We start from the raw sequence: 60,948 nt of genomic DNA on the forward strand, positions 1-60,948 counted from the left end.
GTGATCTCTAAAACCACTGCTCTCGGTACGGATTCGGGCATGATATATCTGGCCTAGTCTACTGCCTGCATAATAATAATTCTACTCCGTTTATGACAAACCTTTGTTTTCTGTTCGACAAGTAATATTTAAGCCACAGGAGAAGGTCACCAACAATCCCATCATTTGCAACTTATAGAGCAATTCATTATGCCACACACGGTCGAAGGCTTTACTTATATCGAAAAATATGAACCTGATATCTTTGCCTTCGTCTAAGGCTTTGCTAAGAACGTTACAAATGTATAAAAGCTGATTTCTGGTCGAATCGTTAGGCATGAAACCAGACTGGTGTTCGGTAATCAAAACTCGTATGAAGATAAATACGTACTTATATACACAACGCTCGAAAACTTTACTCATCACCGATAGAAGAGATATTGGACGATAATTACTAAGTATGCTTTTATCGTCATTCTTGAAACAAGGAATTACCTTTGTTAGCTTCCATGCGGACGGGAACAATTTTGTTCTAAGACTTAAAATAATAGTGTGTAGTGGTTTTGCTATAATATCGGCAACCGGCTTGAGAATACGACCGCTTATAGCATCAGGCCCCGAAGCCTTGTTGCCATTTAAAATTTGAAGAATGTCTTTAACTTCGTACGTTTCGAAAACGATAGTTTTTAATCGTCTATCTGGAGGGATGTCGTCCATAGGCAGTTTGTTGCTATCGTCGATATTGGACTGCGACGCAAAATGGTCATTGAATGCCTCGGTCTTTTGTGTATCGTAATAGTTCCTATATAGCTACTGAAATAACAATTGCATTATTTTTCTTATGTCTCGTGTAATCATAACTTCAACATGTTTAACCTGGAAAACACCATATACAAATATACAATAATTAATGTTTACACTTAACTGCAAATATATATTTAAAAAATCATTGTTCAACTATAAAAAAAAAATCATAAGAGTTACATTGTTTTGGATCGACGGTTTATAATTACACTTTGAGACAGCCCAACATTTAAATGTCACTTGTAAGTGTAATCGTAATCCTAATCATAGGTGTATGACAGTTTCCGCAAATGTCTACTATGAAACATATGAGGAGATCATATTTATGACGTACATGTGGATATTATCAATAGAAAATACCTGTGGAGATTTTCAATAATTCTTTTATCCACATCCTCCAAATCAACAACAAACATATTTCCATAGATGGTAGTGTCGATGTGAAGTTCGCCGATCACATAGTTCCAAGCCATGTGCGGATGTGGGTGCCACCACGATGCATGTCCAATTGAAATACAAAAAGTAAAAACGACCAAAGTTGTTGACATTTCTAAGTAAGGATTGATCTGTTAAGTATCTTGTTCGATGTTCTTATCAGTCGTGACCTCTATATAGAGATTTCAGAATAAATGTATCGTTATGTGATTTAAAATATCGTTTGTGTGTCTAAGTAAGATGTTTAAATGATAAACACGTATTACAGGCGGTCTGTATCTATGACGAATTTATATATAATAAGCTATCAAACATAAAGGTCATTTGTTACAACGTTATATGTGTAACGTTTTTATATGTTATGCTAGTGGGTTCTATTATCATTGAATAAGATTTCTTTTCTCATTTACCATTATAAAGTAAAGATCCCTCTCAGTATTATAATGAAGAATTTCCGACGAAAACATAATATATGATAAGAAGTTACAAATTTCAAAATAAATACTCTGATTCAGCCGAAAAGGTATCTGAAACTGACATCAAGAAACCTGATTTCCATTGACCACAGTCATATTTGTTACATTTTAAGGGCTAATTTTGAATTCATATGGACATACAATGTTCTCCTCTTCTTGGCAACTTGTTTGTTTATTCTGATTTTCAACATCAGATTTGGAGAAAAATAAAAAACGCTGTATACGTTTTAACTTAATCCAGATTATCATATTAACCTTGAAGATTGATTTATATACTTGACTTCTCTATTACAAATGAGGGGACTAGGTGGCTGAGTGGTGTAAGTAGTTGAAGTACTTTTTCACTAGCCTTTCAACACTGAATTTGTGTTGTGAGTTCAACTCATGAACGAGACAGGGACTCTCGACTTCAATCTTCATTGACTAGAGTTGTCAGTTTATCTTTCGAAGGTATGTGGTTCTCTCCGCCGTCCTCCTCCAATCATTCAGGATTCTATTTCACCAAAATGATCGCCTCATACGCCAGTCAATTTCACAATCGTATAAAAGGAAGCGATTGTAGGGATGACGCGCTGCCATTCAGCCCTAGAAAACCGATAAATTTATCCAGATAGCACCATTACGATCCTTGTATGCCAGTTGTATTTAAAAGACAAATGTATCTACTAGCTATTGAGCATCATTTTATGTATTTTCTGCATTCAGTCAACATAAAACTATTGTTTGATCAGTTTTCGAAAGTGCAAAAACACTAAAAAAAAATACCAATTTAATTTTGCGTGGCAGACGAAAAGTTTTCAGAGGTTGAAGACTAATAAACACACACAAAATATCATTTTTTTTTAGTTATGCATTTCCAGTCCGTCGTCAATTACTTTTAGTACAAAACTGGTTTTCGTACACACCTACTGTGATTTAATGACTCATTAGAAAGGTATGTCACTTGACCCATACATTTTTTACAAATGTGAATTTGTAGTGTTCTTAAATAAACAGCCGTAACATATAAAAATATTAGAATCTGAAGCGAGATAATGTATCAATTATATTGGTTTTATACGTTTTCAAGACGGTATATTCAAAGCTCGACTTTCTCTTTACGATGCAAATAATACCCATTTTGGGAATTTTCCCAAAAATACTGTCGCCTGGGGCAGAGATGAAAATTGATACGTATGAAAGATACCATTTGATTATCAAACAGCAGTTAGTTAGACCATTTCATTTACAGTCTTGAGGTAACTGATTCATATCTAGAGGGCTGGCTAGCCATACAACCAGGTTCCACCGACCATTTTTTTCTGATCAGGTCCTGTACCAAGTCAGGAATATGGCAGTTGTTATCAAATAGTCCTATTTTTATGTTGGCGTTTGTTTTTAGTTGCAGTCAATCGTTTCTGTTGTTCCGTGTTTTTTTTTCTCTCGTAAAGTTGATGTGTTTCTCTCTGTTTTTGTTTGGAACCCTTATTTGTTTTTGAACAGCGATACACTACTGTTGCCTTAAAGATGATGTACTCTTCTGTTGATTCAATGCTAAATATATGGAAATGTTATAGAAAATCCACAGCATTTATCCTTGTACTATCATATTTGTCAATTTGATGATTGATAGATAAAGGATATTTGCATGCAGTGCTAGCATTGATTTCTTTAAAACAAGTTTATTAATGTAGTTATTGGTTAAAAAAAATTAAAATATGGACCAAATCAAATACACCGTTAAGGGTGCGCTCGACTTTAGTGACTCTGCACGAGGTATTTTGGAATTTACAGGTTAGTTAAATCTTTTTGTAAAAAATAAACACTACCACATCATAGAAAAGCAAGTGAGTAATCTATGTTTCAAATTTTATAACAAACATCTCTGTATTAAAGGCTGTGGATTTTCTATAAAAATCTTGGTTTATTTGCCACAAAGTACTCTTTTTCTATTAAATGCAATGAAACAGTAAATAATAATGCTTTGCATCAAGTTTCCCCCTAGTATATGTACAAAATGGCCTGTCTCAAAATACATGCAAATGGAGTAAATCATTGGGAAGATTAAAATCTAAAACAAAATAATTTATGAAATTCCATTTTAAAATGTACCCATATCTTGTTCCGTCCCCTATTAATTTTAAATGGAGACATATGTTGTCATTAAACCCTTAAAATCGATACATTATGTAAAAGTAGCTTTAAATTACTCATTCATAGAACGTTTTAATATGATGTCACTTTTTAGATTTATAACCAAATGGTTCTCTAACAAGTTGATTCTAACTGTTATCTGCTGACGTCTTATCAGAATAGGAACGTTAAATCCGATGCCTCGTGCAGAGAGTGCCATGCTATCTGCACGTTAAATTTTTGTAACAACTCCTTAAGAGTGTCCGTGAATGGCATGTGGCAACACGTAAATTCTGTGACAGTTGTTTTCCATTCGTTTGATATGTTTGAGCTTTTGATTTTGTCATTTGACATTCCGTTTTAAATTTTAAAGTTCGATAAATATGTGATTTTACTTTCCTTTCCCAACAAACCTTCATTTTCCAATAGTGAACAAAATTTCACTGACCTTCATCCTGGACTGCCTCTATCACAAAAACCGAATTTTTGTATATATTGCTAGTTTGTTCTCTACTCGAACATGGATGAAATATTTGTGTTTCAGCGTTAAGAAACCAACAATCAATCAATTTGAGACAAAATTTTATAAAGAATTATTTCATCTCTTTCATGTCTGGTTATTTTATTTTTGCACTGAAATATTTAAGAAGAGTGTCGGCCTTTAAATGGGTACTTGATGTGCCTTTCTTATACACGCCTTCAAAATTTAAATACTATGTTTTTATATACTATGTTGGCTTAGACTAGATACAGCTGTAAGATTATTTTCCTAATTAATATTTAATTTTCCTTTTACATATATCGATTCACTTAAGTTTCTATTTCGTTGAATAAGGTCATCTGATACATCTCTGTGGACTATATTTTTTTTCTTAACGCAATCACATTGAGCTGGTTTTTAGTATGTGACTCTATTACAATAATGAGTTACAGATTGAGTTTATGTTTGGTTCCCCTACGCTGATGTTTGGTAAAATTACTGGATTTGAACACTTTTATATAATTAATTTATATATATGGACTTTCATTCTTCAATTTGCACTCCTAAAGATAAGGCCTTTTGTTTTGCGAGTGGAAGTTTCGTGTCATTCCAACACATCTATTAAAAAGAAGATGTGGTATGGTTGCCAATGAGAAATTACCCCAAAAGAGATAAAATAACATAGAAATTAACAGCTATAGGCCACTGTACGGCCTTCAACAATGAAAAATGCCTATATCTTATAGTCAGCTATAGACAGTCTCAAAATCACAAATGTAAAAAACTTCAAACGAGAAAACTAACGCCTATTAAATGTACTAAAAAATGAATGGAAAACAAATAAGTAACACAGCAATAAACGACAATTACTGGATTACAAGTTCCTTACTTGGACAGGCACTTACATACAGAATGTGGTAGGGTTAAACATGTTGGCAGGATCCCAACCCTCCCCTAACCTGGCACAATTGTGTACCAGTACAACATAAGAACGAACTATAAAAATCAGTTGAAAAATGCTTAACTCATCAGATGGATACAAATAGAAATACATCTAATACAAACACAGAGTGGACGTGAACGGGCCTTGTACATCCCAACAACAAAACTTACAGTTATGAGAGTACTCGCAGTTACTGACAGCTATTTTTTTTTTTAAAACTTATAAAAAAATCATGCATCTTGTACAAAATTTTCAATCAGTACACATCCAACATCCAAGACGTCATAAGCAGTCAGAAAAACATGACCTTGGGCAATTCTAATATACAGTAATCGACAGATTGTAGATCCATGAAAGTGCATATGTATACAGTCCGCCAAAAGATAAGTACCACCTAAATAAAACTGTCAATTGTTTTTTAACTAATACATACAGTAAGAAAGAAATTTCATTAAGACCCAAAAAAACTCATCAAGCAACTTTTTATCAATGGTCATCTGCTCAAATACAATGTTTCGATGCCTTAAAATCATCGACGTACTATCCTGCGAACAGGTGAAATTTGACCTTAACCAGGTTACTGTGAAATATGGCAAGGCGTAAGTTATCTGTGACTGAGCATTGACAAGTAATAGTAATAGCACTAGAAGCATTGGTTACCATTCCAATATTAATCGCACCATTATTGTCAGATTTTTACAACGTCATATTGACACAGGAACTGCAAATGATAAACCAAGGTCCGGCGTTAACTACCTTTCGTGATGTCAGGCTTCTTATTGGTCATGTTAAAGTTAACCCATTTAGTCCGTCCCCACAGCCTAGACACCAATGGCAGCTAGGTGGTCATGTTAATGTCCGAACATTGGTCCATCAACTTCAAAGAGCCAGACATCATATAATCAGCTTTTAAAGAGCTAATGACCGTCGACGCTAGAACATGAGACGCTGGCAAAATGTTCATTGGTCAGGTGAGTGTCGATTTCTGTTACGACAAATAGACGACAGAATACGTGTTTGGCGAGGAAATAAAACGGCCTATAACCAAAACCATTTTCAGGAATGACAACGCTAGAACACACAGGGCAAAGATTGTAACCGAGTACAACGATCAAGAAGTCATTGACACTATCGTCTGGCTTCCATGTCTCCAGACATGCACTCTATTGATCATGTCTTGGATGCCATTATCAGAAATCTTAATCGAAGAGATTCACCTCTGTCGAAATCTTGGCGATTTAAGAAGGGCAGCTGTTGGTGGATGGAATAGATTGTGCAACTAAAGTTCAAAAGGCTTGTACAGACTGTGCGACGCCTTTTTCTGGAACTGTACCGGAAATGAGGTTGTTACACATACTATTGACTCAAATATTGACATATAACACAGTTAATTTGTAGAGACTTGTAATGATATTGGGTGATTAATTGTTGTCAAAAATATAAATCGCAGTTAACCTTTAATTCCGTTTTTGATTTGTTTAATTTTCAGTATTTCTATGAACGCAAAATTCAAATCCATAGAACCTGCATAAGTGACCAAACTTAAGTTTATGGTGTTTTTATGGTAAATATTAGCATCAAAGTTTTTCGATGCAACAAAGATAAGCGGTGCTAAATTTTTGGCGGACTATATATATATATGTTGGACTCTAAAGTGTGATGGGGACGCTAAAGTACGATGGGGACGCTAAAGTGCGATGGTCTACGCGAAAGTACGATGCCTACACACGCTAAAGTGCGATGGTCTGCGAAAGTCTAGACGTAATAAACATACTATGGATTATGACGTGAACAAACTTTTATACAAACAAAAAATGAACATGCCAAAAGATAAATGTAGAATATTTGATTAACAATTTTAAAGCAAATGTCCATGATTTACTCAATTAAAACATAATAACTGTGTTTTGTCGGCTGAAGCAAATGTGGGTTTTTTCGGTGCTAAAAGAAGGACTTTTGTCCTGCAGTCGACTATCTTACTATACAGATACAAAAGTATACGCATTAGTTATAAATATCCTTTATCCTGTTTCTATTTGAAGCTAACGGATACATTGAAATCATTGTTTATGTTGCAGTTTACTTTGCCGTCCCCGTTCAAATATTGATTTTAAAGAAAAGTAAAGTCGGTAAAATAAAGGTACGTCATGTTTTCATGTGTAAATCATAAATTGTCTGCTAAAAAATTAGAAAGAATTTTGTATTAGTAATTTACAATGACGACTTTGAGAGGAGATGTTCACATTAGTGAAGACTGTGTGAACGGCAAGCTACACCTATTATCAAAATATGTGATACCAGCCTGAATTAAAAAAAACATATACAGGATATATAGATTTTTGTCACACCTAAATTACCATTTTAGCAATAATTACGTGTTCGTTCTTCTTAATTTAAAACAATGATCACTTAAGACTACCGGTAATTATAAAGCCTATCAAATATGTCATAAAACCTTGTACTAGCTTTCGCAAGAAGACTATTTTTTAAATCCGTGTTCTTTAATACTTTAAGCCCTTTAAACATTACCCTTTTAGTCCATCGCACTTTAGCGTGATAAACCGTCGTACTTTAGCGAACAAACAGCCATCGTACTTTAGCGTGATACACCATCGTACCTTAGCGTAGACCATTGCACTTTAGCGTGACCATCGTACTTTAGAGTACCATCGCACTTTAGAGTCCTACATATATATATATATATATATATAAGAATAACATTCAGTTGGTTAAAGATTACTGATATTAATACAAAAATATGAAATTTAACAATAGGAGGACAAAAAAATCGTCACCTTTGTCGTAAAATTGTGTATAAATTGCAATATCTAAAGCCCGGAAATGACAGTTATTATCTAGTTTAGTTCTAGGTTAATTACAATTTTAGAGAACTTTTAGTAATAGAACTTATGTGTGAAATTTTTTGTTATAAAAAGTGACCCTTTATCAAGTTAATAATGATCTATGGGAAACTTTATCTCCATCATATCGCATCAACGGAAAGATATGTGTCCCATATGCAGGAGGTTCGGCACATATGTAGGAGGTTCGGCACTGTTGGAACATAAAACTGGATACTTTAAATTCAGAAATTATTGCGAGGTTCTTATGTATATGAATTATGCGACTGAATAAGTATCGTAATGATAAGGTATTCTCAAATCTGATACATACAATTTTATGCAATTTTTTCAGAAATTGCAATAATTAATCTAGCATTATAGTCCATTATATATTATAAGAATTTATTATTATTATGTTAATAGTGAACAAAAGGGTAAAACATGCTATACAGAAGAACAAGTGATCAGTATGCTGAAATTTCTTGTCGACCAAGTATTCGTTGAATTTCTATGAATCGGAGTTACTTCAGACACTTGTCAAAAACAAGATCAAAGAAGCCAGATAATTTATTTTTCTCTTTCAGATATATTGATGATGTTTTTTTCCATTAACAATCCAAACTTTTCTCATTTGGTTTCATAAATATATCCCCAAGAACTATTAATTAAAACATACACGACTTCCTCCACCTCATTTTTGACTTATATCTCGAATTTGACATACACAGTCATCTCAGTACAAGAATCTAAGACAAACGAGACGATTTAAATTTTGAAATTATAAATTCCCCCATCTTAGTAGCAATATACCAACTTCACCTGCGTATGGGATATACATTTCCCAACTTAATTAATCAAGAACTTGCAACTCCTACTCAGACTTTGTAAAACGTCACCAGTGTCTGAGCAGAAAGTTGATGAAACAGGGGTATGGCAAAGAACGTCTCATCCTTTTTATAAAAATAAAATCATCGGAAGGTACCAATTACTTGTTGATAAATATTCCGTATCAACTTCACAAATAATACGTGCTGGTCTTGATGTATAGATTTTGCGTACTGACGTTGTTTATCATTCTTAACAAAGTGTTATATTGTTCTTTTATTTGCATTTGTTCTATTATTAATATTACTTTTACTGTTTGATTTCTTTCTGTGATATCCATTTGACGTGGCTCGGTACTTATACATCCCGTCAATTTGTTTGTATTATTTTTCATTTTTGCTGGTGTGTTTAGTATATGCGAATTTTTGTGTTTCTTTGATTCTTATAACGTGACTCTGTACTTTAAGAGATCCCGTCATTAGATTATTGTTTTATAATATGTCATTATATTATTGTTCTATAATATTTCATTATATTATTGTTCTATAATATGTCATTATATTATTCTTCTATAATATGTCATTATAGTATTGTTCTATAATAGTGGTATTAACCATATATGGATTCTTAAAAATTGTAAAGAATTTCTGGACAATTTTCAATCTCGGTCTGTTTCTGAAATTAATTTTTACATAACTTTAGATTTTTTAACCCTGTATACCACCATTCCCAATATGAAATAATATTTTTTTTAAATAAACATTGAAGGACAAAATTTCTTCCTATGTGACGTTTACATTTTCTGACGTCAGACACGCGAAGCAATGAATGTGTTTTTAATTTGATAGATGCTTTGCTGCTTTTTTGTAAATGATTGTTGGTTTTGAGATTGTAACACAGTGATGACTGCTGTACCCATATTTTTACTATTTTACCTATTATGTCTGTTTTGTTCACGCATCGTTGTAAATATAACAGAATTTGATTCGACTGTCATACAAGTGAGAGGTTTAGCGCTATAAAACCAGGTTCAATCTTTCATTTTCTACATTTTAAAATGCCTGTACCATGTCAGGAATATGACAGTTGTTGTTCATTCGTTCGATGAATTTTGTCATTTGACTTTGCCATTTGATTAGGGATTTTCCGAATGAATTTTCCTCGGAGTTCAGTATTTTTGTGATTTTACTTTATTTTCAATCTGCTTTTCTGTTTGGAAAGAGTTATACCTGTGTTGAAAAAGAAGGACGAAAGATATCAGAGAGTCAGTCAAACTCATTGATCGAAAATAAAATGACGACGCTTTGGCTAAAAATGAAAAAGACAAACAGACAAACAATAGTACACGTGACACAACAAAGAAAAAAAAATAAACAAACCACAACATAGAAAACTAAAGAATAAGCAACACGAACCCCACCAAAAACTAGGGGAGATCTCATGTGCTCCGAAAGGGTGAGCAGATCCTGCTCCACATCGTGGCACCCGTCGTGTTGCTCATGTAATAACAAATCCGGTAAATAGTGAAATTCGGTAGGTCACATTCATGAAAGGAAAGGGGATTGTAGTTACGATGTAAGGAACATATCCGATATCATCTGGGAAACGGTTATTCCATAACGGTCAACCAACTCGTGATGGCGTCAGTAAAATTTACGAAGGGATGATTTCGACTACACGGAGTGAAGTTAATTATTTTGATATAACACAAACAAGTGACTCACTTGTATGTACTCAAAACCGTTTGCTTTCTTGTATCGAAAAATTATCCCAATCGTTTTATAGAAGGTAGTTCAACAATAATTTGGACAGAGCTTCATGAAAAATTTGACAGACCCAGTAAAACAAAACAAAAATTTAAAAAAATTTAAGATATGTCAGAAGCTTTGTTAAGGAATGGTTGTATTGCACACATATTATTCAAACCGTCACATATAGAAACCTCTGAAATCTCTGAACAGAAATAACGGGATGTCACGATTGATTAGAAAATTAAACATTGGACAAAGATACGGAACATAGAATAGATCAATGGTTGGTTTGAACATGACATTTATTTTGGGAATTTTTATTATGTGTTTTTCATTTGGACATGTATCGTGGTGGCACCTTAATCTCTTAACAGAAATAACGGGATGTCACGATTGATTAGAAAATTAAACATTGGACAAAGATACGGAACATAGAATAGATCAATGGTTGGCTTGAACATGACATTTATTTTGGGAATTTTTATTATGTGTTTTTCATTTGGACATGCATCGTGGTGGCACCTTAATCCACACATGGCCTGGAACAATGTGATAGGCGAACCTCAAATCAACACTGATATCAATGGAAGCATGTTTGTCGTCGATTTGTTTGATGTACATAAAAGCATTATTGAAGATTTTCATAGGTATGTCATATTGTTGATTTTCATAGGTATGTCATATTGTTGATTTTCATAGGTTTGTCATATTGTTGATTTTCATAGGTATGTCATATTGTTGATTTTCATAGGTTTGTCATATTGTTGATTTTCATAGGTATGTCATATTGTTGATTTTCATAGGTATGTCATATTGTTGATTTTCATAGGTATGTCATATTGTTGATAACAAAATCTATATTGTGGCTGAAAAAGCCTTTCGGAAGATTTAATCGAAAAGGGAGAGGGTTTTACTTGAGTTTTCATCTGTTACTTAGAAATTAAAAGAACGACACTTATAATAAAAGCATCTAATTATTTTTCAAAAACGTTCTGTCGTAAAACATATACCAATCACTAATGTAATTTCCATTTATTATGTATTCGGTACTAAACTTTAATTGTAAATGTTACTGCTTATTTCTTTTTAGATTTACTAATACTGATTGGTATATAGTACTGGTGAACTTTTAATTTTCTGTCTTCTACTTATTTAGTAGCATTCTACTTAGGTGTTACAAACATACAGCCTCATATGTAATTTATCAATTGTGTCGTATAATGAATATTTATGACCCAACTACCTCAGACCAATTGCCATAAACAGTTGTTGCTACTATATTAAAACCGTCCATCATATTTGTATTAATTTTTTCCGTGTATTATTTTGTTTTCCACAGGAAAGGGAAGAAGGTGATTTGTTACTTTTCTGCTGGAACGAAAGAAGATTGGCGAAACGATGCCGGCGAGTTTCCCTCTGATGGACTTGGAATTCCTAATAAGCATTGGCCAGGCGAGACATGGGTGGACATCCGAAATAGTCAGTGTGTATATAGAATTTTTTCGCTTCTACACATGTAAAAAAATGCGACACGTAAGGATTATAATCCGGTGGAACTGTTGGCGACAATATTTGTATAAAGCGTTATATTTCCGACCTTTAAAATCCCTGTATGTTTTTATACCTTTATACAAATGTTCTGTTTGTCATATGTTTATTGTCTTCGAACTCATTTTAAGCGACTAGTAAAAAAAAATGTATGGTCAAGTGAGTTTTTCGCTTATTATGCTTACTAGGACAACTAAATGTAATGTATGGAATAATTGTGAGGTAAAGATGTCAGTTTGCGATCTTTCTTCTGACCCTAGCCTCATTTCGTGGTATACTCGTCAAAGACAAGTTTACGTAGTTTAGTACTGTAAGTAGTTGGTCAACTATGTTTGGTGTGTGAAATGATTGTAATGTGTACATGTAGACCTCTCTGGGTTAAACTGATCTGACCTCAATTTCTAGTTAATTGGTCAATGTTTCCTTGTAAAGTCTGTTCCTTTAAAACTGCAAATCTCATCTATATTAGGTGTATGTAATGATTGTCTAGCTAAGTTCCATCAATCCTTTGTATAAGGGTATGTGATACATATAGTAAAACCTTTATCCACTTTATGTGATACACGTGTCAAAACCTTCAACTTTCAACCAAGGGCAGTAAAGCAGGCGATAAATTTCAGCGTGTTTGAGGGGGTCAAAATAAAGATATCATTAATATTTACTGCTTCTATATTAGAGACTGATCGGCTTTGGAGATATAGATATTTATCATATATTTAGTACAAAATACAGCAATTTTGAATATCTAATAAAGGTTCTTTTTTCCAGTCTGTATCACCTTCCCTGTATCGCATACCCCGTATCGCATAGCAAAATTCGTATCGCATACCTGGCGTGACGTCATAAATCGAACGACGTCAACGTTTGACCTGTGACGTCCAGTTGCTGTAGTTCTGGCATGATAGGAAAAAAGTGTCCAATCATTTCAACTAAAATCGATATTTTCAAAAATTATTACCTAGTGACTTTACGAGTGATTTTTATAAAATAGATACAATACGATGTAGAAATGTCTGAAGTTTTATTGTTTATTCGGTCATAATTTCGTTAGGTTTGTTTCATTATCTGATGGGTTAAACATAAATTATTATTTTTACGATTTTGAATTGGTTAGAATACATAGCAAACTTTTTAAGAAATATGTTTCTTGGTATTCACCTCGTCAGAACATTAAAATGACCATGACAAATATCATCGCCTAATAAACAATAAAACTTTAAACATTTCTACATCTTTTGGTATTTATTTATCATGTTGTTACTTGGTAATATTTTTTTTTTGAAAAATATTGATTTTAGTTGAAATGATAGGACAGTATCGTGAATGCATTTATATACATGGTCTTTAAAGTATATTGAGAATGTTATTATGTTATAGGGGACATTACGATGTGGATATTAAGCAAATAAGGAAGTCTACAATGTAGGCCTATATATATATATATATATAAATAAGTCCGCTGGAAAAATACAGGAAAACCGTACTGTTCTTTTTTTGCTTATACTTTCGGACGATTTAAAAATAAAACGGATATCCCATGAATCCGATGCTACTAAAATATATGATAAACAGAATACTACATGGCAAAATCCGTATCGCATGCTGTATCACCACTCAACCAATATCAGCCCTCTGGACTGATATTGGTTTCTCGTGGTGGTACAGCATGCCATATATATGTTGCCATGTCTTATTCCAAATATCTTCTCTGATTACTGACTTGAGACCCTTCAACATGTATCAGAGTGGTTCATTACAGATATAGTTATGGCCCATGTTCATGTCATTTTCCTGAATATGCATTTGGTTGTGGTGAATCTTACAAAGTTTTATAGCTTAATTTTGCAAAGAATTACGCTGAAACCAATGCTAGGGGCCGTCTTAAACTGGCAATGATGTGAGAGCTTTTTTGCTCCGTGTTGAGACAGCAATAAAAGCGCTGTTCCTTTGCTTCGTGTTCTTCTTGCTTTGTTGTGCATTTATTTATTTTGTGTCATGGAGGATATATCCATAGCCTTTGGTTTTTTTTTTATTTTGTAATACTTAGCTCCGTAGTAAGTCAATCAGCCATCAATCAATCGAAATCATTAAATCAATACAATATATCATTATATTATCATGTTTGCAGAGTAAGACGTATCATGAGAGATCGAATTGAACTTGCAAATTCCCGCCATTGTGATGGTGTAGATCCGGATAATGTCGATGGGTATTCACAGAATCAAGCAGGACTTCATTTAACACCAGATGATCAATTGGACTATAACAGATATTTAGCGAAAGGTAATCCATATAATATACTTATACATTCTTTCTTCGTCCTTGTCGAACTGTGTAATACTATTACAACATACAAGGAAACTATATATATGTAGCACTTTTTAATTTCCTCTCACAATTTTTGATTCGACGTTGACTCATCCATACGCTTTTAAAAGATATATACGTACTTTTTATATCAAAATTTACAAGTTGATAACAACGAAATCTAATAACATCTGTACAAAGGTTTTTCGATTGGGCAATCTTTATTTCAGCGTCCAACTATTGTAAATCACGTGAACACAACGTAGGATACCAAGGAAAACGAGACACGTGTTTCTTATTTAATAATTATAAAGGAAGATAGAGACAATAGGTTGTAAACCCATAGTATTTGGTGGGGTCCGTGTTGTTTTTGTACCCCTATTTGTGACATTTTGTTCATGCATCATTGTCAATATAGTGGAAATTGCTGCAATTTTTGTACACGTGAGAGGTTTAGCGCTTTAAAACCAGGTTCAATCCACCATTGTCTACATTTGAAAATGCCTGTACCAAGTCAGGAATATGACAGTTGATGTCCATTCTTTTGATGGGTTTTATCATTTGATTTTACCATTTGATAAGCGACTTTCCGTTTTGAATTTTAATTCCTCGGGGTTCAGTATTTTTGTGATTTTACTTTTTTTGTAAAATAATTGCAAAATGAAACATTTAAACCGGACTGTGTGAAATTCAGTGTTTAAATATTACATCCCCATCAAACACTGAAACTTAATCTTTTCAAAGGTTTTGGTTTAAGAACGTTCTGGTAAATAGTAACAATAAAAGCAAATGGAAATAATATCTAAATATCCATATAATTTTATCGATTCCCCTATAAAAAAGCAAACAAAGAGTACAGCAGACTTTATAGGAGCTTTGTTTAAAATTGGTTTAGAATGTTGCTATGAACATAAATTTCCCAAGTATCGACTTCAATTTAGTTTACTTCTGTGTGTATACCTTTCTTAAAAATGCCAATAATCCGTTTATATATATAAAAAAAAAAAAGAAGATGTGGTATGATTGCCAATGAGACAACTGTCCACAAGAGACCAAAACGACACAGACATTAACAACTATATGTCATCGTTCGTTTATGTATGCATATTTAAATCAGAGAAGTGCAGAAAAACAATTCATTTGTGTAGCAAAGATTAACTCTTTTAAAATTAACTAAGTAAGCTTATTTGTGAAACTGAACCTTATCCAGTAGTTCACATTGAATACGAATACATTGTGAAGACAGCAAATACATGAACAAAATTTAATTTCTTTAATGTTTTAGCCTGCTCTGACACATCCTTTGAATCGTTATATTTACGACAAGACAATATTTATATATTGAAAGTTCTCGTGACAAGACTAGAATACTACGAGGTTGAAATGGGTTAATTGTGGGAAATTGAACCATATAAAACTGTGTAATACTTTGAATGAACTTTAGATATTGTTTGTACATGTTTTTCCCAATTCCCAATGCACCAGAGATACACATATTTATTTGTTTTGGTTATCACGAATTTATGAAATAAGTTATAATAGATTTATGTTGTTCATAATAACCGATTAAATTCATGATCACCATTTTTTGTAATACGCGATAACGGATAAAAAAAAACATGGTGACGAATTGTATTGCGCTGAAAACTTATAATTTAAATAAGTTAAAGTTAATTTATAATTCTTGATTCCTTATGACATTTTTTTATCCTAATCAGAATCGCAACTATACAATCTTTATTAGATTCTCTTAAACACCAAGCAAACCGATGATTAAGACAGTGTGTCTAGTAAGAAATTATTTACTAGCATTCTGTTTGTGATACACCAAGACAAACTTCCACTACCAAACAAAGACCTAATGGTGTACACAATCACTTGATAATTACATCGTTATTTTGTATAATTATTTTTACCTATAATTGTTTACTTTTTACACTTTTAACACATTGTGACTTGGATGGAGAGTTGGCCGTAATACCACATGTTCCTATTTCTATAATGTTTTGGGATCGACATCATCTTTTTTAATGTCGGGTAATGTTGTCATTTTAATGTTATATTTAACGTTGCCATAAAAGCGGGAGGCAAATTTGGCTTGCCACAAAACCAGGTTCAACCTACCATTTATTTAGCTAGCTAAACCTCTTATTCAACCTACAATATTTTTCTTAAAATGTCCTGTACCAAGTCAGGAAAATGGCCATGGTTATATGATAGTTCGTTTCTGTGTGCGTTACATTTTAAAGTTGTGTTTCTGTTTTGTCGTAGTTCTCTTCTTATATTTGATGCGTTTCCCTCAGTTTTAGTTTGTAACCCGGATTTGTTTTTTTTTCTCAATCGATTTATGAATTTCGAACAGCGGTATACTACTGTTGCCTTAATTTAGCCTGTTTCTATAAGTATACTTTGAAAGTCACATGTGATCAAACATAGTATTAAAACGTAAAATCACAAAAATACTGAGCTCCGAGGAAAAGTCAAAAAGAAAAGTCACTAATCAAATGGCAAATTTAATACGAGCAAACCAGCCCTAATACGGATAAATCAGTATATGCAATACCGATAATGTTGTCCTATCGATATAAAACAAGTAATAGTTTGCTTTTCGGAGAAGGCCAATACAAAAAAGCCGTATTGGCCCATGAGCAAATTCGGAACATTCACTTTTCACGGTTTCAATTTTCTCACGCTTACTTAATTTTGGACGTATCGTTATACATAAAATACATTTGTGTCATAATTTTAACTTAATATAATAAGGAAAAACTTCGAATGATGTTCAGGGGTTTGAAATGTCTTGAAACGGTAATATTTCCGAGCCTTTTCGAGTACGACATTCGAATATTATCACTGTTTCATTTCCGTTGATCAATCACCGAAACGCGCACGATTCATCATAAACTGATTGACTATTCCTAGCTACGTCATATTTCTAGATAAAATTAATTATATAAAAGCATAAGTTTAAGTACTTGGACGAGAAATCAGATATTCTATCGTGAATCCGAAAAGACAAGTTCAGATATGTTTTTCTGTAATTTCTTCATGGTAAGTTACTTAGTTTAATCGCAGAATTAATACAATTCCAAACAGTTATTTGAACTGGCTAATTCTCAATCAGCTGCAATTGTTCTCGACTCTTCGAGTATCGGGTCCAATACAATCAACCTCGAATTTATAAAGGGACCAATACAACAACACCCAGTTAATAACACTATAATATCATTAGCTTTCAACAGAATACGCATTTAAATTCTTCTGTTTAAGTATATTTTCACTAGGGTTGTGCACTATGTTATACGATTTTCGAAAATTTCTTTACAGAGGCACACGGCTATGGTTTAGCGATCGGACTGAAGAACGATGTAAGCCAACTTAATGACCTTGTAGGCGATTTTGACTTTGCAATAAACGAATCCTGTATGACCTATAGCGAATGTGACCTGTACAAACCGTTTTTTTATGCTAGAAAGGTATTTGAAAAATATATTTTACTTTCCTTAATAAGATACACAATTTACAAATTAAAATATAATGGAAACTACACAACATAATACAACCGATTATTCGTTTTTTTCTCTGTGCTATATTTTCTCCCATTTATTTGTATTGTAGTCCTGTCATGTAATATTGTCATTTTAATGTTATAATTAACATTGCCATTAAAGCGGGAGGTTGGGCATGCCACAAAACCAGGTTCAACCCACCATTTTTTTTTCTTAAAATGCCCTGTACAAAGTCAGGTAAATGGCCATTGTTATATTATAGTTCGTTTCTATGCGTGTTACATTTTAATGTGTTTCTGTTGTGTTGTTGTTCTCTTATATTTGATATGTTTCCGTCAGTTTTAGTGTGTAACCCGGATTTGTTTTTTCTGAATCGATATTTGAATTTCCAACAGTGGTATACTACTGTTGTCATTATTTATAACCGAACTGTATATAGGTCTAGTAGGGATTCTGATTCAGTAAAATCTTTTAAATTGAAAAAAAAATCTATAAATATAATAAAATTAACGGTATCAATTTTCTTGCACCAGATGCGCCCTCATTTAAAAAAAACCTAACCAGTTTCTAAATATCATACCCAATTAATTAACACAAACAGATGTTTTTTTTAACATAATTATTAGTTGATGTCAACCGTCAGTTAAGTATTTGGATCACTTTTAATCCATATATAATGCTTCCTTTCACATTAGAGCAGACAATATCCAAGAGCGAAGACTGACACTCGACTAATTTTTAGAAGAAAAAAAATGATTTGGACTTTATATGCTATACTTTCACTTCGGTAAAAGTAGACAAACTTGTCCTAATATCAAAGAAGACTGCCCTCGCAAATTGGTTTAGAATTATGAATAACTAGAAAAGTTGGGTTGAAGCTAGTAAGACAACAATTCAATAACATATTAAAACCAGAAACATGTACGGCTGACATTTTTTCCAGATTAGACGTTTTTGTAAGATTTATTATATTTCCTCTTGATAGGCACCATAAGTCTTTCATACCTTTGATGTTTGTTTATTTTAGCCGGTGTTCCACATCCAATATGTGAGTTCTTCGACAGAAGGTCACCACAAGCAACATGAGATATGCTCATCGTCAAAACGACCTCATTACATGAATACCATAATTAAAGTTCGACGACTGGATAACTGGAAACTTGCTTGTTAATTTTTTGTACATTAAAAAGCGAGCATCTTCATGCCGTATTTGTTTTTAAATTGAAATCGTCTGACCTAGCCAACATTTTGATCATTTTATTTGTACAGTACTATTGAATACATCATATGTGTTATCATGATATATGTTGTCCTAGATAACTGGTAATTAGCTTATACATAACCTTATGCTGGCCTTCACGAGGAGAATATGTTTATCATTTTAGCAAATATATGGATTGTACTGTCGCAATTTGAGTAAATAATACTTCTTTGGATTGCAAAATCAGGGGCTGAAATCGACATGCATTGATTAATTTATTTCTAATTGTGAAATAAACGATACCATCGCAAAGTGGAGCATTCCGGCAGCTATATCTTTGATTGGAGCAAGATTTTTCATAAAGGCTTTTAAAACTAGCTTATTTATTTTTTTCATTTTGGGTCAGTTTATTGTTAAATGAATGAACTGATTTGGTCAATGGTGTTGAAAATCGTCAAAATTGTTCAAAACATACAAATATCATAACAGAAGTAATCAACTGCGACGCCACCCAATAATTGTGAGTGTCAAGAAGTATATAGATCAAGATGATTGCTCTCTAAACATCAAAAATACTCGTTTCGTGGGTACTGGTGAACCATGAATATAAATGTCCAACAAATAGCATATTTTGAATAGGCGTTGTATACAGCGATTGTTAAAACCATGAAATCAAATATCCACAAATATGCAAGTTTTCAGCAATCCACGAAAATTGATATCCACGAAAATAAATGAATCCACAGTCAAAATGATATACGAACAAATACACTTTTGAAAATTGTAAGAACATTTATTGAGCCTTCTGGCGCTTTATCTCTTATCAAACATGAAAGATAACGGTGCTACTCTTGTAATTGAAATTCTTATCTGTACATTGATTCGTTCGAGTTGATTTTCGGATTTATTTCTATCAGACACCTAGCAATCCCATTAATTTAATGCCAGTTTCTTTTGCCTTAATGTACCTCAAAAGAATAGCAAAATTCCGTGGAAGTGATTGAAACCTTAGTTTCTAAATAATTTTAAAAAATTATCATCAGAGAATAAAGTAAAGTGTGCTACTTTTGAGTGCTAGTTTAATATCTTTTTTAACGCAACAATATCTTTATTGCATATTTGTAACAAGTTGCCAAGTTTTGCAGCTTTTTTATATATATATATATATATCGTTTAACAATTCTTGATAATAAGATTAAGGACAGAGCTACAAAAAGACACTAGTGAGTTAACATTAGGAAGATGAAATGCAAAAAATTAATTAAAACTTTGAAAAAAATAAAGTGTTTGAGTGTGAAGTAATTTAGTGAAAAGGTAGATCAAAATGACGGTTTACTTTATGTTAACAGTGTCGGTTCTTCAAACATCGACTACTCGGTTCATGATCGATCGAGCAATAAGTTCTCACATTCATTAATCATTTATATAATAAGGATATATAAGACCTCTTTATGTGTTTGTTTTTATAGTGATTAACATTATCACACAAGGTTGCTCTGTACCCCTATTTTTGAGATTTTTAAATATTATGTCTGTTTGTTTTGCTCACGCATCGTTGTCAGTATGAACTATTTGATGTGACTGTCATACAATAAAGGCAACAGTAGAAAACCGCTGTTCGAAATTAATAAATCGATTGAGAAAAAAATCAAATCCGGATTACAAACTAAAACAGAGGGAAACACATCAAATATAAGAGTAGAACTACGACACAACAGAGGGAAACACATCAAATATAAGAGGAGAACTACGACACAACAGAAACGCAACACTAAAATGTAACACACACAGAAATCTATAATATAACAATAGCCATATTCCTGACTTGGTACAGGACATTTTAAGAAAAAATTGTGGGTTGAGTGAGAGGTTTAGCTAGCTATATAATCAGGTTCAATCCACCATTACAAAAGAAAATGCCTGTACCAAGTCAGAAACATGACAGTTGTTATTCCTTTGTTTGATGTGATTGAGCTTTTGATTTTGCCATTTGACTTTCCGTTTTGAATTTTCCCCGGAGTACTTTTTAATTCAGCTTCTTTCCACTATGACGGAAGGTTACCCCCTCGATTACCGGAGGAATAGTTAGTGACACACAGCTATCACCCTTTATCTTTGGTTAATTGAAACTTGAATTCAACATGACATTGATTCTCAGACTACCGCAGCAAAAAAAAAACCAACGACAATATGATATCACCAATTTACAAACAGACATTATTGAATGGCGAAAAGCATCCACAAAATTAAATGTTTCTTTCCTCTCTTTAGAAAGGTTTATGAACTATAAACATTGAAATGAACATTAAAATGTTTTTCTTTCATTATATTCCCTAAAACTTACAAATTTTCAAAAAGTTACTAAATTTGATATTTACATATACATAAGCTTCAAAACTTTTATTTTATTTTTGAAAAGTGGTCTTCTATACTTGAAATAGATGAAGTAGTTTTTTGTTAAGGTGAGACACATGTTTTCTAAAGAAAGGAGACGATGTCCTAATTTAATGTTTTGTAAATATTGAACTCTGGTTAATTCGGCTATAGCTGCGCGTATTTTGCGTACAGAATGAATTCTACTTCACACGAGTACAAAAACGCCTTGCATTTTAATTCCTCAATATTTTTCTGATAAAATCAGTATGGTTCTTCACAAATACATAAATTATTATAATACAAAACACGATATTTATATCTGTGAGATTGATATAAGCGGGGGGTTTGGATACTATTAAACCTGGTTCAACCCATTTTTTTTTCTCAAAATGTCTTGTACCAAGTCAGGAATATGGCAGTTGATATCATATATAGGAAAGGAGATGTGGTATGACTGCCAATGAGAAACCAAATGACACAGAAATTAACAACTATAGGTCACCGTACATCAAAGTTAACAGTAGATGATCACAATGGTGTATACACGTTCTGTAAATCATAGCATCGTTAGTTTGATACTTTGCAAAACGAACATGATGTAAATAAAAGAATTGTCGTTTCAAATGATAGATATGTGCCCTATATATAGACACTTCTTCAATAAAGCAATAGTTTACAAGACAAAATTGACATGATATCGTTTTCTGTCAGTCGATAACTGAGTCTCATTTGAAAAAGATAGATTGATTGATGGATGGATTGATTGGTGTTTACCACAACTTTTAGCACTTTTTGTTACTTCGTAGCAGTCAGTTAATATTTGAAGAGGAACCGGAGAAAACTTCCGACCTTCCGTAGAAAAACTGACAATCCTAGTCAGTTAAGATTGGTAAAATCACAAGATCTTATTCTTTCTTTAAACAAGTAACGAATATTTAGCCTGTTTTTATTGGTTTACTTGGAAGTCCTATTTGATTAAACAATATATTATTATTGTTCAACAGAATTCGCATGAAAGATCTTCTGTTCAAAAAGAAGTTGTTTCTTGAGTTATGCAATATATGCAGTGGCACATGAAAATGGTTTAGCTATATGAATGTCAGATGATAGAAAACAACTAAGGGATCTGCGAGGCAACTTCATTGTAATCGAATCATGTATGGATTTTCACATACGTCATCTGTACAAACCTTTTTTATGTTCTAATTGTTAAGATACATACCTTTAGAAATCAAAAATATCAGACAAACTACACAATATAATATAACAGTTTATTTTTAACCGACTTGTGTATAATGCTGATTTTGATTCAGTTAGAATTTGTAAATTTAGTAAGAATAACAACTATATTATCATAACACTCAATTAGTGGTTTAACTTTTTCTTGAAAAAAAGCTAACTGATTCTCAATATCATACCCAAATAATCAACATGTTCCATTGACAGAAGTTGTTGTTTTTTCTACAGCAAAACAATTATTTGGTATATTTCGACAATTATCTATTAGACTGACTTATAATTCACAACTTGAAGTTGAATTGAAGGTGATGCAAATTCAATATGAATAAATCGATGAACGTTGTAAACAATAATTATTCAAGAGAGGCGAAAGATATCAAAGGAAAATTCAAACTCAAAGGTCGAAAATAAATTGACAACGTCATGGCAAATCAAAACACGAAAAAAATAACCAATTGACACACAAAAGTATTTCAAACACAACCTAGATATAGAACACTGAGAAACGTGAAGCCAACAAAAAAATGGGGATGATCTCATTAGCTTCTGAAGATTAATCAGGTTTTGCTCTACACGTGCATCTAACGTGTTGCTCATCTTAGTACAAAACCGGCAATAATTTGTAATTCGGTTGGTCATAGACGGGATAAAGTTATGTTCGTTTTCCCCTCTACATGATGCAGTATTGATGTATGATAGAAGTGCGTAATAATGCGTTCTTTCTCATTCGCGCAGAATGTGTTCAAGAACTAAGAATGACATTCGATTAATATTTAGAAGATGATGATTTGGGTCAGCATATGCTATAATTGATCTGGAGTTAAAATAGACAAACTTCAAACTTATACTTAAGAAAACTGTCATCGCAAGTTTGTTTTAGGAAGCATGAATACCGTATAGAGTGTCATTTATCATTTTGTCATCTTGGTAGGGACCGCTAGTCTTTGATTTATTTCATTTTAGCCCTTATTTCTGTTTCTATCATGTTTCGAACTGACGACCTTAGTGTTGGCAATTGATCCAGTACTTCGACTTATTGGACGAATCGACCACAAAAGCCCATCATATTCCAAAGAAAATTCAAGTTTATGAACAAACTTAAATGTTTACATGATAATCTGGATCAAGTGAAAAAAATATAAATGTTACCAAATTATAGCCTCTTTAATTTTTCTTGAAACTCTTGTGTGGAAGGTCAGAATAAAGAAACAATCGCCAAGAAGAGGAGTGAGGTAAGTGTCTGTATGAATGTCCAGTGTCTTTCAAAATTAGCTCCCTATATGTTGTCAATCAAAGAGCTGAAGAGCTCTGAAGGGAAAAGACGGGCATTGTTCCAATTTTTAGGGGGTATCTTTTGATAGTCTACATACAAAGAATGAGCAAAAGAACAGCTAGAACATATAGAAAGGCTGACAATAATGAAACTAATTATTGTTTATTGTTATTTCATTTCCTTAGTCAAGGAATTCATCATAGAGACAATTTGGACCAATGAGATCTGCACCTTCTAAATCAAAACATTTGATTTAAGTTGGGAGTTAATTATCTAAAATTCAATTGAATTTAACAACTACTACATTATATTTTATATGTACAACTGAACGGCAGGCTAAGACTATTCTCAATTTTTTGTGACAATATTCTCAAGAAAGTGAGGACTGAAAAATCTATTCAATTTTAATTTTCCATTGATAAAGTTCCCAGTTACAACTCTCATCACAGGGATACATGTACTTATAAAATCAAATATGATTGATATAAAAGCTGTGTGAAGTTTGTTTCCAGATCCCACATTTTGATATATCTGTAAAATTCATGAATAAATAGCTTTAAACTACAAAAAGCAATATTTAAAAAAAAATGAGAAAAAAATGACCACTACAATAATTATGTTGGTACACCAAATTATTTTTTAAAAATGACTACTTATCATATATATACTTAATATGTGACATTTTTAGTGTTCATACACATTAACTTTCATTTTAGTGGGTAATTACTCATCAATTGAGGTGCTCCTTAATTGGAGAAAGATTCTAAAAACATAACTTTACAGAAAGAATGAAAACTGCAGTTGCTCTCCCCAATCTCAATAGGTATAAACTACAAAAAGCAACATTTTTTTTTTTTTTTTTTTAAACCATTTCAATAATTATGTTGGTACACATTTTTTTTTTATAGAAGACTACTTATCATATACTAAATGTCACATGTTAAATGTTCAGAAACATTTACTTTGATTTTAGTGTAAAATTACTCATCAATTGAGGTGCTCCTGAATTGGAGGAAGATTCTAAAAACAGAACTTTACAGAAACAATGAAAACTGCCGTTTCTCTCCCCAATCTCGTGTATCCCCATTGACATTGTTTACCGCGAAAGTTGACCTACATATTATCTGATTATAGCCTCAGATTCAAGCATTTCATGTTGGTGTGTGAATCATCTACACTACAGCAAACATCATTAGGTTTATATTTAACAAATACGGATTTTAAATTAGTATACAAGTACTGTGAATGATTTTTATAATGAATAAAGGATATCCCTGTGTAGTGTGGCATTCCAACAATGACGTCACTAGGTTAATTATATTTAGAATATTTCGTAATACTGTTTTTTCCGGACTGTAAAAGAAACGTATATAGTGTAAGGGAAAGCTCAATATACGATAATTTCATGAGAAACAGAAGGGAAATGTGTAAAAAATGTATTTAAAGTCAATCTGTTCTCCTTGTCATCAATTTTAGTATGACATTTTGAGGGGGTTTCCAAACTATCAAAACAAAATGATTGACGTGAGGGAATGATACTCTGGCCAACCCCATTAGGGAATTGACGGCTTGAAGCCGTCTTTCCACAATAAAAATCAGGCTTCTAGACGATGTCATTTTCTGATACCATTTAAGGCGGGAACCCGGTTGAAATAGAATAAAAGAATCGAAGCTCTTTGTTAGAGAAGGCGATAAATGCTTACTGTAATGTTTACTATAGTAACAACAATTTTAAAAGTTAATAGAAACAAATAAAATGACAATTTCTGCTCAATTACGAAGTGTTTTATTTTAAAAACACCATTTGCATAAGTTTTCAATTTATCTATTACTAGGTTAAGCAGAAAAATTAGATATCAAGTCGACGACATGGGTATCTATCAAGGTGGATGTAGAAAATGCATAACCTCCGAATTTTTTTTTAAATTACCGCGGATGGAGAACATATCAATCTATTAGTTCTATTCGTGTCTGCCCTTCCATTAGTGAAGAAAAAATTCCAAAAAAATGGGTAACAATTGTATCGAAAAGAGAAAATCGAGTGCACCTTTTTATGTTAGGACCACTTTGAGTTGAATATTTTGTCTTGAAAACGTATAAATAAATGCAACAGTAGTATACCGATGTTCAAAACTCATAAATCGATGGAAAAAAACAAATCCGGGTCACAAACCAAAACCGAGGGAAATGCATTAAATATGTCGGTGATTTAGAGACAGTTTAACTTACGCGTCAAACGTTAACACTACTTTTAACGCCGTTTCCATTCACATTGTTAACGTCATCATATCTTCTGTTAACGTTGTTCTATTGTTATGTATCATGTTACTATATTGAGTTGGGATTATACGATCAAACGAACCAGACGTTGTTTTACTGCCTGTCCAGACTTTAAGTTAACCCATCCGTCACATTGGTGCCGTGACCAGAGGATAATGACGAAAAAGAAAGCCATTAGAGTGGGTCATCGAGGAGCCGCACGGAGATTAATTTCAAAGATTGAAGAGGAATTAGAGAAAGAAACAACACAACGCGACGAAATAGAAAGCCTATGTGAAACTTTGAAGAAGAAGAGGGATATTCTTTCGGAACTTGATAATGAAATATTAGAGGAGATTGCAGAGGAAAACATGGAAGCAGAGATAGAAGACTCAGATCGGTATGTTTTAGATATAGAACGAATTTTGACAAAAGTACGCAATTCATCAAGTTCAAAACAGAAAAACAAATCAAATGAAACTAGCTCTAATCAGAACTTAAATCCAAATGCAGCAGATTTTGTTTTTATCAACTCCACATCTACATGTAATACTCCACATCCCATGCAGAATAATGATATGCAATACAGATCGTCAATGAGCGCAACAAATTCTAGCATCTACCACAAGCTACCAAAATTGAATCTACCATATTTTAATGGCAATTTGTTAAACTGGCAACCTTTCTGGGATGCGTATCAATCAACAATACACGATAACCAAACATTGACAGACGTGCAGAAATTTTTTTTTTTTTTTTTTTTTTCAACTTTAAATATTTTATTTCATTCCTGGTTGTGAACAATGTCCCTTAGCGCTACAACAATGACGCTAAGGTTCATCCCTGTGTTATTAATTGCTAATGAAACCAGGGGATTTGATTAGCAAAATATATCTTATATTTATATCGTGTGTTAGTTGCATTTTACAAAGTATTCATACGAGCACACAATACATACATATTATTCAGTGATCCTATATATAAACAATCATATAAGAAAGAAATTATAAAAAAGAAACCCAAAAAGACGTATTTTTTGTCCGTCATTTGTTTTGATTATATAAAAACTAGTTTAACCGAAAGTAGAATGATCAAGCATGGTTGACCTCATGGCCCTCATGGCTTGACAAATAATTTCATGAAGTGGTGAGTAATTTATTGCAGTCATTAAGTCACTTATCAAATGTGTAAACTTTTAAACTTGTAATAATCAAATATTTCTGGTAAGTAATAATGAAATATGTTGAAGAGATCAAAGAAGGAGCTATTGACCCCTGATCTTGATTGATATGTAAATTATTGATTGATTGATTCTTTGTTATTTAAATACTGACTGAAGTATTTATATCAGGTCTAATTTTCATAAAGAATAAATATAATCAAGGTTTCAATATTTTCCTCTGAAATTTTCTCAAAAATAGACTATCTGGATGATATAACATTTGTGTTTCAATTTCATTTTTTAGAACTGACAACATGTTCACAAATTTAGTTCTCTTTTCTGATAAATAAAAACATTTATAAATCACAAAACAAATCATTGTTATGACATGATTAAGTGGATTATATTCAATATCTTCAATTTTATATCCAAGCACAAGATTTTTAAGACAGAAGACATGTTGGTCTATATTAAAATACATAAATATGTCATAAATTGTTGACCAATAATTTTTTACCCATTTACATTCAAAGAAAAAATGATTATAGTTATCACATTTGGAACAAATCACACAATTTGGATTATCAGATATTTTCCAACGGTGCAAATTAAGATTAATTGCTGTAATATTATGCAGTAATTTCCATCTAAACATTTTCATTCTATTATCTTTTAAAAAATGGAACGTAAAAGTAAGGTTCTTCTTTATAAAATAAGTAACGTTATCAAAAGTAAAATGATTTTTCCATACATAGAATCCTACTGGGAGCTCTTTATTAGATATAATTAAAATATTATATATTTCTTTGAATGAAATTTTGTCCAATTTGTAATACAATCCATGGCTATTCATCTTTATATCATGTTGAAAATGAATTTTAGTATTTATAGATGTTTTACTCTTTAATTTTTCCTTCCAAGATTTGGGTATAGCTTTTCGTAAAATACATGTTTCTGCTATCCAATTTTGTTTCCTTTTAAGTTTGTCTAAGATTTTTTTTGAAATTTCTCCTTTATCGTCGATTATATCGTTTATAAAAATTATATCTTCTTCTATCCAATGTTTAAAAAACAAACTTTTGCCTTGATTCTTAATATATTGATTTCCCCATATAACTTGTTTCCTGATATCTAAATAATTCTCAGGTTTTTTTGTCTTCCCGCCACCATTTTTTATCCAGCATTTTAAGATTTCTAAGTAAAAAGTAGGCAGATTTTTTATGTTTTCTAATGATTTATGAGAACCCAGATTCATTTTAAATATGAGATTTTTACCCCCAAACTCACTGAAATAATAGGTTGGAATAATTTTCCAGTTTGCCCAAGTTTCATCTGTTAGCCTTTTTACCCAATTTATTTTCATTGCTTCAATGTAAGAATCTATATCTGTCATTTTTAACCCCCCTTCTAAATAGTTTTTTCTTAGCACTGAGCGTTTAACTTTCTCACTACCACCCTCCCATAAAAAATTATATATAATCTTCTTAAACTTAGATATAGTTTCTTTGCACAGATTAATTAGTGATGCAATATATGTTATATTAGGTATGACAAGTGTTTTGATGATAGTGATTTTACCAATCATGCTTATTTTCCTTTTTTTCCAATCATTAATTATTTTTTCTGATTTTTCCAATTGTTTTTCTGTATTCAGTTTTTGACATTCTTTCTTGTCAGAGCCAAAATAAATACCAAGACTTTTTACGTTATGTTTCCAATTAATATTTTCAAATTTGTCTTTGCAATGTTTAAGTTTACCTAGCCATATACCTTCTGTTTTGTTTCTATTGAGTTTGAGTCCTGAGAGCGATCCAAAGGTTTCAATTATATTAAGTGCATGCTTTATTTCATTTTTAGATTTTAATAAAAGAGTTGTGTCATCTGCTAATTGTGAAATTTTTAGACCATGAGTTTTTTTATCAATTTTGATTTGTATTCCTTTTATATCATTAGAGTCTCTTATTCTGCAAGCAAGTAATTCAACTGATAAAACAAACAATAAAGCGCTTAAAGGACACCCTTGTCGAATTCCGCGCTCAATATTAAAGGTTTCTGAAATCCATCCGTTATTTAAGATACATCCTTTTATGTCATAATATAGGGTTTTAACCCACTTCTGAAATGATTCATTAAACCCAAATTTCTTTAATGATTCCAGCATAAAATCCCATTCCAGTGAATCAAATGCTTTAGAAAAGTCAATAAATAATATAGCTCCTTCAATATTAAAATTTTCAGAATAATCTATGATGTCTTGAATTTGACGCACATTGAATCCTATATAGCGATTTTTTATGTATCCATTTTGATCCCTATGGATTATTAATGGTAAGATTTTCTTAAGTCTTTGTGCTAAAGTATATGTTATTAATTTCACATCTATATTTAATAAAGTTATTGGACGGTAGTTATCCAGGGACAAAGGGTCATTTTTCTTATAAATTAATGATATTATCCCAATCTTTTGGGTATTAGATAAAGATTCTTTATCATAACAAGTATTAGAAACTTTCAAAACTATGTTTTTCAGTTTTGGCCAAAATTGTCTGTAAAACTCTACAGTTAAACCGTCTTTCCCAGGTGTTTTATTTAGTTTCATTTTAAAAATGGAGGATGTTAACTCTTCTAGTGTTAACTTACCATCTACCTGTTTACTTTCAGAAGATGTCAAAGAATGATTAATCTTTGTTCCTTCAATATATGATTTTAAGATTTCAGTATCAGGGTTAGAGCTTTTGTATAGGACTTTGTAGTACTCTTTACTCATATTAAGAATTTCACTTTGATCTACAGTTACCTCCCCATTTTGGGACAATAACTTATTAATAGATTTTTTTGATTGCCTGTGTTTTTCTAAAGATAAAAAGAATTTTGTATTTTTTTCACCTTCTTCAACCCATTTGATTCTTGACCTAATTTGAGCCCCTTTTGCTTTTAATGAATATATATGGTCTAGTTCATTTTCTAATTGTTTAATTTCATTAAAAAGATTTTTATTTGTGTCTGTGGGTAATGTATCTAACCTATCGTTTAAAGTTTTAATTTGGCTTTCCAAAACATTGATTTTATTTTTTCTTTCTTTGGCTTTCGATTTACAGTATTTAATTGTAGTGTCTCTGGTATCAATTTTGAACAAGTCCCACTGAGTAAGAAGATTTTCATTATTAAATTTATTCTCATACTTATCAATCAATTTATTTATTATTTCTTGATATTGAAAGTCAGCTAAAATACTATTATTCATTTTAAAGTAACCCTTTCCTCGATTACTTGAATAAATATCTAATTTTAAAGAAATAGCTTGATGGTCTGTACTTGAAATTTGAGCTGGTCTGATGTCAGCTGATACTGTCAGCATGCGTACTTGTGAACTTATTATAAAAAAGTCGATTCTACTAGCCTCATTTGTAGAATTTTTCCTTTTCCAAGTATATTGTTTTTTGGTTTTATTTAATAGCCTCCAAATGTCTATAAGTTTATTTGTTTTAATTACCTGTTTAAGATTATTTACTGGTTTTTTAAACTTTTTATGAAGATTTTGATTTTTTGTATCTAAACTAGATAGACGGTCGTTCATATCTCCTCCTACAATTAATGCACCAAGACTGTGCTCTTCAATCAAGCCATGTACTTTTTTAAAGAATGTGTTCCTTGCGTGGACTTCATTTGGTGCATATAAGTTTAATAAAGTAAATATCTTATCTTGAATTTCTAAATTTATTAAAATTATTCTTCCTTCATTGTCACTAAATTCATTTATTAATTTAAAATCGAGTGTTTTGCGTAAAAAGAAAGAAACACCTCTGGAATTTGTTTTGCCTAGACTGTGATGGTGTTTTCCATGAAATTCATTATTAATTTTAGTTATAATATCTTTTGAGAAATGGGTTTCTTGTGCCATTAAAATGTCACACTTTTGTTGTTGAAACCATGTGTATAGTCTAAAGCGTTTATCTTTCTTTGCTAATCCTTGACAATTTAATGAACAAATATGAAGATTTTTAATGTTCATAGTAGTTAGTTGTATTTGTTGTTATAGAAAACAGTTCTAAAAATCCATTTAAATGCCAACAGAAGTTTTGCTTATCGAGCTCGATTATGACCCAGATAAACACCAGGTTATTTATAGATCTATATATAGCATTGTGAAAGTTTAAATCTATTTTTAGTTTCATTACTGACTTTCCGAAAATCTCTCGCAATAGGTAAATGAAATGTACCGGATTTAGATAGTTTTTAAGTGTAATTATTTTGCTGTTAAAATTGACACTTACGGTATTTATATAAAATATGCTACATTCTACCTTGTAACAAATTTTCTTTTCTTTTTCAGATTCAACATCAATGATTGATATGTTGACCTTGTATGAGTTACCGACTACCTGAATTATTTTTACAGTCAACATGTGCATTATATGGAATGTAAACAAATGAATAATTCTAGGAGTATTTATATTTGAAACATCATATGCAGGATTTACATTGCAATATAGTGTGGATACATCATTATTTTGTGAAATTGATATTCTAACTGAAATGGATTTTAACCATTTATGGAAATTTATAAATAGACATGCTAGAAGAATGGGCCTTGACAGTATATTAATCCCAAACTTAGAACTATAAAATTGAATTAGTTTACTGCCTAACTGAGATCCATATAAGTGAATTATATTGGACATTTCAACAAAATCGTTTAAAGTGATGCTGATGCTTTTGCAGTTCATGAATGCCGTACCAGTTTCAAGCGACTTATAAACAGTGTTTGTTTCTGATAAAGATTTTGTCTCTTTATTCAAAAGATAGCTTTTACATTCTAAACAGTCTTCATATAGACTTTTATCTGTATTTGAAATATTTACCATATTTTTAAATACCTCTTTACATGTACTTGTATTTAATTTTTTCTTCTTTGAATGTATTCTATCTGTTATATAGACATCACACTCACAAATTATGTTTATGTTAACATTATAGACACAGTCTATAATAACAAGAAAAAGTAAACAAAAATATATATACAATATGAATAAAATTAAAAACATATTTTATAGAAAATGTTTTTTGTTTTTATGTTTTTTTTTTTAATATTTTTTAGAGGAAATTAGGATTTAGTTTTTTTCACAGGTTCCTCTCTTGCATGCAGCTCATCAGTAGGGGTGGTTGCATTTTGTTTATGGCGCGTTCTTGTCTCATCATTGGGTTTTTGAGAAGGTGTTCGAAAAGCTTCCTTTAAGAAGTGATCCATGCTTTGCTGATCTCCAGAAGAACGGTGTTGTTTGTCTTTTTTGGTTTTTTGTCGTTTAGCTTTTCTAACCTGCCTCTTTTCGTCTGTAGAATTTGTATCAGATGCTTTCGGATTTTCTTTTGATTGATGGTTTTGATTATTACTGTGTTGTTTCTCTGCTGTTTCACTTACAACATGTATTTGTTTGTTGAATGTAAATCTGTTTTTAGAATTCGACAGATCTGGAGATTTGAGTTTATTATTATTTCTGTTTTCCTGTTCCTGCTGATGACTAGATTTGTTGTCGGAATCAGAATCGGATTCTGATTGGCTTTCCTCACTGGAGGAAACAGTTTCAGCATTACAGTATTGGGCTGTATGGCCAGATTTGCCACAAGTTTGACACAACCAGTCATTCGGACAAGTAGTGCAGTAATTTGATTTATGTCCACTGCCTCCACAAGTTCTGCATACCCAGTCATTTGGACACTCAAAAAGCTTATGCCCCTCTTGCAGACATTTGTTGCATTTGACTGTTTTTTGAGTGTCTTCTTGGCCTTTGTGGAGAACTATAGCTCTATATTTACCAATAAGAAGAGTTTTTGGTAATGGTGTGGGGATGGGATCACAAATAGCAAAGCGATCACCTGTCTGACAGTTTGTTAGACGCCCATCAACTCTTAACCTCTCCCTATTTATTTTGTGTACAATACAGTTCTTCTCTTCTAATGCTCTTTGGATTTGGACGTGCAGAAATTTACGTATTTGCAAAATCAAATTCAGGGAATAGCCGCGCAATGTATCGCCGGTTTACCACTCACAAGTGCAAATTACTATCAAGCCGTATCAATACTGAGAGAGAGGTTTGGTCAGAACCACAAAATCACGAACGCATATATTCAGAATTTAATTGATTTACCCGCACCGAGGTCAAACGCAGACAGTTTGAGAAATTTTTCCGACAGAATTGAGTGTAGCATACGCGGATTAGAATCGTTAGGAACAAACGAGAGTACATTTGGAGCCATTCTTACGCCTATTATATACAATAAGTTGCCGTCCGATGTACGAAAAAACATAACCCGAGACCGCGGAAACGACGACTGGGACATCGAATCATTGAGAACAGCCATAAAGAGGGAAGTATGCGTACAGGTCGCAGGACAATCTACAGGTACAAGTAATGAAGATTTAGAAATTTTACCGACCGCTTCGTTTATTGCCGAAACATTTCCCGGAAAGAACAGAAAACAGTCACGTAAGAAATGTTTATTTTGTGAAGAATCCCACCATCCAAATACATGCAAAAACGTGAAAGATGTTGAGAAACGAATAGAAATGGTGAAGCGAAAAAAGGTATGTTTTAACTGTTTCGGAAGTCATAGAGTAGCTGAATGTAAGTCTGAATTTAAATGCCGCCAGTGCGGAAAGAGACATCACACGAGTATACATGTCCAAGTACATACCACAGAACCAAAGAGCTTGACCGAAAACCAGTATAGTACACAAAAGACCGTAGCACATACCGCCGTAGAGGAAACGCCACTGGAGCTAACCACATCCTTACATTCTACTGTAACTGCACATACAGATGTCTTACTGAAAACTGCCGTAACTCCAGTTTGGTCCGAAAATCGATCAATAATGTCAAATATTTTACTTGACGAGGGAGCACAGAACTCATTCATAACTGAAGATTTAGCTAAAAAATTAGAAATTGAGTCCACCGAAAAGATTGCACTGAAAATATCTGGATTTGGAGGAAACGAAGGACAAGTTCGTCATCTTGACAAAGCAAACATAGCTATCGAAACAGTTGATAATCAAAGAATAGAAATAGAAGTAATAATTGTACCAAAAATTGCCGCTCCTATTCAGACAAAATCCCAAAGGGAAATCAAAGCACTGCCATACTTACATGGTTTACGACTCGCACATCCGATATGCGCAGAAGACAAGTTTAACATATCTTTATTGATTGGCGCAGACTATTACTGGTCAATAGTTGAAGATGAAATAATAAGAGGAAATGGACCGACCGCAGTTAAGTCGAAAATTGGTTATCTCTTGTCAGGACCCGTACTAACTAAGAACGGAAGTACTTCAAAACAATCGGCAATGATGAATATTTTGACTGATCACAGAGCCGTTGTTTGCGACTTGGAAAAGTTTTGGAACTTAGAATCGTTGGGGGTTTCAGGAAGCGATAATATTAAAAGTCAGTCTGAAGTTGTAAAAGAATACGGAGAAAAGTCTATTATACTAGAAAATGGAAAGTACACGGCTAAGTTACCATGGAAACCAGATTTCCTTCCGCTGCCGCATAACATGGAACTGGTTAAACAGAGGACAGGTAGCGTTATTAGGCGTTTAGCAAACAAACCTGATTTACTTAAAATGTATGGAGATATCATAATGGAGCAGGAGAGAAGACATTTTATTGAAAAGGTTGAGGAAACAAAACTTCCTACCGATCGACCCGTACATTATATCCCACATCACCCTGTTGCCAAGGAATCATCTACTACGCCAATACGCATTGTTTATGATTGTAGCTGCAAAGATGGAAGAGGTAATCCAAGTCTAAATGAATGCTTAGAATCACACCCACCTGTTATGAATGACATTACGGGAATACTTATGAGATTTCGCGCTAAGAAATATGCTACAACTTCAGATTTAGAAAAGGCATTTCTACAAATACAGCTCGACGAGAAAGACCGAGATGCAACGAGATTCTTATGGCTTAGCGATCCTTCAAACACATCAAGTCCGCTAATAACATATCGCTTCAAGTCCATACTTTTCGGAGCTACATGTTCGCCATTCATTTTGAGCGCCACACTTCTCAAGCACTTTAAAGAAAATCCGGGGAAACTTTCAGATACACTTGAAAATGGTTTATATGTGGATAACATTTTAACTAGCTTTGATAACGAAAATAGCGTAATAGATTATTACAGGAGATCGAGAGAATTACTTACGAAAGGCGGATTCAACCTACGCTCTTGGAATTCAAACAGTCCAAAATTACAAGAAATCGCTAGCAAAGAACAAACCTTAGACAAAGATGAGCTTACTAAAATTCTTGGTATGCAATGGAACGCTAAATCGGACAAGTTGTTTTATCAAAGTAACACGTTCGAGATGGACAAAAAAGGAAAACTAACTAAACGATATATTTTACGGCAATCATCCAAGATTTTCGATCCGTTAGGACTATTAAGCCCAGTTACTGTAAAAGCGAAAATCTTTATGCAATCACTTTGGAAGCTTAATTTGGAGTGGGACGAAATATTACCGGAAGATATCCAATCAAAATGGATATTAATTTCACGAGATCTGGCATCGAGCTTAGAAACAGAGATTCATCGAAGTACTCAGACACAAAACAAGAATAACACAAATTTACCAACTCCTCATGTATTTACCGATGCTTCAACTCATGCGTACGGCGCATGCGCGTACATCATGTATGACAGAAAACCAACAATAGTAATGGCAAAGAATAGAGTTGCGCCTATCAAGACTATAACTTTACCAAAACTAGAGCTCATGGGGGCTGTAATTGGAGCAAGACTTGCTGATCATATTTGCAAAAACTTTCCGGAAACTTTCAGTGAAATACAATTTTGGAGTGATAGTCAAATCGTACTTAGTTGGCTTGCATCCGTAAAACCACAGAGACAATTTATCAAAAATAGAATTGAAGAAATTAAAAGTTTGTGTGAAGATAATGTATGGAGATATTGCCCTACGAAAGACAATCCCGCAGATCTGCTTACACGTGGTATAACATCTGAAGAATTGCAACAGAACGAAATATGGTTTAGTGGACCTAAATGGTTAAACAGCAAAGACGATTGGCCGACATGGAACGGAAACAATGTAACGTCTAGTGTATGTACAACAATGTCGGAGAACGATGACAAAATTGAAACAATGGAGAATAATCAAAATGTATGTATTGGTATAGGAGAAATCATAGATATCGAACGGTACAATTCTTATAGAAAATTAACCCGAATTACCGCATATGTAATGAGATTCGCAACAAACTGCAGAGCAAAGGAAACTGAACGAAAGAAAGATTTATTACGTATTGATGAAATTGAAAATGCAAAATTCCTATGGATAAGATATAAACAAGGTAAAATATTTAGTGACGAAATAAATTGTATAGATAATTCTACAAAACGTAAAACACTTGTGCGACAATTAAAGCTCTTTCTAGACGAAAAGCAATTATTACGTTGTGGTGGTCGCCGAATAGACAATGCGACAGTAGGAGAAACAGTCAAGTTTCCATATCTGTTACCGGCAAAGGACCGTCTTACACATTTGATAGTGTTAGAAGCACATGAGAACACACTACATTCAGGTATAAATATCACTCTAGCATACATACAACAAACATTTTGGATTCCGAAATTAAGACAGTGCGTGAAATCTATATTGATGAAATGTGTAACGTGCCGAAAAGTAATCGGAAAATCTTATCCCGCACCAGAAATTCCACCATTACCAAAGGAGAGAGTTCAAGATGCTACACCCTTTAGCATAACCGGTGTAGACTTCACAGGAGCGCTAACGATAAGGAACAGACACAACGAAGAATCGAAGGCTTACATTTGCCTATTTACATGTGCTGTCACTCGAGCAGTACACTTGGAATTAGTTTACGATCTCAGCGAAGAATCTTTTTTATTGTGTTTCCGGAGATTTGTAAGTCGACGATCAGTGCCGAAAATAATGATGTCAGACAATGCGCTAACATTTAAAGCTGCTTCAAACGAAATTTCACGACTTTGCAATTCTAGAAAAGTTAAAGAAAATATTCAGAATTATGGCATTGAATGGAAATTCATCCCAAATAGAGCTCCATGGTTCGGGGGCATGTGGGAAAGAATGATTGGCTTAACAAAAACATCACTTAAGAAAGTATTAGGACGTGCACATGTCAACGATGAGACTCTAAGGACTGTATTAACAGAGATCGAAGCCACACTCAACGATCGACCAGTGACGTATATTTCAACAGATATCAGAGATCCGGAGCCGCTTACACCATCCCATCTTATACATGGACGTAGGATAACAACTTTACCGTATGTATCGTCAAATAGTGCTATTGACAATCTAAATGAATGTGAATTAACACACACAAACTTGAACAATCAAGCGATACGACAGAGACAATTGATTGAGAACTTCTGGACAAGATGGAAAGGAGAATATCTTACTTCATTGCGAGAATATCACCAAAGAGCTGGAGTCGACGTTCGGAAGATTAAAGAAGGCGATGTCGTTCAGATACACGACGAATCGAAGCGCGTGCATTGGAAACTTGGAGTTGTGCAGGACACTATTAAAGGCAAGGACGGTTTAGTTCGCGTTGCTATGGTGCGTACCAATTCAGGAGTTACAAATCGACCCGTGACGACACTCTACCCATTAGAAGTCAACAGCATGGAATGTTATCTGAGACGAAGTGAACGAAGAAACTAACGTGTGTGAACAGACTTGTTAATTTTTCTTATTTGTGAAAAGACTGTCAAATTCAAAGAGTTTTTTACGTAATCTAATAATTTAATATTTTTTTAATTATTTGTGAGATCAATCTATTTTTTGTTCTTTCCGCATGCCACTATATATCACAGCTAATGGACATTGCATCTGGTGGCCCCGAGTATGTCGGTGATTTAGAGACAGTTTAACTTACGCGTCAAACGTTAACACTACTTTTAACGCCGTTTCCATTCACATTGTTAACGTCATCATATCTTCTGTTAACGTTGTTCTATTGTTATGTATCATGTTACTATATTGAGTTGGGATTATACGATCAAACGAACCAGACGTTGTTTTACTGCCTGTCCAGACTTTAAGTTAACCCATCCGTCACAAAATATAAGAGGAGAATGACGACATCATATCAAAATGTAAAACACACAGAAACGAAATAAGCATTAGACAAAATCCGATGAGAATAACAAATATAACATCAAAACTAAATACATGAATTTGGGATAGAAAAGTACCGTGACACGTCTTATAATAATATGAATTCACACTCAAATATAAGAGGAAACAAACGACACAAAAGAAACACAACGTTAAAATGTAACACACACAGAAACGAACTATAATATAACAATGACCATATTCCTGACTTGGTACAGGACATTTTTTAAAGAAAAAAATGGTGGGTTGGACCTGGTTTTGTGGCATGCCAAACCTCTCTAATGGCCATGTTAATTATAACATTAAAATGGCAACTCAACATCACAGTACTACAATACACATAAACAGGAAAACATATTTGACAAAGAAACACACGAATAATATCTAACAAAAGGCACCAGGTTTAAAATTTAATACGTCAGAAGTGCGTTTTATCCACACAATACTTACTAGTGACGCCCAGATACAAAAGTTAGAAAGCAAAAACAAGTACAAAGTTTAACAGCGTCGAGGACCAAAAGCTCAAAACAGTTGAGCCAAAAACGGCCAGGGTTTTCTGTTTGGGACCAGAACATCCCTATTATTTAGAATAATTTATACTTTTACAAACAGTAAATTTTATAATATGACTATATAAAGGATATACATGATAACACTGAAGTATTAACTAATTACAGAAAACAACCGGATACATTACATAAACCGACAAAATCCAACACAATCAATCACAAAAAATAGACACACCTTATTAGTCAAGGCCTCAACGCAAAGTGACGTCACGTTTGAAATTGTAAAAAAGGGACCAAAAAAAAAAGACGTCACATTTGAATGAATAAAACTATCTATCAAAAATAAGTTAGAATTAGGATTGATTTAAGATTATATTTGTACTTAAAACTGATATTACATTTAATAACAATGAAAATTGCAATACTTATTTTAATATATCAAACTGAGGTAGCAACTAGACAATTAACTATATTCTATGTCCGGTTAATTCTGAATCAATCTGCAAACGTAATACATCGTACACAAGTTACGTTGAACCAAATCAAATCTAATAAATGAAGGCGGTGATTAATTTTCTTTATCATAACACATGAATATAACCGAAAAGACGTCAAGACATTAGACAAAATCCACTGAGAATTACAAATATAACATCAAAACTAAATACATGAATTTGGGATAGAAAAGTACCGTAACACGTCTTATAGCAATGCAAATTCACACTCGGTAAAACAGTCACAATCTGGAACAACGTTTGGTAATTAAAAGATTAGACGACGTAATGACAAACCACAATCTAACATGTGGTAAAAATGTCCTTAGCTAGTTTGGTCAAAGACACATCGTATGGATCAACCAATTCGTGATGGTGTCCGTAAAATTTACGCAGTGTCAATTTTAATATGTCCTCCTCATAACTTTGTTAGAAAAGAGTATTTGATACATCATCTCGCTTCAGATTCTACCATTTTTATATATCAAGGCTACGGGTTGACTTTATAACATAAAAAAATCACAGTACTAGAAGATGAAATATATGGGTCAAGTGATATACTTTCTAATGAATCTAGTGTTTTCGAATAGATATTTGTTTACTAAAAGTACTTGACGATAGTCTTTTAAATAGAATGTTGAAAATGCATATCTTCGAAAAAAAATCTTTTTTTATGTGTGATAATTAGAGTTTATAGTCTTCAACCACTGAACATTTTTAGTCTGCCCTTCCACGAAATATTTAATTAGATTTTTCTTTAAATGTTAATGAATTTTTGAAAATTCCACCTGACAACCGATCAGACAATAGTTTTAAGTTGACTCAATGCAGACAAGAACATTAACTGATGCTCATTTGCTAGTAGATACATTTGTCTTTTAAAAAAACCAACAGACATATAAGGATCGTTATGGTGCTATGTGGATAAACTTATCGGGTTTCAAGAGCTAAATTGGCAGCGCGTCATCCCTACAATGGCTTCCATTTCTACGATTGTAAAAATGAACTGGCGTAATGGGGAGATAATTTTGACGAAGTAGAATCCTGACTGTTTTGATTGTTTCAGATTATTTATTTTGAAGTTTGTAACTTTTAATCATATAAATATATTTCAATGGAGTCATTCTTTATTCAGAGAGGAATGATTCTTTCGGTTTGTCTTTTAGATTATGATGAGTAAAACCTGTGTAAGAGAATAACAACATTTCTATACTATTACATGCAAAGAGTTTTTTTGTATGCACTCTAAATAATCGTGTGTTTTTTTGTTTTTTTTTGTATCAATGATTCATATCGTTCTTATAGTAGGTTACTTTACGATAATTAGGAAGAGCTTTCATGCAGAATTAGCCAATACTTTAAAATTGTCAATAATGACCTCTATGTAAGTTTCATAGCTTCTTATCATAATACCTGTACTGCGCGTATACTATGTAATCGGCTTACTTAACGATAACTTTATTCTGAAATCTTTTGATATGAATAACGAGAGATCACAAATGATAAGGAAATTAAACATTGAATGAAGATAAACAACAGAGAAGATATCAATGCTTGGCTTAGACATGATACCGACTTTGATGATTTTTACTTTTTGCATGGCATTTGCAAATACATCGTGGTGGCACCCACATCCGCACATGGCCTGGAATTATGTGATAGCCGAACATAATATCAACACTGATATCCATGGAAACATGTTTGTCGTTGATTTGTTTGATGTACCTAAAAACATTATTGATGAGCTCCACAGGTATGTCATATTGTTGGTTACAAAATCTCTATTCTTGCTAAAACAATACTTTAGGGGATCTGCTCGAAAAAAGGGGGAGTGAATTGATTTTGTTTACACAAACAATTTAAAGAACAGACGACACTGCAAAATACTGACTTCCAATAATTTACTGAAAAAGCATTTCTTTTTCTGCCGTTAAACTAAACACAAGTGTAATTTCAATTTATTAGGTATCTGGTACCGACTTTTATATTTAGATTTGACTGCTTATTTTCTGTTTTGGTTTACTAATACGGAGCTGATTATATCACTGGTCAACTTTTAACATTCTGGTCTCAGCAATGTCTCGGTATGTGTTAACCCTCCATTATATCTATATTTCTATGTAATATTAATTTCTCCAAAAACAGGAATGGAATTAAAGTTATATGCCACTTCTCTGCTGGAACGAAAGAAGATTGGCGAACTGATGCCGGCCAGTTTCCATCTGATGGACTTGGAGCATCTAATAAGAACTGGACAGATGAAACATGGGTGGACATCAGAAATATTCAGTGAGTAAATAGAATTTTTGCAACCCCTTTGATGAATGTCGCAGAATGCGAGACATAAAGATTATGATCTTGGGGCACTGCTGGCGTCATATAATATTTGTATAAAGCGTTATATTTCCGAGGATAAAAGCCCTATATGTTTCAAACCGTTTATACAGATGCCTTATATAACAAATGATATGTCTATCATATGTCTAGTGTCATCGAACTCATTTTAAGGTGGCTCGGGACTATTAGACTGATAGGTTCAATCCACCATTTTCTACATTAGAAAATGCCTGTACCAAGTCAGGAATATGACAGTTGTTATCCATTCGTTTGATGTGTTTGGACTTTTGATTTTGCCTTTTGATTTTTGATTTTCCTTTTTGAATTTTCCTCGGAGTTCAGTATTTTTGTGTTTTTACTTTTTATAATTCCACGCATGAATTACAAAAGTATTTGTCGTAAATTCGATATAATTTTTTTAAATACTTTGATTGATAAGAAATGTTAAATCATTGTAGTTATGTGTCTAATAAAATATTTTCGTCATTATCGGTATTTTTGAAAGGGTCGAAATGACATTTCATCCATTTTCCCCATTTTCCCGCCAAAATTTGGGTTTTAAGGCAAAAAAAAATGTTTTCCTCATCCGTGACCTATGTTTTTTATTTGCTCATTCTATAAAGCTAGAGGTCAGCTTTTCATATTACAGTTTTGGACAAATTGTCATAGAACATTTTTTTGATATTCCAATACAAATATGTCAACACCTCTATTTTCCCTATCATTTCATTGAAAAGTGGTCCCTTTTACATACCTGTTTAAAAGTAAAATTTTGAGCTTAAATGGTCAATGACCCCCTATTTTTTTCGACCAATTTGATTCACTTTCTGTAAAGAATAAAATAACAAAAAATACGGAACTTCTGATAGAAACTTCGAATAGACCCGAGCCACCTTAAGCGACTTGTTAAAAAATAATAGTTTTTCGTTCATTATGCGTAATATTATAGAATAACTAAATGTTACGCACGGAATAAATCTAAGATGTATTTGTAAGTTAGGAGACTTTCTGACTTTGGCCTCATGTCGTGGTTCGTTCACAAATTAAAGTTTCCTTCAACAGTTTGGTATTATATAAATAAATAATTTATTAAAAAGTAAAATAACAAAAATACCGAACTCCGAGGATCTTCTCTGACAATTGACCTAAGAGTAACCCGTTAAAATGAGTGAATCTCGTTAATAGTATTAATGTCCCATTATCATGCCATTTTCAGGCATATTTATTAAGATGTGGAACTCGATTTAGTTTACAAATAATTCAGCTAAAACCAGTGCTACGAGCTTTCTTACACTTTGCTTTGTATGTATTTATTTTGTGTCATGGATGGTTATTTCATATCTTTTGTTTGTCTATTATGGAATACTTAGTGACAAAAGTCAATCATTCATCAACCAATCAAAATCATGAAATAAATACAATATATCATAATATTATCATGTTTACAGAGTTAGACGTATAATGAGAGAAAGGATTGAACATGCTAATCGCCGCCATTGTGATGGTGTTGATCCGGAAAATGTAAATGGATGGGAACAAAATCGAGCAGGACTTCATTTAACACCTAATGATCAATTGGACTATAACAGATATTTAGCTCAAGGTATACATGCATATACTTTTACATTTATCCTTGTTAACTTTGTAATAATGTAATTACGACATAGTAGTGACATATTGAGAAACTCATACCATATCTTATTATATCTAAATACATATATTGAGAGCTGTTTCATTGGCACTCATACTTATCTTCTTATATCTATATACATATATTGAGAGTTGTCTCATTGGCACTCATACCATATCTTCTTATATCTATATACATATATTGCAAGTTGTCTCATTGGCACTCATACCATATCTTTTAATATCAAATGCGTTTTGTTTAAATATACTACTTCACTTTTTTTGTCTTTTGGAAAATGTTGTTTGTGCTGTATTTAGACCCTTCTACAACGAAATTTGTTTTACATGCACACGTATAAAAATTGCGGTTTTTATCCAACGCAATGATAGGTTCGAACGTAGTTTTCAATTTAGACTTGTTTATATTTTTTCGTTTGGGCTTGTATCATATTTTCCCTCCGGTTTATATGATCCGTTCATCCTATATTGACTTAAAATTCAAGAGTCTATCTAAAAATGAGGGTACATTTTATATGGCCTTCCAAATACCGTTCCGATCCCTAACATCACTGAAGAGACATTTGTTGTCGAAATCCGGCTCCGGGGTACAAAAAAATATTAACACCTTATGTTTGTGGCATAACATCGTGGCCATAAATTAATTGTTTTCTGTTTAGTATTAAATTTATATTAAGATCCATTTTGTTACATCTTGTGATCAATTTTATTTGGCAATCGCCAATGGCAGTCAGCAGGGTTAAAGAACATCAGTTGTTCGACCTGTTAGTCAAATGCGTTTTGTTTAAATATATTTCTTCACTTTTTTTGTCTTTTGGAAAATGTTGTTTGTGCTGTATTTAGACCCTTCTACAACGAAATTTGTTTTACATGCACTCGTATAAAAATTGCGGTTTTTATCCAACGCAATGATAGGTTTGAACGTAGTTTTCAATTTAGACTCGTTTATATATATATATATATATATATATATATATATAAATTGCAAAATCCTGTAAAAGAAATAATTAATAATGTTTCATAACATAAAAGTGGTAGCATACGCTATAATTGTATCACTTTGTTATATTGTACGGCATATTTTGTTAATACTGAACAAAAAGGTAAAACATGCTACACACAGGAACGAGTCAACAGTAAGTTGTAGTTCTTATTGACAAAATATTGGTTGAACTTGGAGGTATTATCGGCATTCATATTGGAACGAACTGTGCGTCTCATATTGCCGACCATTTTTTTTTATTTGTAAAGAGGATCAAAGAAGACAGGTCATTTAATTTCACATTCAGATATATTAATGATGTTTTTTTTAAGAATCTTTATTGGTAGTTTTCAAACTACAGTGCATATGTAACAGACAATAGGAGTATTTGGATTGTACGCGGACGGTCTAGACAGTATGTGTACTTTTTTCAAAATACGCATACGGTCATACTATACGTGTACGGTCTGCCTTATTTATAGAATAAAATTTAGAATGGAAATTGGGGATGTGTCACAGAGACAACAACACAACCATAGAATAGACAACAAGTTGGTCACATTTATTAGATATACAGATCTGTTTAATAAATTTCTATTTGTATCCATCTGATGATCTGTTTGTATGTGTTTGTCCCAGGTCAGGAGCCTGTAATTTAGTGGCTGTCGTTTGATGATTTGTTACATATTTGTTTTCGTTCATTTTTGTACATGCATTAGGCCGTTAGTTTTCTCGTTTGACTTCTTTTACATTTGTCATTTCGGGGGCTTTTATAGCTGACTATGCGATAAGGGCTTTGTTTATTGTTGAAAGCCGTACGATATCCTGTAATATCTGTGTTATTTGGTCCCTTGTGGAGAGTTATCTCATTGGCAATCATACCACATATTTTTTATAGCTAGAAAATACAATTAAATATCTAATTACTAACACATAAAAAACATAATTACGTCACCATATGTGGCGTTGATACATTCGTGTGACGGACAGTTAATTCGTTTTGTGTACTGTCCTAAATTATTTTACGTATTCGTTGTTATTCTGTGGTTAACATGTCGAAATGTATTGTTATATCATTCATTTATGTTTTCCTCTGTCCTGAATGTTTTGCATTTATTTGTACTGTATTTTTGTCATATCATGTTGTCATTTTAGCGGTAGATTTAACATTGCTTTAAAAGTGCGAGGTTTAACTTGCCACAAAACCAGGTTCAACTCACCATTTTTTCTTAGAATATCCTGTACCAAGTCAAGAAAATGGCAGTTATTATCTTATTGTTCGTTTCTATGTATGTATCTATGATGAGTTTAATGTTGCATTGTCGTTTGTTTTTTGTTGCACTTGAGTGTTTCTGTTGTTTCCACGTTTTTCTCGTATTGTTGGTGTGTTTCCCTCGGTTTTAGTTTGTAACCCGGATTTGTTTTCTCTTAATCGATTTATGACTTTTGAAGACCGGTATACTACTGCTGCCTTTATTTAACCTGTAAAACAGTATATCATTTTCTTTCAACAGAAATCGCGCTGAAGCTCATTCTGTGCAATATATATAGTTATATTGAAACGTCCACCAGCAGTGGCATCGACTCAGTGGTTTAAATAGTTATCAAACGTATCAGGATTATAATTTAGGACGTCAAACGCGCGTTTCGTCAACATAAGACTCATTAGTGACGTTCATATCAAAAATCTATAAAGCCAAACAAGTACAAAAGTTGAAAAGCATTGAGGATCCAAAATTCCAAATAGTTTATCTTGAGTTTTGCATTTTTTTTAATCTTTTAAAAAAATATTTGCAGTGGCACATGCAAATGGTTTAGCTGTAGGACTAAAGGACGATGTAAGCCAACTTAGTCACTTGGTGGTCGATTTTGACTTCGCCATAAACGAATCATGTTTGGAAAACCACACATGTGACCTGTACGAACCCTTTTTTCGTGCAGGAAAGGTATATTAAGAATATATAATTACATTAGATGTATGTTTCATTATAATACGTTATTCTGATTGGCACTGCAATCTCGCATTTTTCCTTAATCAACTTTATTACACAATAAAATGTATCATTCATGATGACACGAGGTCCCACTATAACGTGCACATGTAAATTAAATAACAACTTGATAAAAATCGTATGTTCATGATCCTAGCTAAACAAAAATGTAATCATAAGTATTGAATGCTTCTTTTTGTAACATCCGCGCTTCATACTAAATGTACTTCGGGCAACGCTTTTACACCCTTATAATGATTCAATTCTTAAATAACATTTTCATTATTCAGCTACGGATCTATACAAATCAAAAATATTTGTTTTATAATGTGTGTTTTGGCAAAACTACATCAATACATATTTATAGTTTATGGTATATTGATGGTAATAAGTCCTAACATACCTATATCGAGTCATTTTCATTTAGAACGATAGGTCATTCTTTCGAAGAATCAACTAGGACGATACCATGTTTCAAGGAAATATGCCCCAAGGCATAAAATAAAGACATATGAGAGGTCATAATCTTCCTTGATAAAAATGCAAACTGTAATTTACTTCAAAATTATATTCATCGGATAGTTTTTTGTTGCCTATTGGGGAATTTAGTTTTTAAAGTTCAATCTAAGATATGTGTAAAAAATCGTCATTGCCTGCATTTTAATTTTAGAAACAAATAATATTTAGTTAATACTCTTTAGTCTCTTATGGGTTTCTTATGTAGTTTTTATCCGTTTGTTTTTTTCTTATATCCAAATTAAGACTATGTTTAAAGTAATTGGTAGTTCAATTTGAACTGATGAATATATCCAAATATCAAGTTCTTTCAAATCATCATATTCTTTTGAACTAACCATAATTAAGTGTTTTTATATTTTATAAGGCAACTAAACATGTAATACTCATAGGCGTAAATCTGTTGGAACCCCACTAAAATTTCTTCACTATAAAGGTTTGAGAGAAAATTAATTTGTTGTACTGCTGATTTGGTATTAAAGTTATAATCCCGTGTTTTATGGAATTTCCAAAGTTGAAAAAAAAATCAAGAACTTGTTCTATAAAAGTCGAGGAGATGGAATCGAAAAGTTTTTCAAAATCAATGAAGAGTAGAATGCCTGCGATATCATTTTGTCAGTGTAGATTATTAAATCATATATCGAGCTGATATTTTCACAAAAAACTCTATCAGATATAAATCTTGTCTGGTCATCGTTAATTATCAGGATGTCAATGAGTATCGATTACATTACCAAACTGGTATTCGACTAATCGGTTTCATGTAAGAGTAATGTTGCTTTCTTAAGTTTAGACAATAAATGTTTTGATTTAGAGCACCACCCGTGAAATTATATATTATTCAAAATAAATAAATATAAAAAAACGATATATAAACATGAGCATTTTTCCACGTCTGACACTTTTAGCTAACCTAAATCATTCCCCTACCTCTGTACCGTCAGATCATATATTTTCATCAGCAGGACTGTTAGTAGTTACCTATCAATTACTTGATTAGATTATTACCACTTTACATAATTAGTACATGAAGTAAATGAGCTATTTTTTATGATATAAAATTCCCTAAACTATTATTTAGCTCTAGGTAATAATGCTAAGGGTTTTACGCTCATAAGAAAACGAAACACAATACATAAAATGGGTATTAGTTTTTATTTTGTAAATGTTTTATCGAGCGAGTTCTCGATTATCGCTCTGTAAATCCAACTAGTAATCGATTAGTAAATCTTCACCGAGTTGACATCCCAATTTATTACAAATAATATATAAGTTAAAAAATACAAAATATATATCTTCAAATCAATAATACGGGAACACACCCGCAAAATCGCGGGCATTAGGAGCTTGGTTGAAAGTATGTAAACTGTTGATGGGAGAATTTTTGTAAAATATTTTGTGTCTAGAGAATTTCAGTAAAAGATTTCATGTGTTTGGAGAATTTCAGAAAGGGTATCAAAATTCATAGGTAATTGGAAACAGTTTAAGCCTCCAAAATCCAAAATCCGTTTTATTCTTTTTTTGTTAAATTCCATTTTTTTCGCGTTTCTGAGAGTTTGTATACTATGAAAATACGTATACTATAAATACAGTGTATTTCACTATTAAATATCAATCTCAAGTTTTTCTCCTAGGCGATCACTGTTACATTAGATAGAGAGTAAAATTAAGAATGGAAATGGGGAATGTGTCAAAGAGACAACAACCCGAACATAGAAAAGACAACAGCAGAAGGTCACTAACAGGTCTTCAATGTGAAATTCCCGCACCCGGAGGCGTCCTTCAGCTGGCCCCTAAACAAATATGTACTTGTTCAGTGATAATGAACGCCATACTAAACTCAAAATTGTTCACAAAAAACTAAAAGTTAAAATACTACAAGACTAACGAAGGCCCGAGGCTCCTGATTGGGACAGGCGTAAAAATGCGGCGGGGTTAAACATGTTTATGAGATCTCAACCCTCCCCATTACCTCTAGCCAATGTAGAAAAGTAAACGTATAACAATACGCACATTAAAATTCAGTTCAAGAGAAATCTGAGGCTGGTGTCAGAAGATGTAACAAAAGTAAATAAATAAAATGACAATAATACATAAATAACAACAGAATACTAGCAATTAACTGACATGCTAGCTCCAGACTTCAATTAAACTGATTGAAAAATTATGATTTCAACATATGAATATCAGGCACAATCCTTCCCGTTAGGGGTTTAGTATCATACCATCATAACATATATGAGAATAACATAATCCGTGTCATGCCAACATCTGGTTTTTGAATAAATGTATTTAGTTCCGATGCAAAGACCCTTTAAGTGAATCAATATTAACGCCAAAATATGCAATCTTTAATGACCTGACAACAGTATCGTAACTATATCCCTACTTAAAAAGTATATTTAAAGGTTTTGTTAGTTTCTGAGGTGAATACTGACATTTCTGTGCTTTATAAAGAATATTTCCATAAAAAATGAATGTGAAATACCTGAACGTATAAGAAGTCTGCATGTTGATCTATATTTACGAATGATGTCCTTATACCGATGATAAAATTTAGTAAATGTTTTGACTAGTTTGTAATATCGAAAACCTTGGTGTAATGATTTTTCAGTAATACATAAATTTTTCTCGTTAAAATCTAAAACATTGTTACATACACGAGCGAATCGTACAAGTTGAGATATATAAACACCGTAAGATGGTGACAAGGGAACGTCACCATCTAAAAATGGATAATTAAACATAGGAAATGAAAAATCATCTCTTTTATCATAAATCTTAGTATAAAGCTTTCCGTTAGTGATATAATAGATATCAAGATCGAGGAAAGTGTAGTGGTCATAGTTAGTATTAGCTTTAAAGTAAGTTCAACAGGATAACTTTCTTTAGTATACATACTGAAGTCGTCATTATTGAGAGCCAAAATATCATCCAAATATCTAAAAGTATTATTAAATTTGTTTATCAGATGTTGTTTCGATGGATCTTTGCTGATTTTTGTCATAAATTGTAACTCATAGCAATTCAAAAACAAGTCAGCAATAAGTGGTGCACATTTAGTCCACATTGTAATTTCGATAACCTGACAATATTCGGAATCTCCAAAGCGAACATAAATGTTATCTAGTAAAAATTCAAGGGCAGATATAGTATCAAAGCATGTCCAGTTGACAGTTTTTGTTTTGTTTATTGCTACTAAAAAATGACCTATTAGAGTTTGAACATATATATTCATATTCTGACTTTTTAAGGTAGCACTACAGTCTAACAATGATTTTTTGAAGATAATTTTTTTATCACATAATTTTGAAATAAGTATTATTCTGGACAGTTTGTAAAAATCCCAAAGTCATTATCATATCACAACAGGGAGTAAATTGGTAATGAACTTATGTAAATAAAAGCACATGGTAATTAGTCTAAATATATAGGCATTTGGGAGGGGCTAATATGTCAATCATTTGTTGATACCAGTGTCCAGCTGCTAATCCCTGACCACAAGATACATATTGTAGTCTTATCTCATTGTTTTGCAACAAAAAATATTTATATAACATGGAAGTGAACAAAGAAAAAGAAAAAGACTATAGGGAAAAAATCTACCAAAAATGAAAAAAAAAATACTATGGAAAAGAGTGGGAAATTATTTTTAAAAGCCTCTGACTGCCTGTATAAATTTCTACTCTTTGGTCTTCTTCATTTAAATACAGTTTTATGCATTTTTTAATAAATTACTTTTAGTTTATGTGTAATTTATCAGTTCCATTAAATTAAAAAAATCATGTGGGAAAGTGTATTTTCAAGAAAAACGGTGGTCTTGATCTTTTTATGAACATGTTTTTTGATGCACACTTTTAATGTTCTAGCTAATTTCAGACATAGTTTATTTCTTTTTTTAAATTCAAATGAAAATCATTCTTTATATTCTGAGAATAATGATGTTAAACATTGATTAAATGCAGCTGGCCAATCATGTTATTCTCTTATCTTAGACTGTCTGGAAAGAGGCGGAGCGTTGTCTATGTTGGTCAAATCTGTGACGTCAAACTCCCGCCAAATGCCAAGTTAGTGTTGGACAGTTCACATATAATGCAAAATTTACAGCATTAGAGCATCAAAGACACAAAGTGTGTGGTTCTATTGATATAGTAATGGTATCAGAACACTCCTGGGGTGTTCCCAGTGGAATGTTTGTATTTATATTGACTTTATAGGGTTCTAAGGGGGAAATTCAGTTTTTAGGTCATTTCTCAGAACAATTTTTCATGAGAATTGTAAGGAAAAATGAAAATAGAAACTTTATGGGTACCCTCTTTGGCTTGACCTTGATATATATGATAAAAGGGTGTATTTTCTACAATACCATGTCCCAGTTTTTGGATAATTTGTTTCTAAATGAATTGATAGGTCTCCAAAGATGAAAGGTGAAATGAGGTTTGGCACCCAGCAGTTAAATCAATATATCTTCTTACTGGAGGCATATATCAAAAATCTAAGACACGGTTTTGGAAATTGTATATGGTTGATTAAAGGGATGAAAACAAATGTTTACTACCATTTGACATGAATGTGCCATTTTCATCCAAGTTGGAAGACCACTTTTTTGGCAATTAATGAGCTATATTTTGAAATTAATCAAACCAAAAATAAATTTATATATAGATTAAGAAAGAGTTATATTTCAGCTTTAAAATGAGTTAAAGATTTTAAAAATCCATTGAGCAGTTCTGGAGAAATTAATATTTAAAGACTGTTGATTGGAGTCAGAAATTTCTGACTGTAGTGCTACCTTAAATGCCCATTTTATTAGGTGTGTGATTTTTTTTCTTAATGAGAATGTGAGGCAATGTGGTTTATAGGGTAGAAAAATCAAAACTTTGAACAGATTCAAAATCACCAATATAAGCATGCAATTTATCAAGTACTTCCAACGAGTTCTTGATACTCCAAAAGTAATTAATTCCACTATTTTCGAAGGCCTTATTAGAACAATTTTTTATCAGGTCTATGATTGTACAAAGTGTACTGGTAATACGAATAGACAATTTAGTTGTGGAACAATGGCTTGAAGACGAAATAAATCTATATTTGTAAGGTGTTTTGTGTAGCTTCGGAAGCCAATGCTTAGTTGGGACTTTCATTGTATTTGGTTCTGCTTGTAAAGCGGTAGCTAAAAGTTAATGTTTGTTACAGATGTCGTTTTCTGAAAATGAAGTCAGTTGGGATGTTGGTGAATTGGTGATTTCTTTTTCAGAACCTTAATGTAAAATTTACGTCAAACAATATTACTATTATTAACAGCTTTATCGGCCGGGACAAAAACAAATTCCTTGGCTAGTTCTTTTAGTTTTGTTTGATACGAGAAATAGGTTTATGGGGATTATTGTAAATAGTAAAATGTTCTTTAAAATGTTGAATACGTATATCAACTATGTTACTGAATTAAAAAGAGTTCAAATATTTTTTGTCAGCTTTTTCCCGTTTTATCCATTTCAAACAGTAAGTACGGAGTGAGTCAAGGATGATATTACGACACACATTCCAATTAATAATTGATATTTAGGTCCTTTACTGAGGAATGATTTTAACTCTCGGTCTTGAACGATGTTAAGATCTCCTGTAATAACATAGGAAATGGGTCCATAAATGTATTCGGAATTACTACAATTACATAAAGTAGGTGTATTTTTACTGATATTAACATCTTTACACAATTGGCTATAATTAAACACAAATTTCCGGGTAGATTTCTTGTAAATATAAAAAATAAGAGGGAGCTCAGTATTGACATACTTTATTTTAATAAAATGTTTTTATGATCTACAGGGCGATCAATTTTGGGAAACAGTTATCAAAATTGTCATTGAAGAATATGAGTCTGATCCATCTATTGATATTGAGACAGAGGATAAACAGTTTAATATAAGCTATCAGCTTTTATGGGATATGATTAAGATGAAAGTACGTGGAACTTCAATCTCATTTTCGTCTTTCCAGAAGAAGGAACAAAATAATAAGAAAAAGAATTATCAAACAAGATATCAATATTAGATAAAAAAAAAAAACTCATAGAGAATAACTTGCCATTAGTACACAAAGAAAGGGAAGGGTTGGAACTAGAATTAAAAGTAATACGAGAAAAAATGTTAAAGGGATAATTACAAGAGCAAAGGCAAGATGTAAAGTAGAGGAGGAAAAGGGAAGTAACTATTTTTATTATTTGGAGAAAAAAAACATTATACAGAAAAAATTATTCCCAAACTTATTCTGGAGGACGAATCTGAGATAACGGATCCATGTATTATTAGAAATGAACAAAAACAATTTTATAAAAAATTGTATACTAGTTCTAACCCATTGTTACTTGAAACTCACAGGAGCACATTTCTTCAGCATGACTTTCTTTTTATTACAAAACCTATCGAGGAAGAGGTAGTATCATGTGAAGGACCTTTATCAGTACAGGAATGTCTGTCTTCTCTTAAACATATGAAGAACTCTAAATCTTGGTATAGATGGATTCACTGTTGAGTTTTATAAAAAAATTTGGAATGATATTAAATTACCAATAGTAAGATGTTTAAATGAGGCTTTAGCATATGGAAAGTTCTCTATCACTCAAAGACAGGGACTCATTACCTGTATACCAAATAAGGGTAAGTCAAAGTTTTATCTAAAGAACTGGCGACCTATCACACTGCTGTATGTAGACTATAAGATAGCTACAGCCAGTCTAGCAAATAGATTCAAAAAGGTCTTGGTAAACATAATTAGTCAAACACAAAAAGGTTTTCTTAAAGGTAGGTATATAGGCGAATGTACTAGATTTATTTATGATCTGTTGGAAAAGATGGAAGAAGACGACATTCCTGGACTTTTACTTTTAGTCGATTTTGATAAAGATTTCGACACAGTCTTTTATATATGAGGCTTTGCAGTTTTATGTTTTTGACCATACATTTATAAATTGGAGTAAGGCTTGCTACTGTGATGCCTCTAGTGCAATGTTGAATAACGGTTATATTTCATTCATTAAAAAGGGGGTCCGTCAAGGGAGTCCTCTGTCTCCTTACCTATTTATTTTAGTGCTAGAATTACTAAGTGCAGCTATTAAAAATGAACCTGATGTTGCGGGTGTAACAATTAATGACTCTGAATTTCTGTTGAGTCAATACGCTGATGATTCTTCCGTAGTCCTCGATGGTGACCAAAAATCCCTAAATCAGTGTTTATACTTGTTTGATAAATTTTCAGAGTGTGCTGGACTTAAGTGTATAAATGTTGACAAAACCGAAGCCGTATGGATTGGGTCAAACAAGGGTAGTATGGGAAAACTTTTGCAAGAAAAAAATCTTGTTTGGAACCATTCTGGGAGGTTTAAACTATTAGGTATATGGTTTGAGCTTGCTAAAATGGATAAAACTCTATGTAATTTTACAGCCAAGATAAACAGTATCAAGTCATTACTTAATACTTGGGCTTATAGAGAACTAACATATATTGGAAGGGTTGTAGTTATTAAGACTTTAGCACTTCCCATTTTGGTTCAAGTTCCGACTGTCCTTGCTAACCCCAAAGAAGGGGTTTTGAAGGAGATTCAGAATATATTTTTTAACTTCTTATGGAAAGGAAAACCTGATAAAGTGAAAAGGGCAGTGATTATGTGATGGTGGTCTTAAGATACCTAATATTTATTAGTTTTGCTATAGTGTAAAAATGTCTTGGCTGTATAAATTATTAGATTCCCAAAATTACTCTCCTTGAAAAGTCTTGCTACTTAGTTATATACAAAAATTTGGGGGGGACAAAATTTTACACTTAAGTCAAGAAGGTTTACTTTATTTAGCAGAAAAAGTTAATCCATTTTGGCATGATATCCTAGTAAATTTTTCCAAGTTAAGAAATAAGCTGAAAGCTGAAAACAAGACTGAAATTTTGACCCAGTCCATATGGCTGAATCCGAACATCAAAATGGATGGCAAGATGATTTTGAGGTTCAAATATATTGAAAATAGTATATTCTTCATTAATGATCTGATGTCAGATAATAATACATTATTCTCATATGATGAATTTAAAAAAAAGTGTATGATATCAATACTAATTTTGTAGAATTTTATAGTATTTTAAGTGCAATTCCAAAGAGATGGAAAAGTATTATAGAAAGTAGTTCAAAACTGGAAATTATTGAAATTATATTAATAGATAAAGTTAAAAAGGAACCAAAATCTTGTAATTTTTTCTATACATTATTTTTGGAGGATAATAAAGTGATATCTTTATCTTCCCGTGAAAAATGGGAAAGAGATTTAAATATGCAGATTGAGGATTGGGATGCTATTTATTCCATGCCCTTTATTATAACCAGGAACTCTTTTTTGCAAAACTTTCAATTTAAGATTGTTCATAGGATTCTACCATGTAATTCATTTTTATTGAAATGTAAATTAAAAGAAACTGAACTTTGTACTTTTTGTTCAGAAATTAAAGAAAATATTTTTCACATTTTTTGGGAATGTAATGCATCACAAAACTTGTGGCTATCCGTTATAGATTGGATTTAAACTTATGGCATTCTCCTGCCATTCAGTGCAAAAGAAGTCATTTTAGGTGTGTCTGTGGATTTTATCAGTAACAGTAAAACAGTTAATAATATTTTGTTGTTATTCAAATATTACATATACAAATGTAGATGTAAGAACATATCCCGCACAAAATATGGAGGAGTAGAATATTTAAAATATTGGATTAATATAGAAAAATACTCTGTATGTTTCTTAACAAAAAGTAAAAATGGATCAGAAATGGCATTTGTTAGAAGCAGCTTTTATTTAATTCATTTGTTTAATTAACGAAATCATTTGTAATATTATATCTATATCTTATTATATCCATATGACTTAATTGATCTATCAAGTATTTCTTTATTTTTAAAATGTGTATCGAATACTGTAGTATGTAATTTCACATGTTTCATCATCAAAAATAAAATAATTACAAAAAACATTTTGGGAAACAGTTTAGAATAACAATATGCCATAATTATTAGAACATTTCATACTGAGGACTGATATTTGAAATTGTGTTGCAATTCTTTAAAATTTTATTTAACTTATTAACCGGTAATGAACAGAGCTTTGTTAACAGATAATGTCTGCCGTTGTTTTTTGAAATAGAAATGAGGTCCGAAATATTGGTATGATTGGTCCGAAATTTTCTTTGATTTTTCTACGACCGTGAGAACGGTTTTTACGAACAGTTTTAGAAACTATATCCAAAATGTTAACCGAATCGGTTCTTGATATAATACCGATTCCCATGATATTATCATTAAGACCGAGAGGGTAGACTGTCTGTAATTTTCTAATCCAATTTGATTCAATTATTTTCCATGATCGTACAAACTTTGAATGAGATTCACCAGGCTACTTATTTACTACTAGATATTTAATAGGATGATTGTGCTTCTTAAGGTGTTGATAAATGATACTTTTGAATTTATTGGGTCTTTTAAAACGATACAGATCATCTTGAGTCTATCAACGCGATACTTATTGTCCTGTCTGCGCGAGTACTGTTAAGAAATTTATGTGCAAGTTTAAAATCTGAAATCCTGTTTAACCTAAAAGCAAAATCGCGGGCCCTTTAGCTTGGTTGAAAGTAAATAAAGTGTATTTGCTATTAAATATCAATTGCCAGTTTCCTCTCCTAGGCGACCACTCTATATTATATACAGAGTCTCTATCAACTCGATAATTATTGTCCTGTTCCCGAGTTCAGTACTATTATGAAATTCATGATGTTCAAGTTTAAAAACGGAAGTCCTGTTTGACTTAAAAGCGAAATCGCGTGCACTTTAAATTTGGTTGAAAGAATGTTCACTATTTTAGGAAGAATTTTTGTAACAGATTTTATATCTGGAGAATTTAAAAAAATAATATCAAAAGTCGTATAGATACATGGAGACAGGACAATATTTTAAAACCCTCTCACTTTTTTCAAAGTCCGTTATTATTTTATGTTATGTCATATTCCATTATTGTCGCGTTTCTGTATACTATGACCATACGTATCTATATTATATATATATTAAAGTGTGTTTAATTTTCTATAATTTACTATTAGTTCGAAGTTTTGCCTCCATGGCGATCTCTGTTATCTTATATAGAGAGTCTTTATATGTTATTGTATTATATTAAAAAAATCATAGTATACATGCAGATAAACGTGAAATAATTGTCCTGTCCCCGTCCGAGTACTTATGAAAATTATGTGCAAGTTAAGGTATAATAGTAATGGTTTTCACGATCTAAAAACCACGATTTAGACTACATTCTGATTGGCTTATTCATTTTTCATTATGCGATTGGTTCTCAATGTTAAAACGGGAAGTCATGTCCGATTTAAAAGTCGGTCTGATGACGGAATAAAATATTCCGATGCCTTTTTTTTTCGTTTTTCTCCAAAAATAACCCAAACTGAATAGTCATAAGAAAGGATGACAAATGGGACTATGCATAATACCTATAGGACATAGAGGCATGATGATTAATTTATTGTGGGAGGAAGAGAAGCGACACACAAAATGAGGTCTTCTCGTTTAATAGTATAGATAAGGGAAACTACCAAATATGGATAACAGCTTATTTTATAACCGACCCGTATTTAATACGGATTTCTATTCAAGAATAATTTGTAAATTTAAAAGATCTCTTAAAAATCAACGGGTAATTCTACTTTATCTTGGAAAAAATAATCAGTTTCTGATTACTATACTCAATTAATTAACAAGTTTCACCGACAAAACTTTTTTACATCCTAACCTAATGAGTTGGTGTCTACCGACAATTATCCATCGGAATAACTTCCAATACACCATTTCAGGTTAAATCGAGGTTCATTCAAATTCGATTAAACCAATGACACGAATGTTTATCATTAAACTATCAAAGAGAGACGAAAGATATCAAAGGGACATTAAAAAAATGACTGTGTCATGAAAAAATGAAAAAAACAGAGACAGGTTATAGTATACAAAACACTGAAACACAACACAGAAAATAAAGGCTGAGCAACACGAAACAAAATAAAAACGTGGGTGATCTTACGTAATTCGGAGGAGAAATCAGATCTTGTTCTACATATGCCAACCCTGTTGCTCATGATAGTTCAAACCTGATGACAATTTCAATTCTGTAGGTCACATGCGGGGAAAAGAAGACAGGATACATTTATATTTACTTTACTTAACACATGATGCAGTGTGGATGTCTAAACAAAGTGCGTAATAATGCTTTCTTTCACATCCACACAAAAAATATTTTGAAGAACTCAGACTGACACCCAACTACCATTTATAACAAAAGAGACAGATTTTGATTTGAGACTGCATATGGAACATTATGTCAAGGGACACTACCATCGAAAGTGTTTTTAGGAAGTATGCGCATTAGTAGAAGTTTTGTTTAAAAGAGGGACGAAAGATACCAAAGGGACAATCAAACTCATAAATCTTAAACAAACTGACAACGCCATGGCTAAAAATGAAAAAGACAAACAGAAAAACAATAGCACACACGACACAACATAGAAAACTAAAGAATAAACACGAAACCCACCAAAAACTAGGGGTGATCTCAGGTGCTCCGGAAGGGTAAGCAGGTGCTCCGGCAGGGTAAGCAGATCCTTAAATTAGGAAGAAAACCAAATAACAACGTGATATTCAAGATACAAGTACGGCTGATTTTTCCAAATCAGGTATTTTTGTATCATTTATTGTTTTGACATCTTGGTTATCATCGATAGTACTTTGGTTTATTTAATTTCAGCCGGTATTCCACGTCCAATACGTGAATTCTATCAGAGAAGGTCACCAAAGGAAAGAAGAGATATGCTCAAACCGACCTCCTAACATGAATACTTTAATCAAAGTTAAAATGGATAACTGGAAACTTGCTTGTTGACATTTTTGTCCAGTAAAGAGCGAGCAATTTCGCGGTGTATTTGTTTATTAATTGAAATTGTCTTATCAAACAACTATATTGTTTCATTTTATTTGTCCAATACTGTTGAATACTTTATATGTGTCATCGTGATATGTTTTGTCCCAGATTACTGGGGGTTGATCTATAACCTTATGCAAGCGTAGTTGAGGAGAACATGAATATCATTTTAAAAAATGTATTAATTGTGTTGTCCCAGTTTGAGTAATCAGTATTACCAATGTTATGTCAACTGATTTTGCGGAGCATACATTTTAATTTGCATACGGACAGTCTATTTGCTGATTTGTGTGGTGAGGATGATTGCAGTTATTACTTTTTATTGAATTTTAGTCACCTATCAGAGTCAACAAACGGATATACAAAAGAATTGAATTTATGATATAGGACGAATAATTGGACACTGCGTTGATGAGTGTATCCTAAAACACCTGTCTATATATGGACTGGTCTTTAAAAAGCGAACCGATTAAACCCCGCCCAGTCAACGAGAAATAAACGAAGTAATAATATTTACGATAACATAATCAAAGACTGAAATCGGAAAGCATAAAATTATTAATTACTAATACTTGGAAATAAACGGAACCGTTATCGACGAAGACCATTCAGGAAGAAACATATTTTTAATACTTTTCCCACCTCATTTTTGAGTTAATATGATAATAAATTATTGCAGTAAATTTTTCAATGAGATGAAAATTATGACACAAAAAAAACAACTGAGATGAAAATTATGACAAAGAAAATCAACTGCGATGTGACTTAGGTCCATCTTATTTTTTGAGAGTCACGATTTATGCAAGTTGTAAAGGTTTAATTATCAAGAAGGTTAAACTCAATATTTTAAATCTAATGTTAGTTGATTAATTTGAGGAGAGATTTCTAAATACTTCTGCACTTTTTTGATGCTATCAGACGACTGAAGGCCGCAGTGACCTTTATACCCTACTCATGTAATATGCAGTAGAAAAAGGAAAAAATACCAAACTCATTGGTCAAAAATAAACTGATAATGCCACGGAAAAATTGAAAACGACAAGAAGTCAAACAACACTATACAAAACACCGCATAGAAAACTAAAAAGTGAGCAACATCAACCTCAATAAAAACGTGTTCATGTAAAATAAACGTATATTATAATCAAATATATCGACTAGTATGTCAAAATGGTATATGTACAAAAATACTTTTGAAAATTGTTAGGAAACTCTGGGATTTTCTGGATTTTTCTTTCATCTGGAACACAACAACTCCAGAATTAAAAACTACAGATGTCAATTTACTGGAATACATTCAATCTATTTTACCGAAATGTACTAAAAAATAGCAAAATCAACCTACGGGTAATTGTGCTTTGGTGAAGTGGAACCTTAGATTTTTCATAATTATCAACAAATACCAACAGATAATAAAAGAAAGGTGTGTTACTTTTGGGATGCACGTTTAAGGTTTCTTGATAATGAAATAAAGAACACAGTTAAAAGAGGAAATCGTGAGTAAATAGTTGATTCTGAAATAGGTCGTCTCTGAAACTACTGGACCAAATTTATTCAAACTTGGCAATGATCATAATTGGAGTATATAGTTTAAAAAATGTGCCCAATGACCCCAATTGTTGGCTGATATCTCTGAAACTGAATAATTTAGAACAAATCTGACATTATGTAAAAATGTTGATCAGGTTGAGATCTTCCTCCCTACAATTTTCAGACGAATCAGACTAGTTGTTTGTTAATTTAAAGGACATTT

General features: G+C 32.3%; 4 protein-coding genes across 5 annotated transcripts in view; 3 read left to right on the forward strand and 1 right to left on the reverse strand.

Annotated features, from left to right (window-relative positions):
- Positions 1-1,450, reverse strand: part of LOC139522300 (uncharacterized) — a 16,142-nt gene extending 14,692 nt beyond the window's left edge. Inside the window, exon 1 of one of the 2 annotated variants that reach the window (XM_071315852.1) lies at positions 1,144-1,450. In XM_071315852.1, the coding sequence (XP_071171953.1) occupies positions 1,144-1,331 (188 nt within the window). In that variant the 5' untranslated portion in view covers positions 1,332-1,450. The remainder of the gene's footprint in view (positions 1-1,143) is intronic. The other variant, XM_071315847.1, reaches the window with a different exon arrangement.
- A 9,549-nt stretch (positions 1,451-10,999) lies between these two features.
- Positions 11,000-19,247, forward strand: LOC139522404 (uncharacterized). Its single transcript, XM_071315924.1, has 5 exons — positions 11,000-11,296; positions 11,989-12,132; positions 14,326-14,480; positions 17,832-17,980; positions 19,041-19,247. Exons 1-5 carry the CDS (start codon positions 11,094-11,096, stop codon positions 19,182-19,184), a joined length of 795 nt encoding a protein of 264 aa, XP_071172025.1. The 5' UTR covers positions 11,000-11,093; the 3' UTR covers positions 19,185-19,247.
- Positions 19,248-34,394: 15,147 nt separating this feature from the next.
- Positions 34,395-38,258, forward strand: LOC139506522 (uncharacterized). The gene has a single exon (XM_071295485.1). It carries the CDS (start codon positions 34,395-34,397, stop codon positions 38,256-38,258), a length of 3,864 nt encoding a protein of 1,287 aa, XP_071151586.1.
- Positions 38,259-41,209: 2,951 nt separating this feature from the next.
- LOC139519085 (uncharacterized) lies at positions 41,210-59,230 on the forward strand. The gene is made up of 5 exons (XM_071310881.1): positions 41,210-41,470; positions 41,863-42,006; positions 43,503-43,657; positions 46,481-46,629; positions 59,022-59,230. Exons 1-5 carry the CDS (start codon positions 41,268-41,270, stop codon positions 59,154-59,156), a joined length of 786 nt encoding a protein of 261 aa, XP_071166982.1. The 5' UTR covers positions 41,210-41,267; the 3' UTR covers positions 59,157-59,230.
- Positions 59,231-60,948: the final 1,718 nt, after the last annotated feature.

This window comes from Mytilus edulis, chromosome 1 (assembly GCF_963676685.1).
Source record: "Mytilus edulis chromosome 1, xbMytEdul2.2, whole genome shotgun sequence".
Lineage (NCBI taxonomy): Eukaryota > Metazoa > Mollusca > Bivalvia > Mytilida > Mytilidae > Mytilus > Mytilus edulis.

Coding starts and splice junctions, on each gene's coding strand:
- LOC139522404 (XM_071315924.1), top strand. CDS start 11,094: ATGGTTGGCTTGAACATGACATTTATTTTGGGAATTTTTATTATGTGT. Junction 11,297..11,988: donor ATTATTGAAGATTTTCATAG/GTATGTCATATT, acceptor TGTTTTCCACAG/GAAAGGGAAGAAGGTGATTT. Junction 12,133..14,325: donor GTGGACATCCGAAATAGTCA/GTGTGTATATAG, acceptor TCATGTTTGCAG/AGTAAGACGTATCATGAGAG.
- LOC139506522 (XM_071295485.1), top strand. CDS start 34,395: ATGTCAAATATTTTACTTGACGAGGGAGCACAGAACTCATTCATAACT.
- LOC139519085 (XM_071310881.1), top strand. CDS start 41,268: ATGCTTGGCTTAGACATGATACCGACTTTGATGATTTTTACTTTTTGC. Junction 43,658..46,480: donor TAACAGATATTTAGCTCAAG/GTATACATGCAT, acceptor AAATATTTGCAG/TGGCACATGCAAATGGTTTA. Junction 46,630..59,021: donor CCTTTTTTCGTGCAGGAAAG/GTATATTAAGAA, acceptor ATTTAATTTCAG/CCGGTATTCCACGTCCAATA.